Here is a 62,352-nt window from a genome sequence, read left to right as displayed (position 1 = left end):
CTCGCTTTTACTCATGTTTGTGTCATGACATTGTTGGCTCATTCTAGAGGCCAGTTTGACTAATGGAAACACTGTTCCCCTCCACAGAGCATACAGTTTTTAAATTAGTCCAGAGCTGTAAGTAAACAACCAAATCTCTGTTCCCCCCCCCCCCCCTTAATCTCAGTAGTAATTGTGCATGACAAAGCTTTTTGCAGATTTGCTGAACTGCCAGGGGTTTCTTGTATTTAATATCTTTTACTGTCTTTTGGAAGTGAATACAAAACGATCTGTGGACTGCATGGCGTGAAGGAGCAGCTGTGCCGACACACATCAGTAAACAGGTTGTTTAATCAACATGTTTTTCAGTTTAAGGGTCTTTTTCGGTTTCTTATTAATTTTTCTATTAAACCATTTAAGCAAGAAGCTGAAAATAGCTAAAATCTCTGTAATGTAACGAGGAGCACTGTGGCACTATAGTTCATTAAAACCTATTTGGCTAAAATAAGTGAACTTCAAGTTAGCTGGTCATGCTAAAAATGCAAACACCGTCTGTGTAAAGGTTGTGTGTCACACATTAAAATTAAAAGAATCTGGACTTAATTTATAAATTTAGATTCTTCTTAGAGCTTCTTCAGGTGTGTGTTGTAGCTTCTTGTGGTGACCATCTACTGTCTTTGCCTTCGTTCACTGAATAAGTAGTTGTGCACTTAGGAATTATAACCTCAAGTGTGAAGTTCTACAACAGTCTGTGCGACGTTCTTACACTAAGTGCTTTTCAATTAAGGCCTTTTTTATCTTCCTGTTCAGTACAGCAGGGAGTCTATTCCATCATTGCTCTATTTCTTAGAAAAAATAACTAAAATTACAATAAAGCATTTGCATTCTGTGTGTGTTTCCATATTCATCTAGTACTGTGCACAGATGTGACCCCCACTGACAGAGAACACATTTTGTCTGGAAGATCATTAAATGTTGTATTTCCATTTTTAAAAGCATGTTATGTATTTACAAATAGATTCACAGGAGGCTTATTTTATACATGCATATTCGTGTTTTAATCATGGGACTGTAGCTTTTCATGAATCGCTACTAAAAATGAATCCTCACTTCTTTTAAATTGGTCTCTGCAGCCCTCATAATCATGCAAACCATTCCGGCTCCCGTCTCTTTAAGAAAGCTACTCAGCAAAGTCATTTCTCGTTCCCCTTTGGAACTATTTAAATCAATTTCTACGTCTCTAACTCTAACTCTTAGCTTCTCTGAATTCAATATTCTGAGGTTTTTTTTCCTGATGTTTTATTTCAGGTGTATTATTTGGATTTGACTTTGTCTCCTTGTACTGCAACTCATCTCTAGCCTACCAATGCCCACATCCCCATTCTGTCTTGTCTCATCAGCCACCTGCTCTCCTTAGCTCTTTTCAGGTCCTTTCACAGCCTGGTTGTACTCATATCTTTAGTGTGCGGTGCTTGGACTCACCATGGTCACTGCAACAGTAAAATCATGTACAATAAATACAGCAAAGTTATAATATATTAAAAAAAAAAACAGTTTTCAGAAATGCACCTAAACTAAGGATTTTTGGGTTTAAAGTTAAAGCTGTTTTATGCAAAAGCACAATTACTCATCCATATCAGCACAGTAATAACTTGTGATGAGGCAATGATGAGGGATGCAATTATTATTTCTCTGTGTGTGTGTGTTTGGGGAAGGGGGGGTCTTGAGTGGTTTAACATTTAATCAACAAGACACTTGGTTTCTGTGCAAAAACACTTCATTTTTTTAGCCACAGAGTTTCAAGGTTTTACATTTGATGAATATTTTTAAAGTAAGCTATTTCTCTGATTATAATGAAATAACAACAAAAAGGCAATAAAAATATACACCATCAACTAAAACGTCCCAAGATTTCTAATCTAAAAAAAAGCTGTAAAGGCCACATTTATTTTGAAACTGAAAACAAATGGTCTAAAGTCTTTTAGCTATTTTTAAAAGTTGAATAAACAGAAACCTAAAATAAACTTGTTTCCCTCACAGTTACTGCAATAAAGTGACAGTAGGCAAGCATTAAGGGGGTTGAAGGCGTGGATTACTGATATTTATTCTTTAGAAGAACTTTTTTTAAGGATTATGGCATCAGTTAATAGTATCTAATAGTTGTGCTTGTGAAGCTTTGTGTGATTATGAAAGAAGAAGAAAGATGCAGATGCCGTGCCAAACCAGTAAAATCTAAACAAAAAGGTTAATTTGGTTAAAAAAAAAAAAAGTTTATAATTTTTTATTTTTGTGCGTGTGTGTGTTCATAAAGTTAGAACAGAATGTAAGGAAAATTATTGTATGCTTATTGACAATAAATCTTTTACTGCTGAATAGTCTGTTCATTTCCCCTAAACGGTGCCATATTTCTATGGAAATTTCAGTCAGGGTTGGTACAAGTTACTGGGTTAGGTAAGTTACTGCTTGAGTTTCTGTCTTGATTTCGGAGGCACAGAAGGTGCAGAGTCGTGCTAACACTGCAATCCACAAAGCCTGTCCTTTCCAGTGGCATGCACGTCAGCCATGCCCTCTGTTACCTTTGGTCTAAGGAGCTGTCAGTCTGCAGTGGACAAAACAGAATTTATCAGTTCATTGATAAATCTCTCAGACATTCAGGTCCTAGCCCTGACTGAAACCTGGATCTGTCCCAAAAACATAGCTACTCCGGCTGCCCTTTCTGTCAATGCAGAATTTACCCAAACACCTCGCTCTGCTGGACAAGGAGGTGGAACGGGCATTCTTATTTCTAAAAAGTGGAACTTTACCTCTCTCCGTTCTATGGCTAACTGCTCATCATTTAAATACCACGCAGCAAAGGTCTCCACACCCATCACTGCATACATTCTGGTCATTTACCGCCCTCCGGGTGGCAATATAGGTGAGTTTGTCCTTGAAACGAACATGATTCTCTCTGACATTCCTGATGATGACACACCACTAATTGTCATGGTAGACATGAACATTCACATTGGCAAACCACTGGCTCTTATCTACTCTTTCGATCTCAAACTGGTACAGACTCCTCCAACACACAAAGCTGGCGTTGACCAGAAACTGCTCCACAGCCGACTTGTTGCTGCATCTCACAGACCACTTCCTGGTTAAATTCTCTGTCTTCCTTCCTCATGTCACTCATGCGGCTCCAAAAATGGCGTCAGAAACTTGAGATCCCTAAGACCTACACAGCTGTCTGACGAGGTTTACTCTTCCCTCCCTTCCCACTCCGACTTCTCCTTACTGTCTGTTAGTGAAGCTGGAGAAACACTCTGCTCCTCTCTTGTCTCTACTCTGGACAAACTCTGTCCTCTAGTGTCAAAACCAGCTAGACAAAATTGTCCCAGTCCATGGCTCACAGAGGCTCTAAGGAATAACAGAGATGCACTCAGGACAGCAGAAAGAAAGTGGCACAAATCAAAAGAGAACGCTGACTTGCACCGTCAAAAGTATTTTTAACATCCAGCCTAAAGGCGGCCAAGATAGCCTTTTATCAGAACAAGATCCACAATGCTCCCAACACACGACAACTGTTCATGGTGTTTAACTCTCTTCTATCTCCACCACCTGCTCAGCCTCCCACTGTGATGACTGCAGAAATGTTTGCTTCCTACTTCACTGAAAAGGTTGCTACCACCAGTAACCAATTCACTGAGCCTGACCAACTCAGCCTTGCCAAACCAGCTACTGGTGCCTCACTCTGCTCTTTCCGCTCCCTAAATGAGGACGAAGTCTCTAAACTTCTAGTCAACTCAAAACACACGACCTGTCCTCTTGATCCTGTTCCTTCCAACATCCTGCAGAGCATTCTACTTACAATCAGTAACCCATATTATCAACTCCTCTCTTAAATCCAGTGTCTATCCCTCTGCCTTCAAGCAAGCTCTGGTTACCCCACTGCTGAAGAAACCCACACTCAACCCAGCCCAGGCTGAAAACTACCGGCCGGTCTCATTGCTTCCATTCATGTCTAAATTACTAGAGCGTGCCATCTTCAGTCAGGTCTCACAGTTCCTCCAAGAGAACAACCTGTTCGATCCATATCAATCTGGCTATAGGCAAGGTCACTCTACTGAAACTGCTCTCCTGTCAGTTACTGATTCCCTGCAGGTTGCCAGATCTGCTGGTCAATCCTCAGTCCTTATACTGCTGGACCTATCTGCTGCCTTTGACATGGTCAACCATCATATACTGTTCTCCACACTCTTGGAGTTTGGCATCTCCAGATCTGTCCTCGTGGTTTATGTCCTACCTCACAGGAACATCCTTCAAAGTATCTTGGCAAGGGGGGATGTCCAGATCACATGGGCTGACAACAGGGGTGCCTCAGGGCTCTGTGCTTGGCCCTCTTCTCTTTTCACTATACACCTCCTCACTCGGTGCAGTCATTAACTCTCACGGTTTCTCCTACCACTGCTATGCAGATGACACTCAGCCTCTTCTTTTCTTCCCACCTGACAACACAACCGTCTCAATGCGAATATCAGCATGCCTTGCTGATGTCTCCGCATGGATGAAGGATCACCACCTTCAGCTAAATCTGTCCAAGACCAAGCTTATTGTCTTTCCAGCCAATCCTTCCTTACCACCACAGATAAGCGTGCACCTTGACTCTATCACGCTTGTGCCGACATCTTCTACCAGTAATCTTGGTGTCATGGTAGACAACCAGCTGACCTAAAAACAGCTCTCCGTTAGTCATCAACTCAGTGTACAATCAGCTCAGTGAAATCAGCCACGGTTGATCTTTTTCTGTACTACCCATATTTTCCAGAAAAGTACAGAAATAAATTAGATGTAGTCAGCCTGTGTCGTCAGGGTATGACCTTTCCAGTAGTGGAGGAGATGGTGCTGCAATTTTCTCATAGGTATTATCATAATAGAATGTAAAATTACATCTCTGCTCATCTGCTCCCTTTCTAATAGCAGCATTTAGGCCTTGTTTCCTGTTGTTAGTTATCTTCCTCCATATGAATGGCTGTTTCTCCAACTGGCATCACCTTTAAAACATTTGGCTGTGAACTACATCATCTGTCACGGAGTAGAAAAGCTTCATTTGCACATCTTTCTATTAGTCTGACATTTTTTTTTAAATTCAAAAAGTAAAATAAATGTCCAGATCATAAAACTACAAGCAGCAGTTGGGTCAGCGCAGCCTGAATAACACAAGCTTTGAAAGTGTCACAGGGTTGGACTCAGATTCTTCATATTAGTTCATGATTTGATTGAAAATGTTTCTGGTCCACTTTAAACATACCCTGGCCTGCTTCTACAGATCATACGGTTATTTTGGAGCAGTGTGAACTTGCATTCACACTCTGGTGTTTAAAACAGGGAGTCTCGTGCAGTTGCCTTAAAGTGTCAAATCAAGCGAACCATCCATTGAACCAAAGAGAGGAGGTGGTGTAGAGAACATTCGGCTCATGTACAGAGCAAGATGCCGGATAGCTCGTTGCCAAAGGTATAACGATCAAACTGGGACGTTGCTTATGAGTTTTTGGAGACTGTTAGTCAAACAGCTGTTCTGCCATCACTAAAGTAGCCAAAAAATTTGGATTAAATTCAACAGAGCAAAAAGTTTATTTATTAAAGTAACTAAGTTGGTTTGTAATTTTCTGACCTCTCTTGTCATTTCTTTCAGCTATCAACCATTCTCAGATTGTTAGCTTCTGATCCTTCGCTGGTGCACTGCTGTGATGAGGATGGTTACACGCCTCTGCACCGGGCAGCGTACAGCGGCCACGTTGACGTCGTATCTGCTTTAATCACCAGTGGCTCCAAAGTTAATGCTCGTACCATCGATGGCTGGACACCCCTGCACAGCGCCTGCCGCTGGAGCCACGTCACTGTGGCGAGTTGTCTCCTACAGCATGGCGCCGAACTTAACGCCCAGACCAACGGTGGCCTCACACCACTACACCTGGCAGCTTCCTACACCAGCTCCTGTAAAATAAACTCGGCAAACACTTTAGAGCTCCTGCTCTCAAAGCGACAGCTGAAGCCCGAGCTCCTGAGCAGCAGCGGGGAAACAGCCGGAGACGTGGCTCGGCGTAGTGGCCCTCATTACTTCCTGTTTGAGATGGTGGAAGACTGTTTGAATGTGATACGTCCTTAATCTGACTACTCGAAAAGACAGTCATAATTTCCCAACATTAAACGTCTGTTTTTGTTAGTTTTTACTCAACATTTGTCCAAAGATGTTCTGTTTACAGTGAAACTAGAAAAACAGAAAATCTTCAGGAATTTTTCGGTCAGTCCATAAATGAACTTTGTGCTAAAATGTTTCAGCTGATTTATAAATGTTGCACATAAAGCGTTAACATTAGTTGCCATTCATTTCTTGAATTTGTACATTAAAAAACAAATCATGCTGCTGCAGAGTGATTGTCAACTGTGTTATGGACTTAATCAAGAGGCTTTTGTGTAATAAAGAGTGTAAAAAAAAGCATGTTTATATATTTTTTTAATATTCTTATTTCAAATCCCTGAACAGCTGCAACTCTTCTCACAACAGACCCAGAGGAAGAGGTTACTGTGACATCTTTCCACTCACCATGACACAAAACCCTCATGACATCTGATGGTATTTCCATGTCAGCAGAGAAGTGGCAGCCATCAGTGTCTGGGGTCACTGTGCCAGTTCCTTGTAATTAGAAATAAACATTGATGTAAAACAGCAAAATCAAATCATGAAACTCACTCGCTTTTACTCATGTTTGTGTCATGACATTGTTGGCTCATTCTAGCGGCCAGTTTGACTAATGGAAACACTGTTCCCCTCCACAGAGCATACAGTTTTTAAATTAGTCCAGAGCTGTAAGTAAACAACCAAATCTCTGTTCCCCCCCCCCCCCCCCCCCTTAATCTCAGTAGTAATTGTGCATAACAAAGCTTTTTGCAGATTTGCTGAACTGCCAGGGGTTTCTTGTATTTAATATCTTTTACTGTCTTTTGGAAGTGAATACAAAACGATCTGTGGACTGCATGGCGTGAAGGAGCAGCTGTGCCGACACACATCAGTAAACAGGTTGTTTAATCAACATGTTTTTCAGTTTAAGGGTCTTTTTCGGTTTCTTATTAATTTTTCTATTAAACCATTTAAGCAAGAAGCTGAAAATAGCTAAAATCTCTGTAATGTAACGAGGAGCACTGTGGCACTATAGTTCATTAAAACCTATTTGGCTAAAATAAGTGAACTTCAAGTTAGCTGGTCATGCTAAAAATGCAAACACCGTCTGTGTAAAGGTTGTGTGTCACACATTAAAATTAAAAGAATCTGGACTTAATTTATAAATTTAGATTCTTCTTAGAGCTTCTTCAGGTGTGTGTTGTAGCTTCTTGTGGTGACCATCTACTGTCTTTGCCTTCGTTCACTGAATAAGTAGTTGTGCACTTAGGAATTATAACCTCAAGTGTGAAGTTCTACAACAGTCTGTGCGACGTTCTTACACTGAGTGCTTTTCAATTAAGGCCTTTTTTATCTTCCTGTTCAGTACAGCAGGGAGTCTATTCCATCATTGCTCTATTTCTTAGAAAAAATAACTAAAATTACAATAAAGCATTTGCATTCTGTGTGTGTTTCCATATTCATCTAGTACTGTGCACAGATGTGACCCCCACTGACAGAGAACACATTTTGTCTGGAAGATCATTAAATGTTGTATTTCCATTTTTAAAAGCATGTTATGTATTTACAAATAGATTCACAGGAGGCTTATTTTATACATGCATATTCGTGTTTTAATCATGGGACTGTAGCTTTTCATGAATCGCTACTAAAAATGAATCCTCACTTCTTTTAAATTGGTCTCTGCAGCCCTCATAATCATGCAAACCATTCCGGCTCCCGTCTCTTTAAGAAAGCTACTCAGCAAAGTCATTTCTCGTTCCCCTTTGGAACTATTTAAATCAATTTCTACGTCTCTAACTCTAACTCTTAGCTTCTCTGAATTCAATATTCTGAGGTTTTTTTTCCTGATGTTTTATTTCAGGTGTATTATTTGGATTTGACTTTGTCTCCTTGTACTGCAACTCATCTCTAGCCTACCAATGCCCACATCCCCATTCTGTCTTGTCTCATCAGCCACCTGCTCTCCTTAGCTCTTTTCAGGTCCTTTCACAGCCTGGTTGTACTCATATCTTTAGTGTGCGGTGCTTGGACTCACCATGGTCACTGCAACAGTAAAATCATGTACAATAAATACAGCAAAGTTATAATATATTAAAAAAAAAAACAGTTTTCAGAAATGCACCTAAACTAAGGATTTTTGGGTTTAAAGTTAAAGCTGTTTTATGCAAAAGCACAATTACTCATCCATATCAGCACAGTAATAACTTGTGATGAGGCAATGATGAGGGATGCAATTATTATTTCTCTGTGTGTGTGTGTTTGGGGAAGGGGGGGTCTTGAGTGGTTTAACATTTAATCAACAAGACACTTGGTTTCTGTGCAAAAACACTTCATTTTTTTAGCCACAGAGTTTCAAGGTTTTACATTTGATGAATATTTTTAAAGTAAGCTATTTCTCTGATTATAATGAAATAACAACAAAAAGGCAATAAAAATATACACCATCAACTAAAACGTCCCAAGATTTCTAATCTAAAAAAAAGCTGTAAAGGCCACATTTATTTTGAAACTGAAAACAAATGGTCTAAAGTCTTTTAGCTATTTTTAAAAGTTGAATAAACAGAAACCTAAAATAAACTTGTTTCCCTCACAGTTACTGCAATAAAGTGACAGTAGGCAAGCATTAAGGGGGTTGAAGGCGTGGATTACTGATATTTATTCTTTAGAAGAACTTTTTTTAAGGATTATGGCATCAGTTAATAGTATCTAATAGTTGTGCTTGTGAAGCTTTGTGTGATTATGAAAGAAGAAGAAAGATGCAGATGCCGTGCCAAACCAGTAAAATCTAAACAAAAAGGTTAATTTGGTTAAAAAAAAAAAAGTTTATAATTTTTTATTTTTGTGCGTGTGTGTGTTCATAAAGTTAGAACAGAATGTAAGGAAAATTATTGTATGCTTATTGACAATAAATCTTTTACTGCTGAATAGTCTGTTCATTTCCCCTAAACGGTGCCATATTTCTATGGAAATTTCAGTCAGGGTTGGTACAAGTTACTGGGTTAGGTAAGTTACTGCTTGAGTTTCTGTCTTGATTTCGGAGGCACAGAAGGTGCAGAGTCGTGCTAACACTGCAATCCACAAAGCCTGTCCTTTCCAGTGGCATGCACGTCAGCCATGCCCTCTGTTACCTTTGGTCTAAGGAGCTGTCAGTCTGCAGTGGACAAAACAGAATTTATCAGTTCATTGATAAATCTCTCAGACATTCAGGTCCTAGCCCTGACTGAAACCTGGATCTGTCCCAAAAACATAGCTACTCCGGCTGCCCTTTCTGTCAATGCAGAATTTACCCAAACACCTCGCTCTGCTGGACAAGGAGGTGGAACGGGCATTCTTATTTCTAAAAAGTGGAACTTTACCTCTCTCCGTTCTATGGCTAACTGCTCATCATTTAAATACCACGCAGCAAAGGTCTCCACACCCATCACTGCATACATTCTGGTCATTTACCGCCCTCCGGGTGGCAATATAGGTGAGTTTGTCCTTGAAACGAACATGATTCTCTCTGACATTCCTGATGATGACACACCACTAATTGTCATGGTAGACATGAACATTCACATTGGCAAACCACTGGCTCTTATCTACTCTTTCGATCTCAAACTGGTACAGACTCCTCCAACACACAAAGCTGGCGTTGACCAGAAACTGCTCCACAGCCGACTTGTTGCTGCATCTCACAGACCACTTCCTGGTTAAATTCTCTGTCTTCCTTCCTCATGTCACTCATGCGGCTCCAAAAATGGCGTCAGAAACTTGAGATCCCTAAGACCTACACAGCTGTCTGACGAGGTTTACTCTTCCCTCCCTTCCCACTCCGACTTCTCCTTACTGTCTGTTAGTGAAGCTGGAGAAACACTCTGCTCCTCTCTTGTCTCTACTCTGGACAAACTCTGTCCTCTAGTGTCAAAACCAGCTAGACAAAATTGTCCCAGTCCATGGCTCACAGAGGCTCTAAGGAATAACAGAGATGCACTCAGGACAGCAGAAAGAAAGTGGCACAAATCAAAAGAGAACGCTGACTTGCACCGTCAAAAGTATTTTTAACATCCAGCCTAAAGGCGGCCAAGATAGCCTTTTATCAGAACAAGATCCACAATGCTCCCAACACACGACAACTGTTCATGGTGTTTAACTCTCTTCTATCTCCACCACCTGCTCAGCCTCCCACTGTGATGACTGCAGAAATGTTTGCTTCCTACTTCACTGAAAAGGTTGCTACCACCAGTAACCAATTCACTGAGCCTGACCAACTCAGCCTTGCCAAACCAGCTACTGGTGCCTCACTCTGCTCTTTCCGCTCCCTAAATGAGGACGAAGTCTCTAAACTTCTAGTCAACTCAAAACACACGATCTGTCCTCTTGATCCTGTTCCTTCCAACATCCTGCAGAGCATTCTACTTACAATCAGTAACCCATATTATCAACTCCTCTCTTAAATCCAGTGTCTATCCCTCTGCCTTCAAGCAAGCTCGGGTTACCCCACTGCTGAAGAAACCCACACTCAACCCAGCCCAGGCTGAAAACTACCGGCCGGTCTCATTGCTTCCATTCATGTCTAAATTACTAGAGCGTGCCATCTTCAGTCAGGTCTCACAGTTCCTCCAAGAGAACAACCTGTTCGATCCATATCAATCTGGCTATAGGCAAGGTCACTCTACTGAAACTGCTCTCCTGTCAGTTACTGATTCCCTGCAGGTTGCCAGATCTGCTGGTCAATCCTCAGTCCTTATACTGCTGGACCTATCTGCTGCCTTTGACATGGTCAACCATCATATACTGTTCTCCACACTCTTGGAGTTTGGCATCTCCAGATCTGTCCTCGTGGTTTATGTCCTACCTCACAGGAACATCCTTCAAAGTATCTTGGCAAGGGGGGATGTCCAGATCACATGGGCTGACAACAGGGGTGCCTCAGGGCTCTGTGCTTGGCCCTCTTCTCTTTTCACTATACACCTCCTCACTCGGTGCAGTCATTAACTCTCACGGTTTCTCCTACCACTGCTATGCAGATGACACTCAGCCTCTTCTTTTCTTCCCACCTGACAACACAACCGTCTCAATGCGAATATCAGCATGCCTTGCTGATGTCTCCGCATGGATGAAGGATCGCCACCTTCAGCTAAATCTGTCCAAGACTGAGCTTATTGTCTTTCCAGCCAATCCTTCCTTACCACCACAGATAAGCGTGCACCTTGACTCTATCACGCTTGTGCCGACATCTTCTACCAGTAATCTTGGTGTCATGGTAGACAACCAGCTGACCTTTAAGGACCATATTGCCTCGGTACACACATCATTTATGTGACAATTCAGGACTTTTGATCCATCAGGAGGATCTGACCCTACCTGACTGAACACACGACCCAGCTCCTGCTTCGGGCTCTGGTAATTTCAAGCATTGACTACTGCAACTCCTTACTGACTGGCCTGCCTGCTTGCTCAGTTAAACCTCTGCAGATGATTCAGAACGCAGCAGCACGTCTGGTCTTCAACCAGCCCAAAAGAGCTCATGTCACTCCGCTGCTAATTGCTCTTCACTGGCTTCCAGTTGCAGCACGCATCAAATTCAAAGCTCTGCTTCTGGCTTACAAAACAATAACCCAAATGGCTCCTGTCTACCTCCACTCCTTAATCCAGAGCTACACTCCCTCTCGACAGTTACGCTCTGCCGGAGAAAGAAGCCTAGTTCTCTCACCACAACGTGGCACAAAATCAGTAGCCAGACTCTTCTCTGTTGTTCCACGGTGATAAAACAATCTACCAATCTCTGTCCAATCCACAAAGTCCCTATCAACTTTTAAGAGCAGGCTAAAAAATCACCTGTTTAAGGAGCATTTCCACACTTAGCTTAACTCTTCTACTCAACAGAATGAGTTAGAAAGATTTGTCCAGCTCTTTGGCTCAACCAAGTACTGAAGAAGCTGTGTGCACTTATGCCCAAGATGACATTGTTTAAGGAAATCGTGATATGCATTGTCTCTAGCACTACATGACAGTACCTGGCTCCTACTGGACTCAAACCAGTCTACCACTTAATTATGATGTCCCATCTTGTTTGAATTCAATTCATGCTTGTGTTGTTCTTACTCTCAAATGTAAGTCGCTTTGGATAAAGGTGTCTGCTAAATGACTGTAGAATAGAATAGAATATAATGTAAGTCATGACATGTAAGTAAATTTTATATATATATATATATATAGTGTGTGCAGAATTTTTAGGCAAATGAGTATTTTGATCACATCATCCTCTTTATGCGTGTTGTTCTACTCCAACCTGTACAGGCTTGAAAGCCTACTACCAATTAAGCATATCAGGTGATGTGCATCTCTGTAATGAGAAGGGGTGTGGTCTAATGACATCAACACCCTATATCAGGTGTGCATAATTATTAGGCAACTTCCATTCCTTTGGCAAAATGGGTCAGAAGAGAGATTTGACGGACGGAAAAGTCAAAAATAGTGAGATGTCTTGCAGAGGGATGCAGCACTCTTAAAATTGCCAAGCTTTTGAGGAGTGATCATCGAACAATCAAGCGTTTCATTCAGAATAGTCAACAGGGTCGCAAGAAGCGTGTTGAAAAAACAAGGCGCAAAATAACTGCCCATGAACTGCGAAAATCAAGCGTGCAGCTGCCAAGATGCCATTGGCCATCAGTTTTGCCATATTTCAGAGCTGCAACATCACTGGAGTGCCAAGAAGCACAAGGTGTGCAATACTCGGGGACATGGCCAAGGTAAGGAAGGCTGAAAAACGACCACCACTGAACAAGACCCACAAGATAAAACGTCAAGACTGGGCCAAGAAATATCATAAGACTGATTTTTCTAAGGTTTTATGGATGAAATGAGAGTGAGTCTTGATGGGCCAGATGGATGGGCCCGTGGCTGGATCAGTACAGGGCAGAGAGCTCCACTCCGACTCAGACGCCAGCAAGGTGGAGGTAGGATACTGGTATGGGCTGGTATCATCAAAGATGAGCTTGCGGGACCTTTTCGGGTTGAGGATGGAGTCAAGCTCAACTCCCAGTCCTACTGCCAGGAAGATCTGGAAGATACCTTCTTCAAGCAGTGGTACAGGAAGAAGTCAGCATCGTTGAAAAACATGATTTTCATGCAGGACAATGCTCCATCACACGCATCCAAGTACTCCACTGCGTGGCTGGCCAGAAAAGGTCTAAAAGAAGAAAAAATAATGACATGGCCTCCTTGTTCACCTGATCTTAACCCCATAGAGAACCTGTAGTCCCCCATCAAATGTGAGATCTACAGGGAGGGAAAACAGTACACCTCTCTGAACAGTGTCTGGGAGGCTGTGGTTGCTGCTGCACGCAATGTTGATCATGAACAGATCAAGACACTGACAGAATCTATGGATGGCAGGCTTTTGAGTGTCCTCGCAAAGAAAGGTGGTTATATTGGTCACTGATTTGTTTTTTGTTTTGTTTTTGAATGCCAGAAATGTATATTTGTAAATTTTGAGTTGTTATATTGGTTTCCCTGGTGAAAATAAATAAGTGAAATGGGTATATATTTGGTTTTTGTTAAGTTGCCTAATAATTATGCAAAGTAATAGTCACCTGCACACACAGATATCCTCCTAAGATACTAAAACTAAAAAAGCCCCACTCCAACTTCCAAAAATATTCAGCTTTGATATTTATGAGTCTTTTGTGTTCATTGCGAACATAGTTGTTGTTCTATAATAAAATTAATCCTCAAAAATACAACTTGCCTAATAATTCTGCACAGCCTGTATATATATATATATATATATATATATATATATATATATATAATGGAAGTATTGTCCACAGCTAAAATGGTTGTTTTAAATTCAGTTAATTAGAAACTATTGTTGATAATAATTAAATGACTATTCATGAAAAAAATGCATTTTTTTAGTGTGAGAATTTGCATCTTTTTCCCTTTTTTAAATTCAAATTGAGGTTTGACTTTAAGCTGCGTGTCTCTTCTAAATTCTTACCACAACTGAGTTAAATGTATTTGTGTCTATAGGATGGTATGATTTCTTCTCAGCAGGATATCTCCCATGTTATAGAAGAGATGTTGGACTGGTCTGTCTGCAGTCCACATATTTCACCAAAGAGAAACATTTGATGATTTGTGAGGAAACACACACATACACACACACATACACACACACACACACACACACACACACACACACACACACACACACACACACACACACACACACACACACACAAAGAGACATTTCCGGACTTTTGATCAGCTAGAATTCATTATCAGTCATGAATGATACATCATTCTTCTCCCAAAAGTTCACACCTTCCCTGATATTCAAGTACTGAAGTTAAAAGAAATAGAAATGCTACACAGTGTTCAACAAGGCTCAATCCCCCTTTCCTTTTTTGTTCTTTCATTTTAAGCGATAGTAATTCCTGATTTTTCAGGCTATCAAATAGGCATATCAAATATGTGCACAGTTACAGTATATTGTCTAATACTGGATGAATATTTACAGTTCACTACCAAATATTAAAAAGAGTTTCTTGTAATAGTGTAGTGGAGACAACAGAGAATTAATCTCCTCCCGCATCTAAACTCTTTCTGTGTTGCCTGGTGTCTCCGGTTCCTTTTATCAGACTGTCTTGAATCTCCTGGGTTTTCCTGAGTTTTCACACTTTCACCAAAAAGAAACAGAATAGTTATTGTCTGCTCTTAGATCGGTGTAGTGGAAAAATAATCTGAATTCAATTTGCAACCAGCAAATCCTCCTGAAGGCAGAAAGCTTTTTAGCTTCCCCTGGACAGCAAGCTGCTGCAACTAAATTGCCCTTGGTCAGATTAATTGGTCTGTTCACTCACTGTAAAATACAACAACATAAAACTCAAATGGGGAATATTGTGCATTTTATAATGAATCCTTTTATAATATGCACAGGTGCAACTAAGCTCTTCCATCAGAGCAGTTGTAAATTAAACTTAAAAACAAATAAATTAATGTAATCTGATCTATGTTGCTTTTAAATCTGCATGTTGCATCTGAATCACCACTATTCATCCATGGTGGATCATTTTAGCAGCTTCATGAAACACTACAAATATTTAAACATTGCATCTTCACTATAAAACCCAAATATGATGCAGCCATGTATGTCTTTATTAACTGTTAATATGAACATGTCATATGTACTCACAGTTGTCAGCCAATGGGAAGCACTGCAGCTGAGGCGTGATGCTTTGTTACATCAAAGGGCATTCTGCTAATAAAGCTATGTTTGAAATTCCAGTTGCAGTTCAACTGATACGTCAGAATTCTTTCCTCCATCATTTATAGTACAGCTTTGGGTACAAATACAAGGACTACTGTGGAGCCTAGCTTCGCACACATTAACTATACAAAAACTATCACAAACAGAGGAAACCTACATGTTATTTAGGACCTTTACCATCTCGATCAGGGTTCGGCAACCTTTGGCACTCGTGCCACAGGTGGCACCCCGGACATAACATTGGCATGCTGGCACCTTTCAGTGTTATGACACTTTATGCGTGACCTGATTTCTTGGGTTTGCGCAACAGCTCTCTAGGGATGGGCATCAAGCATCACTTGGAATTGGTAAAATTTTTAAATTTCAATTCCTAATTTCGATACCCAGTCCGCTGATCGGAGGACGAGGGCGCCAAACACCAACAAAGAAGAATCGGCCTGAAGTGTTACTGTCCAGTGACTGGCTACACTTGTGAATGGCATGAATGACAGCTATCACAGACTTTTTAAAGCCACAAAGAAAATGAGCACATGCGTTTTGCGTTGCTTGCAGTGACAAGAAAGTTCAATTCTATTCTATTCTATTCATGAATGCATTTTTTGAGTTACTAACAGGAAATTATCTTTAATTATCTTTAAAAATATGATAGGATGTCCTCTATATGGATGTAATAAAATTCTAGGTATGTTGGAAATGTTTTCGTATTTGGTGTCATAGTTTAACTTTGTGTTATACTTGATAATGGTACACTCGTTGAGAAGAACATTTCAAACTGGCACTCCATGTCACAAAAGTTGCTGACCCCTGATCTAGATCCAGAGTTATTTGTCTTGAACGATCAATCCATGGACCTGAGATACCCTTCTTACTGAGAGAAGCTCGGAGATGAAAAACTCATGTTGTGCAGAGTAACTATTTAACTTTCTTCTGAACAATCTTGACAGAGCTCCAACATACCACAGTGGTATTAATCTGCAACAACCCACTGGTTTCACTGCAGGAAACAACTCCTCTGTAACCCTTCCGTCATCTCTGTATCTTTCTTTATGTCTGCACCTTCAACAATTCTACAGTTCCTACTACACATCCATGCACAGCTTGGATGATTATTGTTTTACTGATTGTTTCTACATTTCATTGGTGCTTTTGGTTAGATTTTGTTTTAGCTAATTCTCTTGTCACCTCTGTCAAAGTCAGGTTATGACATCAGGATTAAATCGGCTGTTTTTAATCAGATGTCAGTTTTAACAAGAAAGTGACAATTTCATTGTTTTGGTTCTCTCATTGCTTTAATGACCTCCCACTTTGCTCACACTAACAGTCCCACTATCACAGAGCCTCTCTTTGTCCTGCTCATTATGTGAAAGCAGACCGGATTTTTCATGCATGACAAAAACTTTATTCTCTGTCTTGTTCAATCAATTATCAACTAATTATGTTACCTGCGATGCAAGTGCAACTAATTTTAAGTCGTGTATTAGTTGAGACTTTATGACATCTCATTTAGTCTCCCTCTGGCATGAGATGTTTGTGAAAATCTCTTCATCTGCTGCAAAGCTCATTATGTTCACAGAAAATGCACAGAAGCCAATGAATTATTATTCCTGATTGCCATGTATTTTGGTTTCTCTTCTTTTCTTCTGGGAAGTTCAAGGGTGGAGTCAACTTAGTTAAATGAACTGCCTTCTCTGTGTTTGTTCTTTACTTGTGCACACTGGTTATAATCCATATATCCAATGATTACATTTAGCACCTTTCTCTTTTGTCACCTTTTAAAAAACTGTGTAATACACTACTTTTTTCAAATATTAATGGCAAGTGCTACTAGTTGCAGCTGTTAAAGACTAAAGCAGGGCTACTCAGGGCCGCAGTCCTGCAGGTTTTCAATGTATCTCTGCTCCAACCTACCTGACTCATGCTAATATAAGTCAGGTGTGCATGATCGTTGTCAGATTTCCCTGTCCAATTATCATTTGGTCTAAGGTGTGTTACGAGCCGATTTGTCCCGATAATCCGCTCCGAAACGGGTCATAGCCAACAATTGGGAATATTGAACATGTTCAATATTTCGGAGCTGATTTCTGAGGAATGCTGACGACTCGTGCATTCTGACTGCGTGGATGGTGACGTGGTACAAAATGTAGCCAATCAAAGAGTGAGTTAGCTGGGGAACAAGGAAGTAAGTAAAGTCCTTGTTCACAGCGTGTCCAGTTTGTTATTTTTTAATTTCTGTATTTGTCTGTTAACAGTAGTCCTGAGACCACCATCATGCCCTCGTCCTACATATCCTCTTCCATGCTGTGTGTTGTGTTTTCCGGTTGTTACTATGTTTCTTCTTCTTCATTTTTTTCCCAGTTGTTGCTATGGTTCTTTTTCTACTTTTCAACGTTTGTCCAGCTCGGAGGACTAGATTGTTGATGAGTTGCTGGACAGCATCGTTATGTGTGTGTTGTTCTGGGATTAGATTTTCAGAGCACACCACACACAGTACGATCAAAATTGATTTTTTTTATCTTCATGTGTGAGGTCTCAACCAGATAAAAAATTTAATAAGATTAAAAAAATCGTTGTGTGCACCAGGCCTAAGAGGATGACCACACTTGCTGCTGCTTCTGGCAAAATAGCCATATATGAATTTATTAATCATTTGTAGTGTCTTCTGGACATTAAAGCACTTTCTTGGGAAATTTTAAAAGTGAATAAATAAAAGTGTATTTACTCTGGTTAAAGGGAGCATGTTCAACTCCAATGATGCTTACCAAGGGCAAAATGTTGGAGAAATTACGATGGCAATTTAGTTTTAATCCTCCCTAAAACACAACCTTGGTTACCATGGATTCAGACAGCTTATTTGTTAGACAAGACCAGCTAGAGCCAGAGGTGGACCACCTTTTTGGGCATTCTGGAAACAGCCATTCTGATTGGCCATCCATCCTGTCTCTTGGCTGGCTCCACGGTTCATCACATCAATGCCATGCATACATGCTGACTCCAGAGCACGCTAATATGTGTGTGTGTGTGTGTGTGTATGTGTGTGTTCTTTAACTAGCAATAAACAAACCCATTTGTTTTGTTGTTTGTTTTTTTTATCTGTGTGTGTTTTTCTTTTAATTCATCATCTGCTTACGGTCGGGCAGGCATGGCTGATGTTGGTGAAATTTGCTCTCGCACTCGAACAGAGTGCATGACATCATGTTGCAGTTTTTCTTCCACACAGATTCAGTGACAAGCCCCAGAAATTCAGAAACACGTAATTACAAACCAACTAATCACAAGTGAGTGCTTCCGCGTAACTGCACTACTGGAACTAGAAGAGGTGTGCGTCGAACCTCCGCAGACCTACACTGAGCGTGCGGCAGTGACATCAGCCCAGCTTACGCAGACACTGCTCAAGTATAAATCCAGCTTAACCGCGAGTGCTGGAATATTTATCCAAAACCCAAGTTTAATATATTGCATCACTGTAAACAGTGTAATTTTTGCACAACACACCAGAGATAAATTATAAGACACTGTCTCTAAGGGCAAAACCCAAATGCACTCAGTAAAATGTGGATGGTTTATTACAATACTTGTTTTCTCAGGTCTAGTTCTTCATGCCAGCAAAGCACCATCTGACCAGAAGAGTCTACCTGGTGTTGACCTTTTGGCCAGTGATGAGCGATGTGATGAAAGCCGATCAGCATTTTTTTAGATTGACTTTCTCTTTTCTGTGCAGCATCAGACTAATCAATATTATTTTATTATTAATATTATTCTATTTTAGTTTGCAATTTTTCTCCCACCATGAAAATGGACCCTTTAACAAACCCAGAAAACTGAAGTGCATTAGAAATACATATAGTGTTTATTTTTCTGTATTTGTCTACAGCGTCTGTTGCTATCTGCTTTATGATTACTTAGACATTATGGGTATCTGCAGGTTCCTGAAGTCTGGTCTACAGCTTACAATACCTCTGCTTTCTTTGTCTTTCAGGTATGTTGCTCTTCTTTCACTGTGAATGTGAGATCATGGTTGAACATAATGGCCTTGAGTTAGCTTAAGAAAATTATGAAAGCCTCTCTCTATTCCTTATTAATAACTTGGTGTGCTTTTTCATGCCAGGAATGCTCTGCCTTCACTGGCATAAAGTGAGATTGTATTGTAATCACTGTGTGTGTGGCTTTGTGTTTCTGTGTCAACTGCAGGAGGTCCCATCTGGCCTATTACAACTTGGGCTGCTTTTTAGTCTGGGCCGTCTCTGATTGGAATCATAGCCCCCTTGATCACACGTGACCTATCTATAATGTTTATTTTTTTCAACATAATGTTATTTAAACATGTAATGATTTGTAAAAGTGTAAAACACGTATTTGTAGCTATGACGATATCTACAAATCTAACGCAGACTGAAATATGCACTCAGATAGAAATTGGGTCTTTAAGTTTGTGGGATTCATTGTCCTAGCTGGCCTCAGTGGTTGACCTGTGAAGGTTGAATATGAACTATGTCTGGTGTGGGTTTTTTTTTTTTTTTTTTTTTTTCCTCTCTCCTTCTCTATCAGTGGTCGGCAACTGGTGGCCCACGGGCCAAAATTGTCCAAAGATCCAACAATAATACCTGGCCTAAAAAAAAGATAGCAACTTGTCTGTCAATGTGCAGAGACATAGTGCTATTTACAGTGTTGTGTTAAAACAACAGCGTTAGAGAGGGGAGAGAAAGTCGCTGTGAGAAGCTGCCTGTTCACTGGTGAATGTTTTTGCTACAACAGCTTTTCTAGTTAGAGTAGGGTCCTGTGTCTGCTTCACCACCTCTGGATAAAAGCTAGCTGTAGCTTCACCCAGGAATAATCACCTCTCCTCTGCCTTCTGACCCAGGTTTGGAGGTGGAAGCAGTTTAAGTTTAACAGCTGTTACTGTCTGAGTTTTCACTGTTAGCAGAGTTAACAGACCTGTGTAGCTTGGTTACTAAACCATCAAAGAAATGTTGTAATCATCAGCAAAAGGACCAGCCAGAAAGACAAGGAAAATAACAGGTTTTGTTGTTGATGAATGCTCTTGTGGGTGCAGTATTTAGCTAATCTAGCATAGCAGCCGTTCCATAAACTGCAGCCAGCCCATGTTCAATCCCGGTATCTCCCTGACCCACTTTCATCTAAAGGACACTAGAACCCTCAAAAAAAAGTTCAATTTAAATGTTTATTGAATATAATAAATATGTTTACTCAGAAAAGCAACGGTTCATTACATGTATAAAGATGCAATAGACATCCATGTTGTAACGGGGGAGCGTGTTGTGGTAAGAGGAAATTAGCTCAGTTAGCTGGATAAAGCTGCCACAAGGTTGACAAACTCACAGCGACACTGGTACCGAAGATTCCACAGCGCGTGCTCTTTAATAAAAGGACATTCGACAACCATATAAAGCCCGGTTGGACGGCTACTGTCTCATTATACATAAATAAATGTGGTACAACACGTCTGTCACAACGAGGGGGGAAAAGAAATGAATAAGAGCTGAGCTCCCAAAATGTCCGTCTGCAGTCCAAACGTGCGCAAGACGATCTCCTCTCTTCTCAAAGCATCTTGCTGACGTCATCATTAGCAGACAACCAAAAGTAGTGTTAAAGGGCCATTCCACAATTACAGCTGTTATATTGTTTACACAGACAGTTCACTCCTGCTGTGATTCATTACAGGACAAAACAAGTTCTGCATCTTAAGTATTGATTACAGCCATGTCTCGTTTTTCTTCTCTTTATTTGTGTGCAGTGTGCCTCCCTGTCTGTATTTTTAATACAATTTGTTTAATTTTAGAAATTAAACACATTTTTTTATTTTTAAAACTGGTGGAAAACCTTGAAATTTAACTAAGTGTGAAAGAAATGGCTAAATGAATTAATGACGGAGTGCAGAAATCAAATGACTTACAAAGCACACAAGGTAGTTTCCACAACTCTTCTTATGGCATTTAGTTAATATTTGTTCTCTGTTTATATTCATCACTGAAATCTCTTATTAGACTTTCCATCCTGTTCATTAATTCACAATTTTTCCTTCTTTTGTTTGAGTTTTGATAGGTGCTCTTTTACATTTAATTAACTGTGTTGTCTTTTTTCATAGCACCCATGTAATTGTTTATTTCAGTGGGAAATATTTTGCAGTTATGACGAGGCTCATCACCAAACAATCCAGGGAAAAAGATTTCTAATATGCCTTTGAGGAATGTCCCTTTGTTGTGATTATCTTGTTATCCTCAGACTTTCCCATATTGAGTCCAGGGATTCTCTTTGTCACCTGTCACACCAGGACATCATTGTGGCTCCACACATTCCAGCTTCTACTTTATTTAATTTATGTACAGTAATTTATGCATTTCATTTACCATCAGGCCGTCCAGTCTTCACATTTTTTTATTTATTTTTTTTTATTATTTTGTCTAAATAAAGTAAAAAAAAAAAAATCTTTACACAAGCCTCATATATTGTTTGGAGATTTTGCTCAAAGTGTAGAAATTATGTTGATAATTAAACTTGAAAATTATTTTCATTGTCTAACTGAAAATATGTCAGTTAAATAATTCGCTGCAATGCAATAAAAAAAAACATTGCATTCTCACACATTATATGGATAGTCTTTTTTTTTAATAGTCTTTATTATTTTATTCAAAGGTACAAAATCACTTGCAAAAGTTTGCATCTCCAACTGCGGCTGGTTTACCTCAGGGGACACATGTAAGGAATTTAATTGCACATGCTGCTGCATGCAATTTCAATAATGTTAATTTTCTTAGACCACAGTCTCTCTCAGGGGCTGCCGGTAATGCTGAGGGAATAACAGTAAACAGAAAGTCTAATTAACATAGATTTATGGCTTCTTCATGGCTTGACTGTCGTTATACATGTTAATGTGTGTGCTTGAGGGTTTGTGAAGGCATGTCAAGCATTGTCTTAGAAACTGAAATCTAATGCAGCACCCTGCTAAAACTCCTTATCAGAGATTTTTTTAAAAAATCACAAATTAATTTTGTGTTTGCTTCTAAGAAATGTAGCAATGTGTTGTTGTTTTTTTCCTAGTGAGGATGAGAGTAAATATATTTCTTGTCATGTCATACACCAGCTGTCTGAGACAGAGGGGGATATGCGCAGAAAGCACACAGATGAGTGGATCAGTGAAACATAGCCACCACAAAGCTCCAGAGACCAAGGACCACACATGAAGAGTCTTACTGAGGAGTAGTTCTGGTTGTTTGAGGTCATCATCCATGAACGACACGGGTTATAACCTCATGGCACATTCTGGAAACATCAGTCACTGAAGCAGCCACAGCTTATCTTGTAGGACTGACCAAACTAACAAGAAATTTATTCCCTGCCAGCTTATAACAGCTTGTCAATTATATATTCTGCAGAGACCATTTGATCATCTAGATGTAAACCATAATTATTCTGTATATCAGTGTGAAGTAAAATTAAGTATATCTATATTTCCTACGGGGGAATGGCTCATTGATAAAGATAAACATTAATTAAGTTTAAGGAAAGAGGATGGAAATGTCAAATATGAATGTTGAATTTAGAATGCAGTGGGAGGGAGGTAATAAAATCCATCTGGAGAAGTGCTCCACAGGAAAATATTTAGGTGTAGGAAACGGGTCAAACCAACAAAATGATAAACAGACAAGTGATAAGATTGTGGATTTAAAGTGACAACAGCAATGGCAGTGTTCTGAAATGATCTGTTAGAGTAAGCGAAGTTGACAGTTTAAAGTTAACAGTTTAAAGTTTCTCCCTTAAGGATGGGTAATGATTTGCGGTCTCACCTACCCTGCAGAGGACAGGATGTGGTGGTCACAGCTCTGTGTGATAAGGGTCATAAAGTGTTGTATGCTGATGTGTGTCCCTGTTTGAACTTTGCGAGAACTTTGCTTGCTCTACTGAAGTGTGATAGCTGCTCAATAAAGAGGCTGCACTGGGGTTGAGACTTCGGAGTTGACACCAGACACTCTCTGAGTGCTGAACCACCGTCTCTCCCCATCGCGATGAAGCTGACTTCACTCTAAGTTCTTTGTGTCTTATTTTATGATAGAAAAATACCCATCATGATCCTTTTGTAACAAAGCTTACAAATAAATAAAAGAAAATTTCAGTCCAGATTGTGAACTCAAGTGACCAAAATGAGCCAAACAGATAAATCGCTCATGTGATCAAATATTTTCCACGGCTTCAGATGGTCAGGGCTTCTTTCTCTCTTGAGCATGTATAACTTAATTTATTTATATATCCATACATTTATTCCTATATTTCTTTGCCTTGTTGTAATAAGGTGAGAGTTTATAACCTTGTTTTAAAGCAAGGTTGGTCACCTGTATTTCAGCTTTTTAAATCCAAATGAAGTTTATTTTTGCCAACAGGTTTCACTGTAATAAGACTATGAAGCCACTATGGTTCTCTGTGAAGCAGTGACTTGATAATGTCAGCACTACTAGAGAAGAGTGAGATTAGTTTCTGTTCCCCAGAACTTCAGGGATGCTGCAGAGCCATTCAGCTAGTGCATTATGTCAAGAATATTGCATAGCGCAGTCTTTTGTTCAAGAAAAAGCTGTTTTTGTTTGTCCCACTTAAACCAGACCAAAAAGACATTGTGACGTGTGCATGTGTGCTGCTGCAGTTGATAAAAGGTGTGATGTGGTAGGCTACTTGGTCCCTTACCAATTACAGTACTGTACGCCCAGTGGTTTCAGCAAAAGAGTGAGGTGGGTTTAGTTCAAGCCCGGAGCAGGTGTTAAATGGTTTCCAGTGGGAGAATGAATCAGTCTGTCTCTCAAACTGTGAGAATGCTTAGATGTGATGAATATAGGGGACTCAAAATGGATTTTGTTTAAAGGTAGGTCACTGCAGGATGTTCCAGTGTTGACATTTTTTTTTATGTTTTATATGCATATAGCAAGTTCCTCAGATAGCAAAATTATCTGAGCCTAATCTGAGCTATTTTGGGCACTTTTGGGCCAAACATTCTTGCTTATCTGTAGAGAAAGTAATGTGTTTGGGAGTGGTAGTGGTCCTTGTTTTCTTAAAAAAAATTAGATTATTTCTCCGTGTATAATGTCTTTTTCAGTTGAGGATATTTTCCTGCTTAAAACACTGATTCCAGCAGCTTTAGAATGAAAATCAAATATGAGGGGAAGATACATTGCAGTCACCAAAAGCACAGTAACACACATGTTCTTTAGCTCCTGAAGTATTGACAAAGTACCTAACTTTCTGATACAAAAGGGTTGCAAACAATAATATACCAATATGCAATTTTGAGTTTACTTACGTATTTTAGAAAGAATTTCCTTTTTAGACCTGAATTGTGTGGTTTGACTCATGCTGAATTCCTCTGTGAGAGCAGGCTGCCATCTGCTGCAGCATGACACTAACCACTCACAATGCCCCACTTTAAAAAGACAGCATGTCCTTTATAGGTCAGGTTGCTACACGGTCTATTTCTAAAATAATTTTTTGATGCTTTGTAGTAACAATTCTGTTTGATAAATCACAAATATTGTTGATAGATTACAGATTGACAGAAGTAATGTACTGAGTAGTTTCAAGTCTGTGCAACATTTATGTATTTTGCAGAGAAACCAAATTCCTTGAGCTTAGAGAAATACTAATTCATTTAACTGGGGTCTGAATGACAAGTTTAGTTGTTTTTTTTTTTTGTTTTTTTTTCCAAAACAATCCAGTAAGTAATACTAAAAATAACCAAACACATGCAAAGAAAAATGTAAAGAGAGCTGAAATTAAAGTAAACACAAAATATTAGAAATGATTAAAAAGTTGGTAGTAGCATTAGATCACACCAGAGTACATCTCTGTTATGATCTAATGATCATGTATAAAACTTAACCCCTTAATCCTTGTTTTCAAGGGTACCGAGGGCAATCAAGTTGTGTGAGCGTTTGTGGGTATGCTTGTATCAATATACACGTTATACTTCCACATAATGTAATTCAATTCAACTTGGCTTTATTGGTTTTGCACCAATCCACAACAATGTCATCTAGGGGCATTTTACAGACAAATCAGTTTAACCTAGTTCATTGTGATTCAATCAGTATTCATACAAGCCAGTTCATAAAATGAAAAGCCTTGCCAAGGAAGCCAACGGATTGCACCAAATCCTGATTTTGATTGAATCCCCCATCCTGAGCATGCATGGTGCAGTGGGCAACAGTGGAAAGTAAAACAAACAAACAAAAAAAACTCTCTTTAAAACAACAAGAATCAGAAGAAAGTCAGGTCAAAACACAGAAAGACCATTTTAGAAAAACAAAAGATAATTCAAACCATGAACATTTAAATAGACAAATGTTGAAAACAATCTGTTGGGTCTTAAGGGGTTAATTTCCACACTCTTCTGTATTTAAGTACTGTCCCTTGTACTTTTTACACCTGTTAAACATTATTTCCCTGCAAGCGCCACAATTTGTGAGTCTGTATTCTTACATGAAGTTATTTTGTGTCCACACAGACAAATGAACAACCACAGAGAAAAGGAAAAAGTTTGGTCCCAGAACACAAATGAATAGATAATAATGCTCTATGTCCCAAAACATAGATAATGTGTTGTGACAGCTTCACCAACTGCTGTGAGGTTGTGTTGAATCGCTTGATGAAATGAAAGTTTTTGTATAAACATGAGATAGCCAACAAAAATAAAACATGTTCAAGTTAAAATGTTATGGGAAAAAGAAATTCCACTCTCTCTTTCTATTTAGAATAGAATAAAACTTGACTGCCATTACAACAAAAAGTGCAACAAAGTCCTCCAGTCAATGCAAAACAGAACAATAAACAGAATAAAATAGAATAATTGCAACAACATAAATAAGACAAAATACAACGTAGCTACAACATAGTAAATAAGATTAAATAAAGTAAGTAATAATAGCTGCCAGAGTATAATATATCATATATAATATATAACATATAATATATAATATTGTTATTGTAACGCCCCTTTATTTTAATCAAGGCACAGATGTTTAGTGCAATACAAAGGACAAATGAACATGAGGTAGCTTACTAAGGCACGTGAGATGGAATTATTCAGTACTTGTTAACCATTTGTTCAGGGCTCTTACTGCTGTTAGGTTAAAAACTGTCCTTGAACCGGTTTGTCCTTGCAGTGATTGATCTGTACCGCCTGCCTGATGGTAACAGATCAAACATGTGGTGACCGGGGTGAGAGGAGTCCTGGAATATTTTTGCCTTCTGGAGGCAGCGGGAATGGTGCAGTTCTTCCCGTGCGAGGAGATGGCCACCAATATGGATAGATGGACATGGACAGATCATTTCAAAAAGCTCAATTACTCAGCAGCTTTCTGCACCACCTACAACATAAGAATGTGTAGTTTAAAATGAAGCCACAGCAACAGTTGATACCAAAATGACTGTTTTCAGGTGAGAAACTCTGTAGCAGCTGTGAAACAAGCTGATTGAAATGTAACACCAATGTGTACTAGGGTTGTTTCTCTTCTTTTGGGATTCTGCAGGTTGCTGCTTTTTATTCTACTATGAATTCTGCATATCAAGCAGTGACTTAAGCAGAAGTGGACCTTTTAAGCAGGATAATAATCCTCAACTCATGAATAAATCCACAAAGGAAAGCCTCTAAAAGATGGACTGGAGTGTTCATAGTGGCCAAATTGAAGTTTAGAGTTTAAAGCAAATTAAACATTGTGATGAAGTTGAAGTTCAGATTGACAGTTTTTATAAAATGCATTCTTCCTGCAAAGCTTTGTCACAGGTGTGTTTACCTTTTCCGCAGATGAATGTTAAAAGCATTCATTTATTTGTTTCTTTTTTCTTTAATATATTTAGAGCTCACAGATTCGTTATGTTGTTGTTCAAGTGTAGTGTTTTTGTCCCTAGTCGCTGCAACCTCTTTCATGTGGCATGCACTCATTGAAAGGTAGAGACTTACCCAGAGCATTGCAGCAAAGCCAAACTAAATGCATACCAAAAGGAACAAACATCCATACCTACAGACTGTTTGAATCTTTATTTCTTTGGACATACTGGCTTGAACAAATATTCCCCTGGTCCGGCAATTGTCCAAAACAATGGCCTTTTGTGAGATGAGAGAGCTCAATAATAAAAGGTCTTATCGCGTCAATGAAAAAACTGGCTTTATCATGTACCAAAAGTAGAATGTGCCCTTTCCAGTGCCTGAGATTGTATTTTAATTTAATGAAAGGATGTAGTTTTTGTGATTGTTAGCAGGGATCTAACCCAAGATCATGAATTGCTGTTGTTTTGCTTGTTGTTGAAAATCTGCCTAGCTTGACAGACAGGCACTTCTGAGCTTTGAATTCAGACATCAAAACACATAATGTCAAAACCAATTAGCCAGTTATATCCTGAACGTCTCTTTCCACATAATACATAGAGGTAAAAGGAAGACTTTGAAGCATTTTTGCATTGCAGAGATTTTATATTTTTGTTCTAGAAAGTTAAATATCCTAAGGGAGATATTTACTGCTGTTTCTTTGTTTGTTGTTTGTTTTCTTAGGTCTTCACAAAATTTTTGTGACATTCTTTGTACACATTTCTACAGAGCTAAGTCCCACACTCTCCCACTCTCCTTTCAGGCATGATTTTACAGCTCTTTTCACAGCAGCTGGTTTTGGGACATAGAGCAAGCTACTCAACTCCACCTCACCCTCACAAAGGTTTTTCTAGCAGATTCAAACTATTGTACCAATATAAATGTGGAAACAGGTAACATTTAATAATTCTTGAAGCACATTACTGTTATTTCTGTATGAAAGAACATACAGTATCTATCCCTGAGAGCTTATGTACCGGCGCCAGACCTAGGGGATATCTGAACCGGTGGTAGGTGGCACACAGGCTAGGGAGCCTGTGTGTAGCCAGTATACTGTGAATCATAGAGAGGAGACTGGTTTTAGCATGTTTTCCAGGCTTATTTATTCTGAGCTGCGTGTCCAAAGCCTATAGCTAAAGCCTCTCTGCTAGACCCACCATGGCACAAGGGTACCATCTACTGACCATGTGAAAAATAAATGCTGCATATTATAATAGTTCACAATTTGAACAAAAAAAAAAATAATAAAAGGGTGTGTTTCAACTAAACTTAATGTAGCCATTTTTTCCAACCTTCTATACTTATACTAGCACACACCTAACTTGCCTAGACATTACTTGCCAGGTTATTTACAACCTCAGATCAGATGAGACGACCTGCTGAATTTAAGCATACTACTAAGCGGAGGAAAATAAACTAATAGTTTGTGTTAGGGTGTGGTATTGGGTTTGGAGGTAGGGCCCAAATGCGGGACCAGGCAGGAGGAAGGTGGACATAGAAATAAAAGGAAATAACAGAAGGCGCTGTCATAGCAGAATATAAATATACAGATTAACAAAAATTGCAAAAAGGGCTGAAAAAAAACACAAGACTAGGAAGACAACTAAAAAAAAGGAAAAACAATGAGGATCTGACAATGAACAAAAGAAACCAAGGGATAAATAAAAAAATTAAATGAGGGGGTATTCCAGAAAACTAGATTCATGTGAAAAAGTAAGACTCAAACTAGCACCATCTCCTAATTACTTAATGCCTCAAGTCATTTCATGATTATGGCTCAACCACATTTAATCCAGACTGATTCAACAAAGACTTGCGTAGTCTCACTTAGTGCACCACCCAGAATGTCCACAAGCCCAAATGAACAGATGAACAAACATTAGAAGAAATAAACAAGTCTTTCCCTTAATCCTGCTTCATGGAATACTCCTCAGGTGTGACAAGACTAGTTGCGTAAACAGGAAGTGAACACAGAAAGGGATAACCACAAAAATAAAACAGGAAGCCAGAAGGGAAGCTAAAGTCCTGTTTCCACCAAAACACATTTTTTTTCTTTATGTGTTTGAGAAAAAATGCTTTTACAGAAACAGCAGAATGAAAACTATCTCCATGCAGGGGAAAATATAATGTCTTAATAAGACCAGAACCTGGTCTTATTAAGCAGGGTCTGAGTGCACAAGTGCAACATGACATGAAAGACGTCATTGTCAACAAAAGATTCCAGTTCCTGTTATGTAAAGGGTTACTAGTTGTGTTCTGCAGGAACCAATGAGAAAGTTTGCTCTTGGGTTGTGCAGGTTCGTATCAGGAAGTAAAGGTCACAGTTAAACGGTTCACTTTGTCTGGTTATTACACTAATAACATAACTGTTCCACTTTGGGGGCTGTTGTCAAATCTTTGCAGTTTTATCCACCCAAAACTCTGTTACCATGTAAACGAAAAGCCAGAACACAACAAAATCTTTGCATTTTATTGTCTCAGCATTGTGGTGTAAATATGGCCTAAGAAACAGAAAAATACAGCAAAACCCAAGTAAAAGCCTCTCTACAAGTGCTTCTGAGTTCTGGTCCTCAAGTGTTAGTGCCCTGTGTGTATTAGGTGTGTACCTCTTTAAATACTCCTGGTTCGGTTTAGAGTGTAACTACACCCCCTACTTTTTGTGTAACTCCACCCACTGCTGAATTTGAAAAATACCTGAAACTGCAAGGGTTGGGGGCGAGGTGTGGGGTGATCAGTGAGCAGAGAGTGGGTGGGTCGGGATACACAGGCAGTGAATGATTGACAGACAGTAACTCAGCTCACTAGCAAGATGCAAAGTGAGATTCACAAAGCACCTACGCCACAAAGTGGTCTTTGAGTCCAGTGTTACTTTTACAACCCTCAAAAGCACAAATCCGTTCCAATGCAGGAATATTTTTATCAGAAACTCTGTGAAAGAATAGATGTCTGAAACTATCAAATCTACACATTTCACCATTCATATCCATTGGTGGGCACAGTTTTCGAGCCGACGTCAGTTTCAGACACAATATGGCAGCAGTAATAAAATTGTTTCCAACCGCCCAACACACCCTAAACATTTGCATATCCTTTCTTCAAAATCTAACACAATTTCCACAGCTGTTCTTAATTGTTCTTATGCTTTTTTGTTCCCTTCCTGATTCTCTTCTTCTTCTCTAATGTTGTTTCTTTCCCTGATTGCATGTCAGCAATTGTGCTCAGCACTGCCCCACATATCTTCCGGTGGTATTGCTTCGTCTTCTGAATCAAGCTACGGATAGCTAAGCTCCCTGAAAACAGATCAAATTGCGTAACCGATGCAGAAGATGGACGAAACTGTCTGCATCTCCCTTCTGCATCGAGCATAAATGGGCCTTTACACGTTCCTAAGAAGCTGAGGCAAAGACATTTCCACTAAGATTTAATCACACACAGACAAAAACACACACAGATTTTCTGCTTTTTGTCTGATGTTAGAATAGAATAGAATAGAATAGAATAGAATAGAATAGAATAGAATAGAATAGAATAGAAGATTTACAAGTTAACTCAACTTGACTTTTTCTAAAATTTCTCTAAACTTTCTCTAAACTACGGAATAAACCATGAATGGAGCACAGAATGTTTTGTTTCAATGACAGCTTGAATCTAAACAGTCATCGTCATACTTTTCACATTTAAACATCATCAGAACAAGACCACACTTAACACATGACTAGTTATTTATGACGTGGTTAACCCACCACTGTTATTAGATTTTGTTTCAATAAATAGTTTGACACAAAGCACTTACTATCACATAATTCAACTTAAATGTAGAAAAAGTTTATGGTCCACCGATATAATATCAGTGGAGATCAACTTTTTACATTTTCTGTAAATTTCACCTTAAAATTGAATACCACTAACTTTTGGTAAGTAGTGTAAGTTACTGTCTTTAAGCTGCTAAAATGATGACCTGATACATATGCATGTAATGTGAATGTTAATGAATGAATGAATGAATGTTGAATAATGTTTTCATGATGTGATGGAGCAGGCAAAGCAAAATAACTTCCAACAGTGATGCAGAGATGAGTGTGCAGCCATGTTGGTCTACTCTCTTAACATCTATGAAATCTCTAAATGAGAGTGACACGTCATTTGCACTGAATTTGATGTCCAAATATTATATCAGACATTTCTAATATGCTTTGGCAAATATGTCATGCAATGCATCCATCTGGGTAAAAAGTAGAAAGTTCTAAGTTTTCACTCGTGCATTAAAGCCAGAGATGTTAACCCTGACTTTGACTTTGATTAAATAATTAATATTTATTTACTTTGATTACAACTACTTGCTACATTCTGTATATTGTGTGGAGACAAAACTGTGTATCAGCAGATCCATTGTTAAGTCTACTGAGCTTTAACATATCACATTCACTCATGTATTTGCACAGCAAAAGCAGATTAGGCAGCATGCATCACACTGCTAGGTTCATGTGCAGGTGTTTGGAGATTTGTGTGTGGCTCATAAATAATTCAACATGGTGCCAGAAAGAGCCAGCAATCAAAGCCAAACACTGACTTACTTTACCACTCCTCCTCCAGAGGGGAAACACTGGTCACTGGTTTGATAAGCCTCGCCCACGTGCCTTCTTCTGAGACATCATAAGACTGTACAGTGTGATGCTGAACGTGTGTTAAATGTCAAGATGAACCACGGTCCTCATGTTGATTAATATCAAGCAACACCTTTTTATATAACACAAAAATGTTTTACAATGGGATGATGGTTCATTGAGTCTCTTTACTACCATCATTTGGGTAAAAGGGAAAACAGACCCCCTGATTGGCTTTCTTTCTTTCTTTCTTTCTTTCCTACAAATTAGTTAATGGATGGAACATATAAAGTGTATTACAATCATTGCAAGTATGTTTTGAAATGCATGGACATGCAGGAATCTCATAAATGGCCAACATCTTTGAGGATGTGTTGATCCCACTACAGAATCGTTATATTTCAGGTATGACAGTCATTGCAGTTTGACAGTAAAAAAAAAAAAGGTTCTCAATCTGTATTAATGTGGTTCTGAATTTACAGAAGCTCCTTATCATTATTTTGAAAACATTTTATCACATAAATCACAGAAAACAGGAACAGATAATGTAAATGTAGCTCATGTTTATCAATGTTAGTTCCTGTTTATCCTGCACTTTCATATTATACTTTTGTATTTATTTAACCAGGTATGGTCTCCCAACGGTTTTCAAGCCTGCTTCTGGCTAAAACTGGCCCTATATGTTCTGTTTGTAATGTGTGTGTGGAATAAACAGAGCACAGAAAAAGATTATTTCTCTGAAAGAAAAGAAATAAACTACTTTTCTGTTATTCTCTCACAAGTAAACAAATAACTAGAGTTGGCACATGCAGGTTCTGTGGAGTGATACCAGATACCAGAGACCAAAGATCTGAAACAATCTCAGCAGAAGCATTCGAATGAAGAGCTACTGATATATTTCAGAAGTCCTCTGAGAGCTTTAAAAAAGAAAGAAAAAGAAAAAACAAAGTCGGCAGGTTACTCTTGATTTAGCAACCCATTTCCTTAAAGTTTGAGTGGTCATAAGACACAGATGCCAGTTCTAACACTGAAGTAAAACAGACTCAGACATCCCATAGTGATACTGGCCACTGTAAACATACATCACCCATAATACAATTTCAGTCCTGTGGTACAATTTTAATTGTATCCAGTCTGGAATAACTGATTGTCCTTCCTCATGAAAAGAAAAAAACTTGCTTTTTACATGTTGAAATGGTGTTTTTCTTTTTTTTTTCTACTTGTCCTGTCCAGCATATAGAAAAAGGGATAAAATGTGAAATGAAAAGGAGAGAAATGGAGGAGATAAAAACACACCAGACAGAAGGCAATGGCCCTTTCAATCCAAACAGAAACCCCAGACAACCTACACCTACACCTGTATTGAAACACAACAGATAATTTCCTACGGCTTTTACAGGAAAACAAAGCTGACAATCATCAGGAGCACCTAAAAGAGACAACAAAGCTGAAGAAGGAAACAAACGTGTATAACAGCAAAAACATGCACACACAGAAACACTTGAGCCCCGGGTCTATGGGGCAACCACTTCCTTCTGGCCTCTCCCCGACCCCATTGCCCTCACTTCTCTCACTCATTAATGCTTGTGAAGTGTGTGTTGTTTGCAATTAAATTTGAGGGGCAGTAACTACCACCATGCTGGGAGCCAGACCACATGAGCAGCCCTGCCCTACGTGCACTACAAGGCACGCCCCCCCAGAAGTTGCTTGTGTGTTGTGTTTCTTGTGTTTTGATGACTAAGTTAAGATGGCTATTCTAAGCTGACCTTGAGTTAAAATCTTTGTTGGTATTTGGGTGCAGACATTGAGAAAAACTGCTCTCATATGACAATGAGATAATCTAATTTTATTGGCATGGTATTCAGAATTTAACCCATTCTGTTCACAATGAAAACCATTCCTAACAGTGCACACACAACAACATACACAGTCAGCCACAACTCACCATCCACTTGATTAGGTAGCCTACACATGTTGCCTTCTACCACAAACAACTAATCAGCCAATCACAAGGTAGCAATTCAATGCATTTAGTCATGTAGACATGGTCAAGATGACTGAAATTCAAACTGGGCATCAGAATCAGGAAGACAGGGGATTAAAGTGAATTTGGCTGTAGCATGGTTGCTGGTGCCAGACAAGCTGGTCTGAGTATTTCAGAGATTGCTAAACTACTGAGATTTTCACACACAACAATGTAGTTTACAGAGAATCTAAAGAAGACAAAATATCTAGTATGCAGCAACTGCCTGGGCCAATATGCTATGGATGGAGATGATTGAAAGGCACTGGCTACTCAGATAAACCCCGGTTACAACCAAGGTTTGTCATTTAAGCACAACATGGTTAGATGGTCATTCCTGTCAACTAAAAACAGGAAACTAAGACTACAATTCACACAGGCTCACCAAAAATGGACAATAGAAGTTGTTGCCTGATCTGGTTTCTGGAACATGACAATGAGCTCACTGTACTCCAATGACCTTCACAGTCACCAGATGTTAATCTACTAGATGTGGTGGAACAAGAGATTCTCATCATGGAAGTGCAGCCAACAAATTTGAAGCAACTGTGGGATGTTATCATGTCAAAATGGAGCAAAATCCCTGAGGAATGTTTCCAACACCTCAATTCCAAGAATTAAGACAGGCAAAAGTGCAGGTTTACCAAATGAAATGACCAGTGATTGTGCATTAATAATGATTACAGTATAGACATATATATAAACATACAATTATGAATAAAATTTAGTGTTGAATGCAGAACGAGTAGTGCGTGTGTGTGTGCGTGTGTGTGTGTGTGTTTTTATACTGAGTGTGGAAGACCTTTTAGAAGAAAGCTGTTTATGAGTCTGTTGCTTTGAGTTTGAATTGCCCTGCAGCGCCTCCCTGAGGGCAGAAGGTTAAACCGGTAGTTGTTGGGATGATAGCGGTCTTTAGTCTTTTTGCTCTGGAGAGATAACAGGTGTTTGCAGTTTCTTGCAGTTTGATTTGTGTCGATGTCAGCAGCTGAACAGTCAGTATACTTCACTGTCAGGCTGAATGTCAAGATGCTCTCTAATGCAGAGCAAAGAGAGGCCAGCAGTAGCTTTTCAGTGAGGTTGATCTTCCTCAAGAGTACTTGTAGCTGCAAAGGTATCTAGGCTTTATTTCTTTTTTCCTTTTTTTTAGTACAACAGCTGTGGGGTTTGTAGACCAGGAGAAGGTTGTTCAGTATGTGGGTTTCCAAGATAGGAGAGGGGTGCTCTGCAATGTTTGCAATGATAGCTCTAACTTTAATGTCTATGAGTTTTACTTGTAAAATGAAATCCATTGTAGCCTCTCATAACATTGAAATGAAAGATGGATTAATAAAAAATAATTATAAATATAATCTCAGGGCCTTCAAAAACGTAGTTACGGCCCTGCAACAAAAAAAAAAAAAAAAAAAAACGAATCTGCCTTCCACTCTGTGGCTGCATGTGGTGGTGTTTCACAAACATGTAGAAAACAACCTGTCTGCAACCTGCCACAGTGGAGCCACTGAGATGCCCAAATTTCTCCAGGTGAAGTCCGTTTCTCCAGGTGATATTAAATTATAATAATAAATAAGTACCAAATGAAATGTCTGCTGAAGACAATGAATGGTTATGGTTCAATATATCCATTAATTTCCCTAATAACTTGGATTAATAAGTTTGGATTAGGGTATTATTTGGATTAAAAAATAGGCAACAATGAGAATAAAAACTACGTGTGCCACTTGTTTGTATGTGATGAATAATTTCTGGTTTTATATTGTTACATTTTCGTATATTGATGCTTGCAAGTGGTCAAAATGAAAATTAAGTTCAAATGTGAGAACAGTTCCAGTTTTGGGGGAAAATGTGGGGAGCGAGCAGAAAAATGTGAAGGAGAGAAATGAAGATAAAAGAATGACAGAGACCAGGAGGGTCAAAGCTGAAGGCCACTGAGTGAAGTAAAGATGTTAGTGTAAAGGAACAAGAAGGGGAAGGTTTCAGATTCAGAAAGAGGTGCAGAAGCAAAGAGTGAGGATGAGGAAGATGATGGAGAGAATGATGACATGGATTCAGAGGATCAACCCTTTATTTCAGCTGGACTACACAGCTTGTTTTTATTTTCTGTTTAAATTCCAGTGCAGTGATTCTAGATGTTACAATAAAATAAGATGTTGTCAGTAAAAGACTACAGGTGTGTCATGAGCTTTACTAATGTAGCCAGTTTAATCAATAATTTTACAAACCTAAAAATGTTACATGTTTATAATTCGTATTGTTACTTTATATTTTTCTAGATATATCACAACACGATCATCTGAGAAATCTAGTTGTCCTCGGTATTGAGAAACTGTGCAGAAAAATAGATTTGGGTGTTTGTGAGTGTAAATGACAAAGAAACTCGTGTGGCTGTAATGAACCTTTCTGTTAGTGCCTGACTAACTCTTGCTGTACTCACTGTTTTAGATTTTGGGGGCTTTTTCAACGTATTTGTCACAGGTTGTCTTTGGCAGCCGTTTAGCTGTTGACAGTGTCTTACACCACTGCAGCCTTTCTGTCTTGGAGGTTTTTCTCTAGAACCTGCTTTTACTTCCTTTTGTCACATGTAATGGTGTGTATATGTTACAACTAACTTAGGGGCTGTATGTGCATACTGTAGCTTTTCAAAAGAGACATTTTCTTAAACTACAGAGACAGTTGTAACTGAATGAGAAAACACTATCAGCAGGTCTTTCTGATGCGAGGTGCAACGTCTCCATCTAGTGTTTGCATCAGCAACTGCGTGAAAGCAGGAAACCCATACAGCTTTTAGCACAAGTTGACTGACACATGTTCTGTTTTATTGTCTTTGTTTTTTATACTGTTTTAATTGTTTTATTGCATTGATTGTTTCTTGCATAACTCATGTATTTTATTTATTTATTTGTAATTTGAAATTGGGAAGCAAGGCAGCATGAGCTGTGGGAAATATGCTATATAAATAAATTTAGCCTTGACCATATTGTATTTACTCATCACAGCATTTGAGAATAGCTGTTTATTTATTTTAGTTTTTATGTTTCAAACTATCCATCCTTTTGGTTTACAATGTATTTTGCTAAATTATGGCAACATAACTCATAATTATGCTGGTCAGATTTTGAATTATGGTGAATTTATATTTTAAAAAAATTTTCTGACTTCAAATCATTTTAATAACAGACTAAAGATATTCAGATAGACGTGCTAATAAACTTGCTCATTTCTTCTTTTTCTCAGTTTACTTTTTTATGACAAAATGCTTTTTCTTGGTTATCAATAACTAAAAACATATTTACCTTAAAAAGCAGCCAAACTTTACTTCGTGCTTACAAGTATTTCTGCATATCTGCACTGGAATTAAAGTAACATGACTCCTACTTTCAGTTCCATCCACATATTTTGGATGAATTCAGCGCTGGAGTCGGGCTGAGCCACTCTGTCTTTTTTGTGTCATCTTCAGACTCAGGCGACTCCCTGCACACAGTCTGCAGAAAAACAAGGGTCTTGGACAGCTTTGGGCCTCTAGCCAAAGTGGTTCATAAAATATTAACTGAGAACAATGTACAGATTGTCAAATTCTCATTCATGTATATATATATATATATATATATATATATATATATATATATATATATAAACATATATAAAGGATTAGATTTAAAAGAAATTAGAAATAAACAAAAATCACTAGAAAAAGTCTTTTTTCTATTAGAATAAATAACCACAGCACAAAACAAAATCATATTTAAGTTTTTATAAGATCTATAAAAAAAAAAGAAAAAACGTAACACAATAACCAAGGCATGTCATACATTGTGTTTTTTTCCTTTGTATCTCTGAGGAATAATTACATAACAGGCTTATGTACATATAGCAATAATAAGAAATGGAGAAAGCTACATGTCTAGCACAAACAACCAGTGAGCATCATAATATATATGTTATATACAGTAACTGGCCAGGCCAGAGCAAGAAAGAAGATAAAGATTCTGCAAAAAAGGTTTAAATAACTTCAAGTATCTGTTTTGAGGTTTCATGGAAGTTTTAGTCCGACAGATGCAGATTTTGAGCAACACTGAAGCGAAACCAAAAATCTGGTCGAGCCGCGAGCAGTGTAGTGTGGATGGGACAGGACAGGAGGAGCTCTAGCCATCTTGAAAGACAACACAGACAAAGCAACAAAAGAAGCACCACAGAACAATTTCTTCTCCAATAAATGCCCATTTCTTAAGTAACCCTTTAACACAATCAAAGGAAATCTCTTCTCCAAGCATAAAGTGATATCCAGCTTATTGGCCTTGTTACTCTGAATAACAACTGTGCAACAGGAAGCAACACAAAAAAGAAGAGACATAAACATATTGTTGCTCAGGGCGGTGATGTAACTGCAAACACCTTGAAAAGCAGACAACAGAAAACAGATTTCACAGCAGTTTCTATGTTTCTGAACTTTGTGATTTAACTCAACATCTTAGGTAACTTCACAGAGTAACTTCAAAACATTCTGAGGCCGTTTAATTGTCTCCTCAATGAAATCCACAGCTCCAGAAATGTATCTCCACTGTCATTTCACTTGGAAAAAAAAGATAAAACAAATTGTTAACTCATTAATCATGTAGTACCTTTTGTAAATGAAGGTCCAAAAAACATGAAACTATAGTCAGAATTGCACAGCCAGCTGTATGAAAAGGAAAACTAGCTTATTTGAGGAAACATCTTGGTTAGCTGTAGTTAGGCCTACTCTAAATGTAAAGCTGCTATGAAGGAAAGTATGGCCCAAGCACAGGCCACTTGTCCTATTCAACATTTCCTAGTGCATAAAACACAAATGCTACTTCACAACGCTCACATCAACACTCTAGGGAACAGCTGCACCCCTTGTTAACATCTGTATTTGTTTTGGAAGGAAAAAAAAATGTCCATATACAAGAACAACACAGGCTGAGGCCAGTGTCATGGTCTCTGAAGTTTCTCAGGGCATCTCTCAAACAGCACCCTTCATGTGCACCTCATCTGACCAGACATGCACTTTAACTGTCAAAACCAGGCACCACGCCTGCTCGAGGAGGACTTTTAAGACCTTAACAAAAGAGCAGCAAAATAAAAAAAAACAAAAAAAAAACAAACAAACAAACAAAAAAAAAACTAAATTTCTGTTTTCTATGGGCTCAAAATGTAATGCAATCATGTGTCAAAGTAGAACACTGGCAGGGTGAAATTTAGGACTCTGAAAACAAGTGCATTTCCTGGTACCATTTGAGATTCTGCTCTGATCAGCTGCTTTGAACTACACATGAATGATCCCCGTTCTCTTCCTCAGCAAACAGTGAGGGGCTGGGGCTCGCTTTCACGTCGCTGATTTTTCTTTAGCAGTTGAATACGATTGTGGCAGTAAAACTTGATGGCACGCCAGTCGCGGTGGTTGTTGACCAGCAGGGGGCACTGCTGCAGGCAGCGCTCACAGTCAGCCTTAGCAGGGACTCGAAGCTCATTAATGTTCTGGGTCAGGTGCTCCTCCACTGCCGCACGCTCCGCCTCTGACCAGGGACGCTTCAGGACGCCTCGCTTTCCTACAGCACAGGAGAGATCAGTGTTGCTTGGGGTTAACCATTTTTTTCAGAACTTTTTTCAATCAGCTTAATCATAATTAAACCTCTAATGGTGCTTTTCCAAATTAACGGTACCATAACACATAAATAAAAAAGATACAAAACTGACAAAAATGTACCAACCTGAGCCTCTCCTACGGTTTGAAGGTGGGGGTGGAGGCGGAGGAGGCGGAGGAGGAGGCTGGATGTTCTTGAGCTTCTTGGGCCTTCCTACCCGTCCGTTGTTCTTGCCCTTCCTGACGTACAGTAAGGTAGGTGGAGGGCTCAGAGCAGGGGCAGGGGTGGCTGTCTCGGACTTCTCCTTGACATGCTCCCCTTCAGACTCGCCTTCGGAGTACGAGTCTGCCGAGTTTCCTGACATTACTGGAGACGGGGAAGAACAGAACAGTTTGGAGTTAAGAAAAGAAAGAGCAGAGCTTGCATAATACTTAACTTTATAGCGGAACAAGACAACACTAACAGACTGGATAGACTGATCAGAAATGCTGGCTCTCAGCAGACTGCTGTCACTGAGCTGCTCTATGGATATACTCGGGAAATCCTTCCTACCCAGAGCCATCAGACTGTTTAACAGCACACTGGAGAAGGATGGTGGGATGGGGGCAAAGAGAGTGGTGGATGGAATAAAAGACTGCCCCCTATAGACCACTTTAGCTTGACACAAGGCACTTGTTGCTGTCACTTTCAACCTGCCTTGTATATTTTCACTGTTTACTTATTTATGTTCGCACTTACATAACATCACTATATTTCAATTTTTTTCTTATTTATGTTGATTGCTTTTTATGTGAGTCAAATTTTCTTAAGGATCAATAAAGTATCTATCTATCTATCTATCTATCTATCTATCTATCTATCTATCTATCTATCTATCTCTTACCGTCCAGCTCCAGACAAATGTGGTTCAGGCTCATTCCTCTGAACAGCACTCCATCTCTCTCTCCACACAGTACCACTCGGCCCACTCTGCCCATCAGGCCTGGGTCTTGGCCAATTCCAGCACAGTTCTGCGTCACATGGTACTCTCTTTCAAGGAAGTGCTCCAACCTCTCCACAGCACTGCCTCCTGGCTGCCTGGGATCCTCCCCTTCTCCTAGAAGTAACAGCTGGGTTAAGATTGCTACCTGCCGGCGAACCCTGGTTTGGGTCAGGGCACGGGGATTGCGGGTCCCACTGGAACGAGCCAGGCTGCGAAGGAGATCAGTACCACGCAGGGGTGTGGCAGGTGAGTGGTAGGGCCGGGCAAAAACATATGGGTTTGCAGGGTCAACCCCTACGTCCTGTCGTGTCTGTAAGAGAAGCTCCAGGCAGGGCTCACAGTGAGGTGGGAGGATGAGGGGCTGGACGCGTCCACGCTTACCCTGGACCCCGACTCTAGGTAGATGAGGAAGTACTAGTCGCTCAAAAGGGGAAAGGGAAGCCTCCAATGGTGTGAGAGCTGGAGGAGCACCAGGTGGGACAGGAACAGGACACTGAGGAGTCACACGTGCACGATATTCAGCAATGGACAGCTTGGAGACCTCACACTCACGTCGCCGGTTATACAGGATGAGAAGAGCCAGACTGGAGTGGCAGAGGAGGCGCCAGGCCTCTGCAGATTGCAGCTGCCGAGAAAGGGACAAGAAGGCTGAGTGCTGAAGCCGCCGGAGGTAAAGAACCAGAGAGGACAGGGACGAGAGGAGGGGCAACATGTGGTGTCGCCCTGAACTATTGAAAAAAAAAAAACAAAAGAAAGAGACATTAAGGTTACATTTCTAACTTCAGAAGTTTACATTATCATGCAAAATAAGTGTACCAACTGTACTGGCAATTATTATCTATAAATAATATTATCAAATACATTTATCTCTCCATCTCTGAACCATGCACTGTAAACACATTTATTTCTGTACTTGATTAAATTAAAAAAAAAAAAACTAATTATGAGTTGCATTTTTGTAGTGAAAGGAAGTCGATGGGTAACTGAGTGAAGATTAAGTAAGTTACAGGCAGCTGATCTTCCATGTATGATGACCAATGACAAGTATGTGCAAAAGGCTCACTCTAAGAGAATAAAAACATTACAAGTTATCTTAGTAAATTGATTAGTTACCAATAGAAACAACAGTTTTTAATAATTTGTTCATTAACCTTTGATTTTGTCACACACTGCTGCTTTAAATCCATTTTCAGCTATGAGATGCTTGAAAATAATGGCTTCATCAGTCTATAAAAGCCACCATATTTTGACATTCAGACACTGGTTATACTGTTTATCAAGGGCTATTTACTTTATGATATTTTTTAAATCTGGGTAGCACATTAAGATAAATATAAAAACAATATATATGTTTTTTTTAACTGCTATGTTATCCATTTTGATGTGTGTAAAGGCTTGTATTATTTTTATATGCATGAATTGCTTTTTATCATGTAAAGCACTGTGCTGCCTTTTATAAATAGTTTGAAAGTTTGAAAACTATTACTTCACATTATCTAGACAACTGAGGAGGCCACTGCAGGGTAATGCTTTGTCAGAAGTTACCTGAGCAACTCCTTCTCTTTTTCCTCTGTCCCACTGTCATCTTCAACTTCCATCACTCCATTTTCCTCATCATCCTCTTCTTCCTCATCCTCTTCTTCCTCTTCCTTCTTAGGTGGCTCAATCTCTTTGGATGATTTGATACTGAAGGACTGAGGGCTCATCGGCTCTGTGTCCTCCTCTTTGGACCTCTTTACCACAACAACTTCCACATCTTCATCTTCATCCTCCTCTTCCTCCATTTGTCTTCCTTTCTTGAGTTTCCTTACTGCTCCCTTCCTGGACTGCGTCACAGCCAAAGGGGGTGGGCTCCTCTTTAAGACAGACACCGGCACTGCATTTTGTCCTCGGGGAGGAGTCAGCACAGGTGGGGTAGAGTTCCTTCCAGAAGAGGTAGGGGACTGGCTGGCCGCTGTGAGAGTGGGTGGAGACATGGATAGGTCCTGGACCCCACTCTGTGCAGGGTCTGAGCAGCGACTTTGTCCTCGGGCATGGGAAAACTTGGAGGGTTGCTCAGTGTGTGTGAAGGCTATAGCGGAGTTCGGGCTCTGTGCATGCAGATGGGGCATTTGGGTGTAGCGCTCAACTAAGGCAGAGCACACATCAGGCTGGTGGGCGTGGTGTTTATCTAAGTGGCGGCCCAAGGAGCGAAAGTGGCGTCCGCAGTGTTCACAGGTTTGGCGCATGGAGTCAATGGAAACCCTGCCTCTCGGGGCATTTGTGGTGGTGTTTCCTGTGGGGCCAGAACTGAGCGGAGCTGGATGTTTGAAGACAGGCTTAGCAGAAGAGGAAGAGGAGGAAGACGAGTAAGGGGGAGAGGGTTGCACTGGAGAATGGGATGAAGGAAGTGGACGGTTGAGAGGAACGCTGGTGGGAGACACTGGTGGGGAACGCCCAGTTGGGGTCCGATTGGGGATCTTTTTCTTGGATGGAGTGGTGCGACGTTTCTTCCTCCGTCGAAGTGCACGGCCGCGTGGGCTGCAGTTGTCCTCATCTGCAGCGTCTGAGTCACTAGCGTCAGAGTGGGAGATGGGGGAGGAGGATGGGGAGAGGGACCAAGAGGGGGTGACATATTCCTGTTGCTGCTGTTGATGCCGCTGCTGCTGGGCTGTCAGAGAGAGAGGCTCATCCTCCTGGAAGGGAAAGACATCTTTTATAGTAATAATAAAATGATAAAAATATACAAACGTGTGGAGGTTTGTGTTGAATTCACGGCTGGACACATTTTTGGGGAAACAACTCTGCTGTGTTGTGACTGAAACTTCTACTTTCATAGTCTCTTTGAACGTTTTACTCTCAAACTAAAGTTCTTTTTTTTTTTTTTTTTACTTTGTAAGCAAACCTTTTTTATCATTGGTTTTATATGTGTGGGCTTTTTTGCCTCAACTAGTTGACTGTTTCAATCTCTTTAAGCTGGATCTTACTTATCTTACAGGTCATGGCTTTCCCCTCCCACACAATGAGTATATTATTAAAAATTAAGATTACTCAGTGGGAAAAGTTATCAAATATGACAGCTGGCTATAAAAAGTAATGTTTTTACTGCTTAGAAATTAGGTAATAATACTTAGGAAAAAAGTATCAGATGCAATCCATGAATTTATTGTACAGCTGTTAAATTCTATCAAACGTCACAAAGAATTTAAAAAGTAATTGGACTAAACTATAGACTACATTTATAATTCAACTATAGACTGTTCATTTCTCAGAACACTAAAATCTTTAGTTGTTGTTGTCAATTAGCTACTCCAGCAATAACAGACACCTTGCCTGTCATAGTTAATCCCTGAAAAAAGTTTGTTATAATAAACGTGTTTTTCATGCTTGACTTCATGATTGAGATTGTCGAATTTTCTACTATAATCATCTGTGATTTAGGAAGTATGTAACATTCAGTAAGTTTTTGAGAGATTGAAATTGTCAAGCTATGGTTACAACTTAACTTGGCTAGTTAGTTTGACTACTCTCCTCTGTCCCATCATATCTGCATGGGAGGGAAATCAGTACATTCACCTAAGTAAGTCCAACACACCGTCACTGGACTGTGTAAAAAACAGTCAAGACGTTCTGCTGCTCCTAACTTCCTCTGAGGAAGATCAACTTTCTTTTTTATTTTTATTGACAGTCTGGCTATGTTCTAAGTGACCGCAAACTTCCACATAGTCTTAATGTGATGCTTTTCAGTCACAGTTTCATTTAGATAAGAACTTAAAAATATGTGAATGTGATCAGTTTTACAGGGAATTCAGCTGTATTTTATTATCTATTTGCAACTTATTGTTTCTTTAAAAAGATGCATAATATCCCTTGTGGTTGTTATTTGGTGTAATCTTCTTCTTCTTTTGCAGAGTGCAGGACAGAAGCTACCAGCTTGAATCAGGTTGAGCATATATATGCATGCAGAAGGAATCCGACCCCAACCATGTTATTTTGGTGTGTTAATTCTGCTTCGAAAAGCTAAATCTATTTGATTTTAAACAGTCTAACATGTTCATAACTCTTTTGTAAGTCTGGTTGTGCTTGGGCTAACGCATTTTTTATATTAAATAAATTAAATAAATAGCAGGAATTACTGATCTTACTTCCTGATCCAGAGGCACATGGCATACAGGATCCCCTCATAACAATAAAACTTCATAGCAGATAAAGTGATAGGGATAACTTGATACTTGCTAATTTGTTTGACAGTGTGGTTATTTGACATGGTTGTCATTTTTAAGTTACCTTTTTGATGTTGTTGTTATTCTCAGTGTCAGAGTTACACTCGTGTTGTGCAGGAGACACAGTGGTCCGGAAACCCTGTGGAACACACAGAACTTACATTAAAGCAGCAGGCACATGATCATTAATGTATGCTGTCACAGTCAAGCCCAACTGTCACTCAGAGAAAATGAGGACACCCCTGTATAGCTTAAAAGAGGCTGGTTAGAGCTACACATCTGCCATTAAAGAAGCTAAACAAAAGATTTAAACAGAGAGATGCTTTCAAACAACTTTGTATTAGAAATTAAGATGAGACTAGCGATCTATCAGACACAGACACCTACAGTAAAAGCATTTTTTTTTCTTTCTAATCACAGAATAATACTTAATTTGAAGGGATTGTAAGCAGTCTTGGCTCCCTGATGTTAGTTTCTTAATTTTAACAATTCAATTTTCTAAAATGGATTCTGGTATCATCGTTTTACTGAGTAAATTGATCCAATCTAATGGGATCCATTAAAAGGAACAGATGTCATGTAATAACCATGGTTACTGTTGCTAAAGCACTATAGGTAGAAAGAGAGCTGGAGCTCTGCCATCACCATGGTAACCCCATACCTTGCTTAGCTTGTGCATGTAGAATGACTGTGTGCAGTGGGTAATGAGAATGTATGTGTGTGACAGACAGTGAGTGAAGCTTATCAGCAGCGTGTGAATACACATATGTTCGTTTATCTGAAGCCATGAGGTATTTACTGTATTTCTATACTTATGAGGACCATGTAAAGTTGCATTTCAACTGCAGGAACCTTTTCCAGGAACTAGGATCTTTTAGGGCTGGGATATACTTGCTGTGAATGCAAGCATACTCGTCAATGTTCGGCTACGTTTGTGTATATACTTTCTGCAAACGACGGAAGCACGACGTGGCAAAAATGCTCAATACTGGAGGTCACTGCAAGGGGGATAACACAGCACTTGGACTTTGTAAAGGTGAAAAGGTCAATCTACCAGTCACATTGTATTTCTAGGACATTAATCCCCAAAATGCTTTAAATTTGTTGACAACTGTTAAGGTACTAGTGTCTGTCACTGTGCAACGGGGAGGAAACGATCCGCCATCGTGTTTACCTCGGACCTATCGTGTTCATGCTTTTGTTTGCATGAGCACTTCTAGCGTTCAAGTCAATATGGCAACTTTTTTAAAATATCATTTAAGTTTAGATATGTCTTCCTTCTATCAGCTGGGAGCTTGAAAATGAAGTGGAGAGAATGCTCCTATAACAACTGTTTATTGCTCTGACCAAATCAGAGCAACAAATAGATTATTTGACTATATATATATATATATATATATATAAATTAATAAACAATATAAAGCATTGTGGCTGAGAAAGCTGGAGACTGGTCAAAGGTTCTGATAACTAAGTTTACTGTATGCTTCTGTCTTTTATAGCACTCACCAGATTTTCCCCCCACTCTGTCAGGCTATAGTCGACGGTGATCTCCTCCCCCTTGGTGATGTCTCGAATAGCAATAACAACCAATCGCACTTGGCTGCCACAGTGGACTTCTCGTATACGGCAGTTCGGGGAAGGAGGGCAGGAGCTGGCTGTTGGAGCTGGAGCGGAGGCTGTAGGAGCAGCTGGAGCTGTGGATGCAGGAGTCATAGAGAGGGCCTGAGCTGAAGCTGTGGTGGCCGGGGCAGGAGCAGGTACAGGTGTTGGGGTTGGGGCCGAGGAGGCAGCTGGAGCTGGTGTGGAGGCGGAGCAGGAGCTGACCTTGGATCCAACAGAGACTTTATCCTGACAGTGCTGTGATGAACTACAGAGAAATGAAGGAAGTGAGGAACAGAAGGAAGAAAGGAATTCACTACTTTTACCATAAAACACATCAGTGATACTCTTGTGGACTAAAACATAAGCTGTGTTTTTACCCTTTTGTCTCTTATGCTGGAAGGATGAGTTTGTTCACAGAAGGATTCAGCCATATTACATCAAGAAAATTAAACCAAGCCCTCATGAGATTCAGCTAATCAAAACCGAGAATTAAATATTTTTCTCTTTGCCATCGCTATAAATAGAAAGTCTAGTTTTACTATAATTGTTTAAATAAAAAAAATTAAAAAACTTAAAGACATTTTAAATAAAAAAAATAAAATTAGTATATTGACTTAATAAGTGGGCAGTTACTCAAAAAAATGTATTTAACTATGCTGAAATAAATCATTAAATGCAGCTTCAGTGTCTTTCAGTTGTGTTATATTCTCACCTAACCTAGACAAAGTAAAGCTTTATTCTTGCTCTTGGCTCCAGATTTGTTCTAGCAACTAGAACATTTGGTCATTTAAAATGTAAAATGTCACAAAATGCTCCTAAAGGGATATTTCAATCAAGGTATGTATACAGTAGTAATGACATTTTAATTGTATTGTCCTCTATACATAAAAATTCAAACATACAAACTTGAGCCGTTGCATCAGGGCAGTGATTTTCACTCCTAGACCACAGAGTACTGATGATTTTCCATCGTTCTGGCAAGTCAACTAAATTATTGTCACATCTTAGCTTTAAGTTGGTGTGTTTATGTACATTAAAACCTACTGGGTTGGTAGGACCTAAGGACTGGGATTCAGAAGGGCTACTCTCAGACTAAAGGTGCAATCACCCCAGGATAGTCCACTAGACTCGGAACAAGTAGGGGTTCAGTTTGGAGTTGCAACATTCTTCTGGCTCGAGTTTGCGTTCATACTGCACTACTCAAAAAAAGTCAGACCTTCGAAATAACATATTCCACTCCTTGGTGGAGGTGGCACCGCAAGAATTACTGACGGAGAAGACAGGACACACAAAAAAAAACTGAGTGATCACTTGGTTAATGCAGAATAACATCTTTTTCCACCACATATCAGCAAAATATGGAGCTGCATCAGATCCTAGTGGTCTTGGTTTGATCAGAATTTTATCAGAACTTTTACCGCCTTATTCCACATCTTACCACAGGCCATTTCTCCTAGCCAGAGCCATCTATCATCCCACACGTAATGCCTTGCGTTGAACCCACAATCCTTGTTGCTTTGTTCGCTTCCTGTATTTAGTTCCCTTGAAGTCAACAGACCCGTATTTTTAAATGGACTAGCGTCAGCTTCTTTGATCCGAATCAAGAGTTAATTTGCACAATCACAATTCCCTAAACAAAGCAAACTTTCCAAGCAAGCAGACTAGGATTTAAATCAAAAGGGCTGGTGTGAATGTGCCCTAAGTTAAGATCTGAACATGTTTATTACTTTAAAAAACAAAGTGACATAAGATAAATCTCATAGTAACTAACAGAAGGGCATTATTTACACTTACCAGCTGAGAGGAGCAGGTTCGGTGCTGTAGGAAGGTCCGTCCGGTACAGGCCGTTTATTTTCTCCTGCGTCCTTCCGATCACCTGAAAGCACAGCAACAGTCAGTATAAAAGGATTACAAAGTAGGAACAGACACACTGTAACATGCACGCACAAACACACACACACACAAGGGTTATAACCCCATCTCCTAGAGTACACACACACTCAAAGAGGTGCACATAGCAACACGTAGGTTGCCAGGCACACACATTCAGACACATGCACAAAAGTAGGTCACTCACTTACACACGGTCCACCCCCACACCAATTACAGTTACACAAACAGATGCACATGCACACACACACCACTCACAAATAAATACACACACAATCACAGCTGTTGGCTGCAAGAATATGACATGTGGATTTAACCCCCCTACCACACGAACACACACACACAAACGGACACACACACACACACCTGGGCTGAAGCTGTGTTCAGGCATGCTCTCTTCCTCCGTGTGTGTGACAAAGACTTTCACGGGTGTCCCTTTTCTTTTCCTTCCACAGCCACGCCTGCAGAAAATGCACACATGCATAGACACACACAAAAGAAAAAAAACAAAACAAAACATACAATTATCATTTAATCAACTGGCCTACTGGCCAAACTTCACATCAGTCAGGTCAGGAGTGATCAATAAGCTGATGGCTACCTAATGAATCAACACACCCTCCCACATAAACACATGAAATATGCAAATACAGAAATAACAAATACAAAAAATGAGTAGTATAGTTCAGGGTCTTAGATTTCACATGAACTGTACAGAGGAAATCAGTTTGGTCTAAGATGAACAGCAGATTGCTGATTGGTGGTGCGGTGGCCAATTGTTGACGACCGATTGAACAGCCGTTTGACAGGCCTACCATACCAGTGTAACGGCACGGAAAACACTGAAATCTATAGTTTCATACACTGTTTTTCCTTACAGATTTTTTTTTTTTTTTATTTCATGCCAATTGTGATTCTACTGTGTGTGTGTGTGAGGGTTTGTGTGTGTGTGTGTGTGTGTGTGTGTGTGTGTGTGTGTGTGTGTGTGTGTGTGTGTGTGTGTGTGTGTGTGTGTGTGTGTGAGAGAGAGAGAGAGGGAGAGAGAGAGAGAGAGAGAGAGAGAGAGAGAGAGAGAGAGAGAGAGAGAGAGAGAGAGAGAGAGTGTGAGTGTGGATTTCTTAACACTTGAAACCACCTATGAGATTGTTTAATACTGACATTTCTATAAATCACAGAAAGGTGTACATTGTCATCCACATGCATGCACATGCCCATCCTCATGTCCAAGCACCAGACAAAAGCAGAGACCACAGCGCTGGAGCAGGTCAGAGACCTACTGAAAGGTAAAGAAAACTAAAATAACCTGACACCAAATGCCGACTTATGTAACTGACAGATTTACATTCTCAGTGCCACACATATGAAGCAGTTCGTATTGCTGTATGAAAACGTTTTTTATTTTAGTTTGGGATGTTCGTTATTTACATTACAGCTAAAAAAAAAAACCTCACTGGTCTTTTTTCTTAATATCTGTAATGCTTTTAATGTTTTATGAAAAGCACTTCGAATTGTCCTGTACATGAAACGTGCTATACAAAAAAACTGCCTTGCCTAAACTGACTCCCATTTTTACAGAATGTTGGCTTCCTAATTAAAAATGACTATTAATATATTTTTTAAATAGGTAACGCTAACCTGCTCACTGGATCACCTTTTGGCACATTAACAATTGACTTAGTGTTGTGGTTCAGTAGGCACACAGAAAAACTACAGTGAGACAAATCAGCGTACAGTTTGACAGAATCCAGCTAAATAGAACATGAATATGAAGAGTAACGTCCAAGTAAAAACTATGTCAGCCTCAGTATGATTGTTCAGTTTAATTAGTGTTTATATGTGAGCACTGTATCTCCTTACTACAGGGAGCTTGAACGCAGCCACTTGTGTGAGCCCCGACAGCACAGGTCAGATTATCTTCTTCAAACTAAATCCAGTCCAAAACAGCCACGCTCACAAGAGCCAAACAGATCCTGCCTCTGCCGAATCTGGGCTAGTTCGATTACCACAGATCTCAGTATTGTTTTCCATCAGTATATGTTTTACTCACATGACATTGTAGTGAAACAAGGCCATAGGAATACTGTGCTTTGTATTTAAAAATGTTCATTACCATCTGTTTTGGTATGTTCCTCTGTGTTTTTTCATACAGACAATAAAGTGAAATATTAAAAAAAGGAAAAATAAGAAAATTATTAGGACAGAAAAGTGAAGTGAAAAAATTGAGCAAGAAAAGAAAAAGGACAAGGAAAAAGTAGAGTGGTTATTCAGCAGAGATATCAACCTGACACACTGTCTATTGACCCACTCCACTTCCATCTACAATCAAGACTGTTTGCACATGTCTGTGTTTAACTGAATGTGAACATGTAGCTATGCTCACATCTCTGCAGACAACCAAACATAAAAATCTTGACTTTGAAAAAACAAATAAACATGTTAATCAACAAGACCTAGGACATGGTTTCAAGTTTGAATTAGTTAAGATGTTCTTACTCCGACAGTGCACTCAATTGTGGTACTTGACTTATCACAACACTGCTGTAGTCACATGGTCATGCAATGACCCAACTGTCATGACAGTAGTGTTCATTGACAAAAACCTGAGCGACAACCATCCCTCAACCAAATATGCTCCATATATAAAAGCACACTAGTGATCTTCTGATTACAATTTTGGAACATATATAAAGTGAAATTAATTTATTTTATATCCGTATTTAAAGTAGTGCTGGGAAGCATGGTTGAAATGAATAAACCAAAGAATTCTAAATGAGCCAGTGCAGTGCATTAGGATATGAAAAATAACTGCAATAATCACATATAAACAATGCAGATAGCTTAGTCAGCCATACAAAATACCTCAATTCATAGTCCACTAAACAACTCTTCCCTTAGAATTCAGCTTTCATTTTTTTTTTTTTTATTTTATTTTCTTTTACTTTTATTTTTTTCTTTTATCTTTAAAAGTAAAAGAAAAAAAAAAAAAAAAAAAAAAAAAAAAAAAAAAAAAAAAAAGAATTCAGCTTTCATTTTTTAAATAAATCTGCAAAATGATCGTGCTGATCAGGTGTTTATATAATAACTGTGACAGACCTAGTTCTGAGTAGAAGTCATTCTACTAAATATTTTTATCAGAGCAAACACATCCAAAGATGTAAAAAAAAGACCCCACAGTTAGATTCCTGCTGCCTAGATAACATCCGGGAAAAAAACTGAACAACAAAGTAAATAAAAGTAACACCTAATTACATCTCTTATTATTAGAATACAATTCCAGTGATGAAGGATATACAACTATATCGAGTAGCTGACACTAATTCAAATACCCACACAAAAGATTTCAGTCCTCTGTATAAAAATGCAGCAACTAGTGCTCACACTTGCACTGCATTTAGACACACAGTCCTGAGCCATACCATCCAACAGGTTAGCAGCTTCCCCCTGAAAAACTGTTTATATCTTGCTTCATTATTTTGAGTCTTCTGGTTGTCTGTGTGTGTGTATTTAGTTTTGGTTCAACGAGTTTCTCAGAAGTTTATTTCTTGGCGAGCAAATCTGTCTCTCTTCCATGTCTTCAGTGTGCTGACCCCTCATCATCTTCCATTCCCGTCTCATTCTGTCTCACCCTCCATCGATTCTCTCATTCTTTCCCTCCCTTCTTCACTCTAAATAACACACACATACACACAACTCCCTCCCACCAACCCACATGCATGCACAAACACACAAACAAAAAGTGCATAGTCTAGACCCACATATGCATGAGAACACACACAGACTCCACATGTGCACACACAAACAGTTACACACACATACACACATCTCTCCCCCTCCATGGCCCACATGCATGCACAAACACACACATCCACACACATACAGAGGCACGCAAACAGGCTCTCTCTCTCTCTCTCACTCACACACACACATACATACACACACACCCCTCCCTCTCAGGCTTACAGGCATGCAAACACACACACTGACACATACACACACACATACAGTACACACAAATATCCTCTCTCTAGCCAAGCTTGCATGCACGCACACACCCCTCCCCCTTTCTCTAAAGCTCACACACATACACACACACACACATAGGAAAGCTCACTCAAGCACAAACACACACTCTCTCTCTCTCTCTCTCTCAAATAACCAAACCCACAGTCTCATGTTCCATCTCTTACACACACACACACACACACACACACACACACACACACACACACACACAAAGCCAAGCACGCATGCATTGAATCTGCACTTCACCGACTCATACTCATGCATGTCTACCACAATATATTCCCTCCTTCACTCTGTGGCACGCACACACACATGTTCCATCAAACAAGTTATTCCTCCTCAGCCACAAGCAAACAAACACTGCGTGTGCTGGTAGACACAAAGACACACACGCAGCATCTTGTCATGCAACTGTTTCTACTGTCCTGTCCACAAACATATGGACTGCACACAAACACTCATACACTCTCACCCAAACTCACTCAATACGCCTCACGTATACTCTGTCCTTCATGCAGATTGTTGTCTCTCTGACACATACACACAATTCTCAATAATAAAACAGATACAAACACACACCATCCTCCCCCCTTCTCACATATACCATACCACCCACACAAAGATACTTTTCCTTTGAGCATGCGTGCGTACATACACACGCCATCTTTTCCTCTTTCATAAACAAAGTAGATGCATAAACACTCTCCTTCCCTCTGTATGACACACACAAACACATTGCCCTTGTCTAACAGCCACACACACACATACAAACCTTGCGTTTGTCTCCCCCATGACACACACCCCTCCCTTTCTTACTGACTGCAGAACAAACACACTCTCACACTCTCTCTCACAAACACACACACACACACACACACACACACACACACACACCTCTCCTTCCAGAACAAATACACAAACCCAGAAACAGACATACATGCAGCATATGCACTAGCTACCAAGCCTTCTTTTCCAAGACAGACAGACACACACACCCTCCCCTTCTGGTTCACAAGCTTGCTTGCATGCAAGCGATTGCGTGTGTGTGTGTGCGCACACACACACACACACACACACACATCCTCACCCTCTGTCACACACCCTCTCCTCTTTTCCTCTCTCCCACTCTCTCTTAAACACATGCACACTATGCGCTCACTCCCTGCAACACACACCCTCCATCTTCTCTGGCTCTTGCATACACACTGTTACTCACACACAGACACACACCAAACCTCCCCTCCTGTGTTCTTCACATACACATACCTCACAGTTTCCTTAAAAACAGACACACTTTTTTTCCTATCACTCTCTGCCTTGCTCCTATAGCACCATCTTTCACACCTCCAAAGTTTACTCTTAGGACATACACACACACAAGTGACACAACCTTAAAACAACCAACACACACTCTATTTTTCTTGACCAATCATACATTTGGTTACACATAAACACAGTCCTTCATGCTCTCACACACATCCCTTCATTTCCCTCTCCTCCTGTAACACACACTTGCACACAAACAAACACTCACATTCCCTCCCCCACTCTCTGAATACACACACTCTCTCCTCCCCTTCTCTGTGCCTCTAACACACTTCCCCTCTATCTCTGTCTGTCTCACACACACGTATAGGCACATAGACAGCTACACACATTCACTTTTTATATGCTCCTTCTCACACACACACACACACACACACACACATATGTCCTTCACAGCCTCACACAATCTCTACTCTCTTCTACTTCACACATTAAATACACCTTTATTTCTCACTCTTTTTTTGCACTAACACAAATACAATCCATGTTGTTTTCCTATTTCACTCCAACTCTCTGACACACAAACAGTAACATACATTAAAAGTAAACACACACACAAACGCATACAATTTGAAAAACACATTTTCTCTCCTCTCAAACACACCCTGTCTTCCCAACATACACACACTTACACATTCTCTCAACCACACACACACACACACATTCACACAAACACATACACACTCCTGTTCTCTTTGTCACACACTCCTTGCACACTGTGCTCCCCCTCCCTCTCCTCATCTCTGTCTCACTCGCACACACTCTTGTCACGCACACACTCTCTCCCCCTCCCATCCCTCACACACACACACACACACATACGCACTCCCTCCTCCTTCCTCTGCTCTAGTATACACACTCACACACACCCCCATAAACACATACACACACAGAACTGCTCCTTTCTCTCACGCTCTCTTCCCTCTCTCTATGTGTGTGTGAGAGAGTGAGCGTGTGTGTGTGTGTGTGTGTGTGTGTGTGTGTGTGTGTGTGAGAGAGAGAGAGAGAGAGAGAGAGAGAGGGAGGTGTGTGTATGTGTGTATCTTTCTCTAGCACTCACACAATCACAAACGTGAGTACACGCACTTCATAGAGGCACAAGGGCGCACTTACAGACACGCACATAGAGTAGTTTTGACAGTATGTTAATTCCAACATTTTCCCATCTTTGGGGGAGTGAACATTTGCATGGCGTTCTTGAAAACTTTGATTGTTGGCAGTTAAACTCACAAAATCTTATTATTGCAGATTTGAGGGTTTACCTGAGAAAACTAATAGTTGTGAAGTACACGTCATGTCACATTGGTGAAATTGCGTCCATTTGTTATTATTTTTTCTTTTTTAGCCATCCTGTCACTCAACAAAACACTGGCTGTTAAATAGGTGAATTCAGTGTCAGACAAAACAGACGCAAACTTGCGCACGCGCGCACACATCTCTTTGGGTCCGCACTGTAAGGTGGAATTAACGTTTAAAAGCAAGCTAGTGCGAAGCAAACAAGCAAGTTTCTCTCATATTTTCAGTCAGTCCGATGTTTGCTTTGAGACAAACTGGACAAAAAGCGCATCACAATAACTTTAGTTCCATCAAAAACACCCTAACAGGCGCGCGCACACACCCACCCGAGTCTACCGTTGGGAAGAAAAACAGTATCGTGAAACATTTTTTTTACAGTTATGCATGTCATGGGCAACGGACTCACCCCCGTGTTGGCGGCGCCTGTTTGACACCTTCTATGTCGCTATGTAGGTCTCGGTATTCGAAGAGCGAGCGTACGGTCTCCGCCATGTTCACGCCAGCAGTCGCTGATCTTCCGCCGCTTCACGGTTCAGCCTCTCGCTCTTCTCTCCGGCCGATCTACTGGCTCACATCAAGGTTATTCCAGCCGCTCCCACCGCAGCTGAGCGGAGGGGTCTGGATGAGCACCAGCAACCAAAAGTAGTCCGTTCAACAGTCTAATGTGCTCTGTGAGTCAGCTAAAATTAGGAGACGTGACCGTATTAAAAAGAAAACGTCAAATTTTCACTCGATAAAGCGTCGTTATCAAGCTGCGTGACACTGTTAATAAAATAGAGATGTGCTCCACCCCCGCTGATGAATGGACGCGCTCACCAAGCAGATGAAAAAAAAAAACAAAAAGTAGAGCGTTTCTCATAAGAGTGATTAACTCTCCGAGTCACACAATAAATTGTTTGAATATAAGAGGTTAAATTAAACATGAAGTCGAATTATTTCTTTTAACAGTAAAAAAAGAAATTTTTTAATTCTTTACACGCTTCATCTCATCAACAGGTTAATAAAATAACCAGGCTACCGAGTACCAGTCTCAATGAACAGGAATTTGACATTCAGCATCTAAGGTCTCTGAGATCGATTTAAAATACTTTTTTTTCATTTTAAACTAACAGTAGCTATATATCAGTTTATGTAAAAAAAATAAGCAACTATTGTCTTTAACTCAGTTTATTGCTATACACGGTATCACATATAATAGCTGCGTTTGATTTTTGAGAGAAAAAAATCAATCACCCCCCACCAAAAAAAAAAAAAAAAAAAAAAAAGAAGTCTATTTTTACTGTTTGAATATTTAATTTAAAAAGGACAATTTTGCATGTCCTGCTTGTGTGGCTTGAAAATTTGCATTCACATTTGCAAAAAAATATATAAATAAGGGTAAAACCATTGGCACAATAAATGAAATTGACAGAAAATTAAATGTTGAACCAAAAATGCTCATTTTGAAACATAATACTTTTTAACTTTCAGAAGTAAATATGTCAAAACAGACAAGGTTCTGTGAGAAAATCTCTTCATGGTATATTTCAGTTAATGAGACATATAGATAAAAATGATTAAATTACTGTTTACTGATTACTGTGTTTAAAGAGTTTTCCTGCAACAATTCAAAATATTTCTCATACTTGCCAATATCTATGTGCTATTTGTTTGTGCATGTACGCTTACTGGTCACTTTATTAAGTACACCTTGCTACCTGGTTGGACCCATGTTTGCCTTCAGAACTGCTTAAATTCTTGGTGACTTGGACTTAACAACGTGGTGGAAACATTCCTCAAAGATTCTGCTCCATATTGACGTGATAGCGTAACACAGTTGCTGCAGATTTGTCTATTGCATGATGAGAATCTCCCGTTCCACCACATCCCAAAGCTATCTATTGGACTGAGAGCTGGTGACTGTGGAGTCCGCTGGAGTACATTAAACTCACTGTCATGTTCAAGAAACCAGTTTGAGATGATTTGAACTTTGGGACATGGTGCATTTCTCTGCTGGAAGTAGTCATCAGAGGATGGTACACTGTGGACATGGTCAGTAACAATATTCAGGTAGGCTGTGGCTTTTATACTGTGTCAATCCAAAGATCTAAAATGTGCCAAAAAAAATATCCCCCACACCATTACAGCACTATCACCAGCCGTCCTACCATCTGAATGTTGCAGCTGAAATCGAGACTCATTAGACTAGATAACATTTTTCTAATTTTCTCTTGTCCAATTTGAGTAAGTCTGAGTGGATTGTAGCCCCAGTTTCCTGTTCTTAGGTGAAAGGAGTGGAGCCTAGTGTGGTCTGTTTGCTTCTAGGTTTGACATGTTTTGCATTCAGAGGAGATATTCTGCAAACCTTGGTTGAACAAGCTGATCTTTGAATTGCTGTTGCCTTTCAATAATTTCTAACCAGTTTGCCCATTCTCCTCGGATCTCTGACATCAACAAGGTATAAACATCCAGACAGCTGCTGCATACTGGATATTTTCTCTTTTTCGGATTATTCTCTGTAAACCCTAGAGATGGTTGTGTGTGAAAATCCCAGTAGATCAGCAGTTTGTGAAATATTCATACCAGCCTGTCTGACACCAACAACCATGCCACATTCAAAGTCACTTAAATCCCTTTTCTTCTCTTTTCTGATGTACAGTTTGAACTTCAGCAAGTTGTCTTGACCACATCAGTAAGCCTAAATGCATTGAGTTGCTGCCATGTGATTGGCTGATTGTAAATTTGTGATTTTGGGAATTATTTTGTAAGTTTTAGAGAGCCTAGCTGCATTACATGGACATAAACTATAAGATAGCTGTGAACAGCAAAGGGATAATTCACTTTTAACTACATTGCCGTGAACCGAAATGAGTCACAATGGCAGATGTGTGTGCAGGATAAGTGTGTGTGAGTGTGTGTGAGTGTGTAAGTGATGTCAGTGGGATGATGTTTGTTTACATATTATTTAGCATTTAATGCTGTACTAGAAAAATAGCAGAAAAGTGCAACAGATGTTTTGCTAAAAACAGACAAAATATCTCGTCTATTTAAATAAAAATCAGGTCAAATCACATGAAAGTTGTTAGAGGATCAGTAAAATATACAAACTGCAATTTTCTCTCATTTAAAACTTCCAAATGTCAATTACAGCTGTTAAAACTTGTCCATACACAAAATGATGCGTGACTGAAATCTAGACATACTTAGGAATAAGAATAGTAATGAAAGAATTTTAAGAGCTGTTTTCATTTTTATTTCAAATTGCAAATAAAAAACAAAGACAAATGCTTTATTTTTCAGAGATCTATTGTAATGATCAAAGTTGGTATTTGACAAGTAAACTTATACTGCTGCATTTTCTGTGCTATAATAGTTGGATTTTTGATGGATCACTAGATCACAGCTCTGAAATGAGGCCTGACAAATTAAAAAATTAGTAATATTTTATGTTAAAATTATAATTCCTCAAAATATCTAGCCAAGAAGAAAGCTTTGCATGCATGGTCGCTGGGGCTTATGTCTGTAGCGAGTTAGAGCAGTCGCCTACCAGCGGAAGAGACGCTGCATCGATTCCTGGCTTTCCCTGATAACGTGAATGTGCGATAGTTAAAGTACTTAGTATGACTCCATAGCAGTGTGGTGTGAGTGTCAGTGGGTGCATGTAGTGTAAAAGTGCTGTGAGTCAAATAAAACCAAAATAGCGCTTAACTAGTATTGTCTATTTATCCAACGTAGACTGAGTCAACTGTACTGGACTGTGTCTAGTTTCTTGGAGACATTTTGCTCTCATGAGCTTCCGGAGTTCTGATGGAGATTGTGGGAACCTGTGAAACCACTGATTTGGGTCTAAGACATCATTGAGACTTTGTCAGTCTTAAGGGTTGCTTTGGCCAGCTCTGAAATCTGATTGGACACCCCAGGTGCCACTTCAGGTGATTGACAGGTCACTGGAAGAGGTTTAAAATGTCTTTCCAGAGCTACATGTTTTGCTAGTATCACAATACCAGTTCAAAAGTCAATTTTAAAGTAGGTACCTAACTAGTCACCCTTTAAAAATGTTGACACGTGGCTACACATTTCTAGATGAGATTTTGTCCCTGTGCAAGTATGACAACTAACACAATGTAAGACTTTTAACCTGATGTTAGCATGAAACTAAGCAGCAGTGCTAATCTAGTTATATGGAAGTATATCTAGATAAACACTACATTAGTTTCAAGATAATGTGTGGAAACCACGTCATATTTTCTTTTCACTGAGTGTATTAAGGGGCCACATGTCAACTCATTTAATCAAGATTTTCACGTTGGAGCTAAAACATAAACTATAAAGATGCTGAAAGAGTTCCTCAGCATCCAACTTACTTAGTGCTGGCTACATCCAGATCCAGTTAATTTAAATAAGAGGCTAGCAAGGCTGCTAGTTGGTTTTGAAGTAAGCTACAGTATGAAAATGTGGAGAAATATAGCCTGTAACCAGTCTGACTTTGTATAGGAAGATATAAGAATGAAGAGAGATATTACTGAATTTTTTGTAAAGATTTTTCCACTTCGTGATCCAGATTATTTATGTAAAGATGTTTTTATTTCTTGTTTTTCTCAAATGTGACCACAGTTATCACAGCAGTGTATGTGCTACATTGGTTTCCCTAATGTGGAGTTCACTGCAGTGCTCATTGCACTCACCTGTATACACAAGGTTGCTTTTTTAGGTATAGAGTTGGGTCCTTAGGATGAACCATTTTCTGTCTGATCATGGTTGATTTGAAAAACAGCTAATTTACAATTTAACTTTTAGGTCATCCACATCCCTTTAATTTCTTCATTTGACAACTACCATCACCAAGACTAAACAGAACAACTTTCAGAATCTGGTCTTTACAAAAGGAAAATTTCACACTACTTAAAAAGAAAACTTAATACTCCCAAGTCACTGCATCACTTCAAAGATTTCACAAAACATTCCCTCATCGATAAGGTAAAACTCAAATTCTAGCATGTGTACCACAATACACAATATCTCCATGGCAATGCGTGACAATGCTAAAAGTCTACCCCCATGGAGTTACTTCCCATGACAAAAACAAACATGCAACTCAAAACATTAGCTGTGTTTATATAAGTGTTTACAACTAGATAAAATACTAAATATAAACACCTCAGTCTGATCAGAAAATAAAAAAATATATTTAGTCAGATTGACAGAGGGAGTACCTTAAACCCTGTTGCCCCGGGTAGAGGAGGCGTATTAGTGTTTTTACGCTAACTGTTTGATGCTTGTATCAATATTCACATGTTATACATCCACTTAACCAGACGAATGTCAGTTCAAAGCTCAACAAAACCAGTTTTAGGAAAACAGAAGAAAGTTCAAACCACAAACACTTAAATAGACAAATGTCAAGTAACAAGCAAAACAGGCTTAAAGGGTTAAACCTCAGGAAAATATCATGTACACAATCTGATTGCTTCTCCCTGACAGGAATGGAAATCTCTCTGCGCACCCTCAAACCATGTGGATTTAAGATGAGAATTTAATGGATTTAAGATATTAATGTGTTTCTGAGGTGTCAAAACGTGGCCAAAGCTAAACTAAAGTGGTCCATGGCAGATAGTTTTGTTGGAGACCTTAAAAGAACTACGATACCTACAATAAACGTCTTGAAAAATATTTTGGTAAAAATTTTGGTAATTATTTGATTAGTGATTTCAGTAAGGGCAACGCTCTCTCTTTATGTTTCATCTGCATGCAGCTTCCTGTTTTGTCACTGGGGTGCAATGTTATGCCTGTTTAATGAAAAATGAGAAATCACGCAAAGCTGAGTTTTGCATAAAGTTTGGAAAAAAAACCAACATAAAACATTTTATTTTTTCATTGTATTTTATAAATTGGTAAGCATGCCCACTTTTCACATGCAAAACTAATTTCAATGAAATTAAAATGTTTGCATGTAAAAAAACAAATTATCTGTATTTGGTGACCGTATGAACTCGTTTGAATCAGAATGTTTTCAATGTTTTCAAACTGAGCAAATATTTGTCCTACTTATTACTGACCTAACTGACATCTAAAGTTAATACAAGAATGAAATCTTCTTCTGTTTAAGGGGTTGATGTATTTGTGAGTAGCCAGTAGATGATAGTCAGAGTGCTTTGAGTTTGGAGAATCAGGGAAGAACTCTGAGAGTTCGGCTAACATCTACATAGACCAGTAACACGAGTAAATCTCTGCTGTTTAAGAGTTTCACAGTAATTAGAGCAAATGCTATATTATTAATTTTCATACAGCATCCCTATTGTATCAGACAGTTAATCACTTTGTCATTATTTTCCCAATTAAAGAACATCCATATTGACATATGTTATTAATTGTAGGAGGTTCCTGTTATTCAAATGTCTGCTAATTAAATAAAACCAACAATGAAACAATAAGAATTAATGAAAAGTCTGGAAAAGTAAACTCATTTAATATATTTTTTATACTATTATTATTATTTTTATTATTATTATTATTATTATTATTATTATTATTATTATTAATAATAATAATAATAATAATAATATTAGCACTGAGCTATCCTCCAAACAGACTTTGCTCTGCTGTTAAGCTGTTAGCTTAGCAACCCCATCAGAACTTTCTTTTAGTTTTATTTTTCAATCTTACAGGTTGTGTACATAAATTAAATTAAATTAAATTAAATTAAATTAAATTAAATTAAATTAAATTAAATTAAATTAAATTATCTCTGACATTTTGTTACACAAAGAAATTCAAACTGTTTGATCAAATACATAAAATAAAATTATGAAATGCCTCTAAACAAGTCATTGGAGCATTAAATGTTTATTTATATGGGCAGTGCAGCGTTAGTGGGCACACAAATGTGAAACACAAATCTCTAACAGGACATTGAGCTCATTTGTGAAGTAAAGAGATTAAGTGGATATCTGATTCACAGATGTCCACTGCAGTCTTCAGGTGTGGTAAACTACATTACTGACACTTTATGAATTCCTGTTTTAGTTTGATTAGTTTAGATTTGTTAACGACTAATATAAACATATAAAACAACTAACTGTCGGACATATTTTTTCTCAGCCAGTATAATTAATGTTTTCTCTTAATCTGCTGTTTTGAGGACTGCTTTTTCAGCTGCAACTTTTTGCTAGTGAATGTGTAGACAACCGTTAATAGCTCACAGAATGTAGCATCTATAAAAACGGAGCGATCAGTTCACGTCAATTACCCTACATCCAGCCTATCTATGTGCACAGTAATACCTGATGGACCAAAATGAGCTGGGCACATGCAAACTCACAAAGCAGAATGTGGATTTCCGCATAAAATCCAGAGATGTTTTATCTTAAGTGGTGCAGCCTGCATTTTATTTTCATCTTTATTTTTTATTTATTTTCCTCTCAACTTTATTTTACCTAAGTTTTTTTCTGTCTCTTGCTCTCTCTCTCTGGCTTGTGCTGATTTCTGTGAAATAGTTTATGTTATTTAGCAGCTGTTAATACATCACTGGCAAGGTGCTTCCTTGTCAGCTCAAGTCTTTTTATCATTT

The 62,352-nt window shown here is 39.2% G+C and overlaps 2 protein-coding genes across 2 annotated transcripts; one reads left to right on the top strand and one right to left on the bottom strand.

The window, feature by feature from the left end:
• Positions 1 to 5,626: 5,626 nt before the first annotated feature.
• On the top strand, positions 5,627 to 6,475 carry LOC121637715 (ankyrin repeat domain-containing protein 49-like; the record flags this gene model as incomplete). The annotated part of the gene is made up of 1 exon (XM_041981947.1): positions 5,627 to 6,475. A coding segment is annotated over one exon (501 nt), but the record flags the coding sequence as incomplete, so codon positions are not given.
• Positions 6,476 to 39,020: 32,545 nt separating this feature from the next.
• On the bottom strand, positions 39,021 to 55,520 carry si:dkey-117m1.4 (serine/arginine repetitive matrix protein 1). Its single transcript, XM_041983495.1, has 9 exons — positions 55,213 to 55,520; positions 48,528 to 48,622; positions 48,066 to 48,147; positions 46,176 to 46,536; positions 44,734 to 44,808; positions 42,013 to 43,142; positions 40,369 to 41,195; positions 39,612 to 39,851; positions 39,021 to 39,449 (listed from the first exon to the last, which is right to left on the bottom strand). The coding sequence occupies exons 1-9, from the start codon at positions 55,296 to 55,298 to the stop codon at positions 39,196 to 39,198; spliced, it is 3,150 nt and encodes a 1,049-aa protein (XP_041839429.1). The 5' UTR covers positions 55,299 to 55,520; the 3' UTR covers positions 39,021 to 39,195.
• Positions 55,521 to 62,352: the final 6,832 nt, after the last annotated feature.

This window comes from Melanotaenia boesemani, chromosome 4 (genome assembly GCF_017639745.1).
Source record: "Melanotaenia boesemani isolate fMelBoe1 chromosome 4, fMelBoe1.pri, whole genome shotgun sequence".
Classification (NCBI taxonomy): domain Eukaryota; kingdom Metazoa; phylum Chordata; class Actinopteri; order Atheriniformes; family Melanotaeniidae; genus Melanotaenia; species Melanotaenia boesemani.
The sequence above is the reverse complement of the archived record's forward strand: the minus strand, read 5'-3'. Positions and strand labels throughout refer to the sequence as shown.

What these genes read in the sequence shown, in the direction of transcription:
- si:dkey-117m1.4 (XM_041983495.1), bottom strand. Translation starts at nt 55,298, where the DNA reads ATGGCGGAGACCGTACGCTCGCTCTTCGAATACCGAGACCTACATAGC. An exon ending in AAAGAGAAGGAGTTGCTCAG is followed by an intron (nt 41,196 to 42,012) that starts GTAACTTCTGAC and finishes TTTTTTCAATAG; the next exon opens with TTCAGGGCGACACCACATGT. An exon ending in CATTTGTCTGGAGCTGGACG is followed by an intron (nt 39,852 to 40,368) that starts GTAAGAGATAGA and finishes CCCCGTCTCCAG; the next exon opens with TAATGTCAGGAAACTCGGCA.